Raw genomic sequence first — 70,339 nt, 5'->3', positions numbered from 1 at the left:
GTTTAGTAAAGGAATTTACCTCCTGACAGAAATGCTGTGTTTTTTCCTTTGCCTTCTTAAACGTACAAAGTCCACACAAAAACAAATTCACAAACAGAAAGGACAACTCAGCTGTGCAATTGTCTGTCTTCAAATTGTACTCAGTATTCATGTTGACCGGAAAAAAATGATTCTTTCAGCAGCTTTTTTGTGGTCATTGCACCAAGTGTGCCTAAGTGTGCTGCAGGTTATCTGACTTTGACAAACAAATCCAGGAAAAGCACATTCATGAGAAGTTTAATCTTTCAAATCTACTTGCAGAACATTTTGCAAAGCCTGAAACCAGACATAAACACAAAGAAGAACACAACAGGAGACCTAAACCATGTTTTAAACGTGCACACAGGCCTGCAAATACACAAAAACACATTATGTAACATCTGTTTTCAAGGGTTCAACATGTTAAGGCTAATTATGTTGCATACACTCTACGTCACGCTTAAGAAAATATTATTTTTCAAGGCTATACCAAGACCTTTATCACACTGGGTTTCCCCCTTCGCTATGTTTCAATGAATGGATTACTGGCAACAATGACAACAGCAAGTGTGTTTTCAGAAAGCACAGGGTCAGTGTAGAAAGATGACGTCAGGCGGTGAGGCTCAGGGTCTCAGTTCATCAGAGTTCAGCATGTTCTGTGAGAGCTGTCAAAGTCTAAAGAAGTGGAGAAAACAGAGAACTAAGTGTCTGCAAATTTTCTTAACTCACTCAGATCTGTTCAGGTTTGTATTTATGTTCCCAGCTAAATCCTCCTAATATGACACTTTAATGAGACCTTTCAAAAGTTTGTATATTCTCAGCAATGTTTTATTTTGAACAAACTTTCCCACAGTCTACTTCAATTGATGTTATGTTCATTGAGAACAAAAACTTGCAGACAGAATAGTTTTCTTGACTTCAGATTGCGACTTTCTCAAGCTAAACATTTTTCTTACCATTACATTTGCTTTTATAGAATATTTTCGTCTAAAAGATTACAAGAACAAAAAAAGAGTCATCTGACGCAGAGATGGTGGTACAAAATATCAGTAGTAAGATGCCTTGCCTTCATTGAGAGGACAGTGGTTAGTGTAGGAAAATCGGGAAGAGAGTTGGCAATGACATGCAGGACAGAAGCTACAGGCTGGACTTGAACTTGAGCCATCGGATTGGAGGAATATTGCCTGCACACATGGGGGTGCAACCTAATCGCAAGGTCATCAGCACTCCCCAAAGTTTCAAATTTCAATTCTAAAACATATTAGGGGCACCTGTACAGAGGCTTTGGTTGTCCAAATAGGTGGCCTGGGTTTAAATGTGACTTGTGGCTTCAGTCCTTTCCCACATGTCATGAACCCTCTTTCTGATTTCTGAGTCTATCCCCTGTCCTATCTACACATAAAGGCATAAAAAGACGTAAAAAAAAAAAAAGGGAATGAAAATATCCCATCGTACCCTGTAATATCCTTTTCATGAGCAAAGCATCCAGTCAAAGATGGTGCCTAATTTCTTCCCCTTTTTGACATTATGCTCAGTTTCAGCTTCATCACAACCATACTCATGTTGAACATTTGCTGTTTAAAACAGAAAATAAACTCTGCGGGAGAAACAAAAACAATGTTGTGCTCTCTCCAACTCTGTGTGATACAGAAGAAGTGGTTTTTTTACTCTCTTTTGAGTATCACATTGTAAATAATTGTATTTTTTGTTGTGAGGCTAAGTCACAAGACCTACTATAATGTCAGGGACACTTGTGTCACCACTGTCTATCACCAGGACATTCTGTTTACTCTGAGATAAATAGAGGCACAAAACAAATTACACTTTGGTCATCTAGTGGTGTTTTGAGCAAAACAAAATGTGGACTGAATTACAATGTTCTGATAAAGTGCTCTGCTAACAGGACCAGGTCTCTTCAGCCTCAATTTGATTTGCACAATGTACTTCATCGATAAGTAATACTTGTCATTATTACCAGAGAATTCCTCCACAGGATACCTGACAGGTTTTTGGCTGTTCCTGTGTGAATTGATTACCAATATTTTAGGTTTCTCTTCTTTTGTTGTTTTTCTTGCTGCATGCTATGGTAACAAATTAAAGAAAAATAAAATCATCAAGATGTTTCAAGGTCTTTTTTGATGTTGTTTTTTAAAGATAATATTCCACTACTAAATTTCCTGCAGGTGTATTTCATCGTGGACATTTCCTTCATCAGACTGAATAGCTGATGAGTGTTATGGAGTACAGACTTGGGGGAGGGACATAATCCTGCAGGGAGCTTGAAGGCAGAGCTTTATTTCAATGAAGTCACTGCTATCTGTTGACTGCTTTTACCTTGCTGTCCTGGTGAGAGAGTCATGCTACTGTCTTGCAAAGCTAGGATGTATTATTGGTACATTACTGAACTAGTGGTGACCACAGCAGCAGACATGATCCTCTGAGCAGATTTGGTCGTTTTCTTGAAGTTATTTTTTTAATAGGCGTTCGTTTAAGGATAAAGTGCAGTGATTTTATTTTGATTTTCACAATGTTGTCCAGGATCTTTGCAAGTGTAAATACTTTTACCTCTCTGGGCTGGAAATACTGGCGATAAAACAAGTGTTTTTTGTCCACACGTCTTGAAGTCACTTTCGACATGATGAATAATCATACGCTGACAGGGAGGACCATGGTCCCCACCATCCCTTCTATTATGTTTATTTTCGGTGTGGTTGGGAACGTCATTGCCATAGTGGTTCTTTGTAAATCTCGCAAAGAACAGAAAGAAACCACGTTTTACACTCTGGTTTGTGGGCTGGCTGTCACGGACCTGCTGGGCACACTGCTGGCCAGTCCGGTCACCATCGCCATCTATGTGAAAGGATCATGGCCCGGAGAGGACCCGCTCTGCCAGTATTTTGGATTCACTATGCTTTTCTTCTCTTTGGCGGGGCTCAGTATCATCTGTGCCATGTCGGTGGAGAGGTACATCGCCATAAACCATGCTTACTTCTACAATGACTACGTCGACCAGAAACTAGCCGGTTTGACTCTACTGGCAATCTACATCTCCAACGCGCTCTTTTGCGCCTTGCCGATTGTCGGCTTCGGACAGGTGAAGAAACAATACCCGCAAACGTGGTGCTTCTTAGAATGGAGGAGTAACAAGACTAGCGACGCAGCCTACTCCTACATGTATGCAGGTTTCAGCTCTCTCCTTACCCTTGTGACTGTCATCTGTAACGTGCTGGTGTGTGGTGCTTTGATCCGAATGCATCGGCGATTCGTGCGCAGAACGTCGCTGGGAACCGACCTCGGGCGCAACGACGACCCGCGGAGGAGAGGACGCAGCTTCGGACGCCTGGCCGGTGCAGAGATTCAGATGGTCATTTTGCTTATAGGCACGTCAGTAGTGGTGCTTGTCTGCTCCATCCCACTTGTTGTAAGTTTGGGATTTCTTTGCTCGGTTTTGGCAGTTTGTATTCATTACGCACGTTTTACGCACGGCTTTTTAAGCCACCAATTGAGGTTATTTGACCACATAAATTGTTGTAAGTATTAAACATTTGTTATACTTCTTTATACCACTATTCTTCTGGTAATTTGGCGGTTATTATAATTAATTAATTACGTTGTTTTCTATTTTACGCATGCTGTCATTTAGTTACAGCTAGTTGTATTCATTTACTCATGCAAAGTAGTCAAACTTTTAGACTTTGATGAGAGAAAACGATTCCAGAAATATTCTCTGGAGATAAATAAAAAAAAATCTCTCCGACTTTTCACTTTTGCTGCTTTGGTCTTTTATGTTTTGGTGACTATATCTTAGTAGTCTGTCGCTCAAAAAAACAAAAAAAAATTAAATGCAGAACTTAAACTTAAAACCAGAACAAGAAACGAAGATCTTTACACTCAGCCTGTATCATCTTCTCCTATGCAGGCTCAGGTGTTTTTGAACCAGCTGTACAAGACTCCAGTGGAGCTGCGGTTGGAAAAAAACCCGGACCTACGAGCGATACGCTTTGCCTCCTTTAACCCAATCCTTGACCCCTGGATCTACATCCTCCTCCGCAAGGCTGTTCTTCTTAAGCTTATTGAGAAAATCAAGTGCTTATTTTGCAAGATGGGCGCACGAGGACATCAGGGACAGGGAAACTTCCACTGTATAGACGCTCATCAACTTTCCTCGGTCATCTCAAACCGGGACTCACACTCTCTTGTTTCCCACGATCTACGAGACGTGTCCAGCACCTCACAGACCTTCCTCTACCTGCCAGAGGGAAGTGAGGTGTACGCTGGAGGCTGTCAGAAAGCAAACAAATTGTCAGGTTCAAGACCATCATCAGTAAGAAACTCTAAAGCGTCTTATTCATCAGAGCATATTAGAGTTGAGACTGAGAATAGAGAAAAAACAAATGAAATTAGGGACCTTTCAACCCTGCAATGCCCAAAAGATCCAGCACTTCAGGTTTCATTGACAAATGACACAGAGGAGGAGAAATGCATCTGACTGAACTCTGTTTTAGAGAAAGTTAGTTCAGTCTGAGCTTGATCATCTACTGACTGACTTCTAAGAAGTGAACATTTCAAACCTCAGCAAAATAGAGGGAGGCAGAAAAATAATCAAGTCTGAAGGAAAAAAAAAAAAAACTTGAAGCTTCGTCCTGGCGTCGTCCTAGCACCTAGCTACCTCAACTGATGACTAAGTTCTAATTATGTGATCAGATTTAAGCCCTCTCCTTCTTCATGATTTAAGGGTTGCAGACAGAAAAGTTATCCTTCCATATTTCAGCTCCTTTGTTTTGTAACTGTGGAAATAGTTTGTAATTTGATTCACAAGGGTATTTGCAATATGGTAAATGAATACAGTGTTGAAAGTGATCCATGTGAGTAATCACTGGAATTTATAACTGTCAAGGACTGAATCATTTATAAACTCCTTATGTTGAGCTAGAGCCATGACTAATGCAGAGTGCAGTATTATTGTGTGATGAACACAACACAATGAGTTTTTGTTTCCCTCTTTTGATTACACCCGAGTGTGTCATTTTAGAACAGTTTTCCATTTTAGAAGAAGCGTGCAAAGACCCCTGCTCCACCACAGTCATTCAATGAAAACTGTTTCAATCTGACTGGGACTGTTTTTTTTTATAGTTACAGAACACATGTTGTGCAGCAATAGACACATGGCTAAATGTTTTGATTTTGGTAATAAGGTATTTTAACACACCTGTAGGCTTCACAATAATTATATTTGAAACAATAAATGATATGTAAAATATTATTTGCAATACAACATTCCTTTCTCAGAGAAGATATAGAAATCACAAGGATTAAGGATTATCCATCGTCACTCAGTATTTCTGAACTTGGAATCTGGACTGAAATCAATGTGGCACATTTATTTTATTTTAAATGTTTTTTTAGTTAGGCCTGCAACTCATGATTATTTTACCAGCTTCTTAACATAACTTTAACTAAATCTACTTATTAATCATCCAAATTATAATTAAAAAAGGTAAAACAGATGCATTGAAACCGACAGAATTACAAATAAGTCAAAGTTGGTATCAGCTAGTTTAGGCTTTTTGCTCAAGATTAACGTTTGTTCAAATGCTATTATTTGTCAAAGAAGTCCTGATTGTTTATGTTTTCGTTCCTGACATCAGTTAATGCTTTCCTTTTCTGCAGTTTTCCAATTTCTCAATTTTCCTTTTCAGTGTCTGTCAGTTGCAGTCTTGACCCCTTTATGATCCACTGAACTTCTGAACTAGATTTTTTTCTTTTACTTTCCACCTAAACACATCATTATTTATTTATCCCAGCAGCTTTGAAGCACCATCTTCCTCTCTCTTTTATTACATCAACTCCAGATTGTTGCATAATGCTGTTAATTAAGTTCTTACCTTTTCTTGTTGTTCTTGTCGCTGTTCATTTAGCTGAGAATGACGCACTTCATTATTACTCAGTTTAATGAAATTTGCTTGAAGGTACTTTGTGCCCCAAAAATAGAGGCTACATCAATGAAGTCCTACAATATATCTCTCAATCAAAATGCACTTTGTTTTTTTTGTTGTTTTTTTTGTATTTGTTCATAGTGTAATGTAGAATTTAAGCTGGGGATTTTTTTTGTCAGCTTTTGTTGTTGTTGTTGTTAAGTCATATGTAAACACAGTGTGTGTGTAGAAAAATAATAACTGAGAAATGCGTGTCCAGGATTATAAAAGTGTTCAGTTTATAATGGAGCTGTAATTTAATGCTCCCACTATTATTTCAGAATAAGCAAGGCCTTTGAAAGGTCATCGTATGTTGTCATTATACAGTAAAGCGGAAGTTGATTATACCAGCATAAAGCTTCTCACGCTCTTTTTTTTCAGGTTAAGGTTGAAAAGATCAGTGACATCATCTCATGACCCCCATTAGCACAAACAAATGACCCTAAGGAGAGAAGGCTGACACTTTGGGTAAAGGTTAAGTGGAATGATTTAAAAAGGCTTTTGGATTTTGGTTGTATCTCAAAAGCAAATGTAACAGACACACACAGAAACAGAGAGAGGACACAAAAGAGGTAGAATTACAGTAGCCAATGGGAAAAAAACGGGGTCTCAGGAAGTAGACCTGGTTGAGAGAGCTTTTCTCCAGAAACAATAAACAAAATCTAAGGCTCCAATTCATTGCAATTAAGCTTAAACAAGCAATGCAGTGGCTTAAACAAACACGCTGCAGAGCCGCCTGAGTGTCAGAGTATCCTCCGGACTCTGGGAAAAACACACATTAATAGAAAAATGTGAGAAATGGGATAAATGGGACAAAACACTCCGCTTCTCAGAATATCCCCTCGCTCTTATAATTGCATAAATAGACAAACAATAAAGTGTGCTAACAGGTGTGCATTCATATCTTTTTTAAGAACTATCAGATTAATCTCACTGACCTTTTAGATGTTTACAGTCAGCAGTGAATGAGTGTTCTTTTGTTGGATATGTAAAGGTTAGAGGACTTAATGTGTTTGTAAGAGGACAGGTCCCTCTCGATTAACAACCAATCTCAAAGGTGGAGGAAACCGGTGATGCTGTTTTACATCAGCAGGGTGACGTTGTCTCTTCTGTACTCATTGATAAACAGCAGAAAAACACCTGCTGTCGTGTCATGTTTGCTGTCACACTCCGTTCAAAGAACACATTGAACAATCCCAGTCTGGAGTAGATGTAAGAGGAAAAGCAGAACGGATGCAGGAGCTGATAAATGTTTGAAAACCCCTCCAGTGATGTAGAAAATACTGCTGAAATGTAATTCAAAGGGAGACAACAGGAGCATTCACTGTCTGTTTGGAGTAGTTTCTCTCAGGTTGGTACAATACCATCGTAGTGCTTTTGTATTATTTTGGCGCGTAGTGATGGGTTGAATAATATAAATGTCCCTAAAACTGAATCTATCCACAGACTGGATAATATTAATGCAGCATATCACGGCCGTGGTTCTAATCTAACAGACAACACTGAGACTCTGTGCAGGCTGAAAGATAGATAATTTAATGTTCAGTGTGGAGCCATTATATACCATTCAACAGATTTCATAAATTCCTTCCCACTTTGGATATTTCTATACATGGTCTGAAGAATCACATCACCTTTACTCTTTCAATGTCAATCCTCTATTTGAAGAACAATTCCTCATTCCACTGTCAACTGAGGCCATACATTTACACTTTTAGAATACCTCTAATGACATTCTTCTCTTCAAATATGGTCATAGCTTCTCAGAATAGAACATAGTCTGCTAACAGTAAAGTCACCTCTACAAAGTGTAACCAAACTGAACGTATTCACAGAAATTCGTACTATCACGTAGCTTACACATCATTGCATGAAGCACAATGGTAATCTTAGAATTGATGATGTTTATCCAGTTTTGATTGGTTCTAAATAATGAAACTAAGATACTTAAGACTATCTCGTCTGAGAAAGATCTAACCCAAATGCATGTATCCATACCCAGGTGCTTCTACTCTTTTGTGTAAGAGCACAATGAGTCTGTTGTTTCCATGTATGTTAAAAGATTTTGTTTTTTATTTGAGGTTTTCGGAAAAATTAATTTATTCTTTTCTTTCTTATTTTGAGTCATGATTTGTTGAGCCAGATGAGTCACACATGCACTCCTGAGAATTACTCGTTCACACATGTCCTTCACATCAGGAGATTTTGAGGCTTGGGGATATGATGTAAAAAGGAAGCAGAGGAAGTCAGTGTAATAATAATAATAACATATTCATGACTGTGGTTGGTCCCACGGAGAGTTTTTGCCTTTAATGCTATGTGTAACCAGTCATACTCAGTGTCAACGGACAAGTGAAAAAAAAACATACTGGGAGCCAAACTTGTTGATTGCTGCAGCATGTAAACATGGTCACTTCCACCTACATTTGTGTGCTACATTTTCCTGTATGTACCTGCTGCACTCATTGCTCACATGACCTCTTGCAGATTTCACTTGGGGGCTGGCAGGAAAAAAGTCAGAATGGCGTAAGTTCAAGCAGGAAGAAAGTTTATATTCTTTCACACATTCATTCTTTTTAAAAATTCAACTTAGCCCCTCCCTCTTTACCACTTCCTCCATCTCCCTGCTCTGGTGATCAACTGATGATGGGCGTAAAGTAGTAAACCAACCAGATCTGCCACAGTCTCAAACAATCATCCTGCTGCTGTCATCACAGCAACCCTCCTCCTCCCTGTCACCTCCATTCAAGCTCAGCAGAGTTCACATACAGCCTCAAAAACCCACTCCTCATTACATCCTGCATATTTCTATCACCAGTAGCAACAGTGTGTAGACTCCATTCTATCCTGCTGTCAGCCTCACTACCCCGTCTGATAACACAAAGTCATTATGACAGTCTTATTGCCAAAAAAAAAAGCATGTTTATCTTTTCCAAAACTGTTAAAAAGACAATGGTTCAATTAAGTCTCTCCTAATTGAAATGAAATACAGCTGTTTGTGTTCACCAATGCAGCTCAACCCAAAACTTTAAGGACATTTTCATGAGTTTTGTGCAGGTCTGAAAAGGGCTTCAAAGAAAACTTTTCCCCACGGGAAACTTCGCAGACAAGCAGCAACAAAATGAAAATCAGAGAAACAGATAAACAGCATTCAAAGAGCATGAGCAAAAAGCTGAAAAAAAACATGGCCTTTGTTATTGCACATACCTTCTAATCCGCTAAGATCTTTCACATTTTAAATGTTGCAATCCAGCTCTTTGCAGCCTGACCATGTGATCAGTGTGGTAAACAATGTGAACAGCTCAAGACCCCCCCCCCTCCCACACACACACACACACACACACACACACACACACACACACACACACTTAAATCCCACACAAATATACAGAATGCAGAATCATTTATTTCAAAGTGTCATTTTGAAGCAGAAATATGTACACCAGCAAGTTCCCATGAAATCAGTTGCTAATTGCTAACTTTGATGTCCGCTGTTATATAATACCCGTGCAACTAGGAAAAACTTCACCAGATGAGATGACCCGCCAGACAACAAGACAAATGGAGACCTCTGATGGGGACAGATTTCTGGTTAGTTTTAATATGCTTATTTTTTCCTTTAATTAGGAAGAACAATTGACAATTTTTCTTAACATAAACAGTGGTATTGATGCTCCGAGTTCAGGTAATAAGATATTCAACTACTGATGAGAAGTGAGGGGAATTTAAAAGTCAAACCTTTATTTTTTAGATGGTCCACATGTACCGGCTGGTTGTCTCACAACTGAAAGGCTTCATCCTTCGGAGAGCACATTTAAAGGCTCATTACAGAGCAGTCGCTCTTCCAAATTAGGACCACAAATGTGTCGTTCTTTATATAAGTATCTATCAGGTGCATCCTTCATGGCCGAACATAATCTGGGATAGATTGCGAGCAAGTTCAAATGAGCGTCAGACTCAGGAGCGGCAAAGTAATTCACATCTTAACTTGAAGTAATTGATTTTAACTTAATGGAATAGCTAACACTATTGCAAAGAAGCCAAAGTGTCCTCCACTGATCCTTAATAGGTTAAGTCACATGACTTTGTTATGTTAGCTAGTTCAGGTGCAGTTTTTGAGGTTGCTAGGCTACAGGTGCGACTTTTAGAAAACATTTTATTTATTTGTTTTTGGCTTTTAGAAACATTGGTAAAGGAGACAGGTGGTGACACAAACAGTTCATCCTGAGGGGTCTACGCAAGCTATGAAGGCTGGATCCTTCGTAGGATGCTACTCCCGACGTGAGATTGAACTGACTTGTAAATTAGAAGACTGAATTTACTCTTCGTTTACGGAAAACCAACTTTAAAGTGCATTACTGCCACCAACAGGAAAGTTAGAGAAGAACGGGCAGGAAAGTGTAATTTGGGAACAATTATTTGAAAAAACGTGTCTGATAGATAGATAGATAGATAGATAGATAGATAGATAGATAGATAGATAGATAGATAGATAGATAGATAGATAGATAGATAGATAGATAGATAGATAGATAGATAGATAGATAGATAGATAGATAGATAGATAGATAGATAGATACTTTATTGATCCAGAGGGAAATTCAAGATGATGATGATGATGATGTTCAATTCTGTTTGAGTCGTTGGTAAAATATGAAGTGGATAATTTTTCTTGGCCTGCATTAGGTCAAATAATCGGAGGAGTTCATTAGCCATTAATTTTCCAATTCTAAGGCCATCAGTCGCAGACATCTAAAACCTTTTTCTTCTGTACAAACACAGAAACACACTTCTGAGAGACCTTGCTGCAGAGGGTCCAACACAAAACTCTGGAATCTGGAAGGGAATTTGCATTTTACACAGTCTTGTTTTTAATTCAGCCAGTGATCGCAGTTATCTTCTTATAAATGATAGAAATACATTCTTACTGACTGAGAAAACTGTTGACACAGAGAACCACTCTGTTTGCAATTATTCTTTGTCGTGCTTGAGATCAAAACGTGATTAAAACAAGCTTTTGTGGGGCGCTGGTGGCTGATCGGTTAATTTAGGCGCCCTATCATACAGAGGATATAATCTTTAAAGAGCAGAACTGTGGCTCTTTAACCGAATGCCCTTCCCTGCTCTCTCTCTCTCTCTGACTCTTTCCACTGTCCTATCTCCAAATAAACGCACCAAAATCTTATGAGCAAGAGAGAAAACATTTTTGATCAGATAAAGAAATAATCAACTTGTTATTATGTGAAAACGAGGTTGTGTTGTCTTTTCCTTCATGTTTATCTAAAATCAGGAAACCTGTTCCAGCTGGTATCTTGACAGCTTTGGCAACTTCTTAAAATATCACCTTACAGAGTTCTCATTATTGACTATTTCATTTGTATGTTTCTCCTTCAGATTTCTTGTCTGTAACTTTCTACATTTGTTATGAGGTGTGATCCATGTCCTTGACAAATATTGCTGAGTTCTCCATAACTGTCCTATGAGCTCTGAAAAACAAGAGAACTGCTTGCTGTGGATAAAAACAGACAGAAGCTGTGTGCAGCCTGACTGCGCACAATCTATCAATTGGTTTAGACCATCGTGATGATTGCTTTCAGGTCTGAATGGAGGAGTCACATCAATCTTACTTTCTCCCTATAATAGTGTTATTGATACAAAATCAACAGTATAGAGCTGAGAACTGTATGATGGATGGTTATGACATTAGTAAATGAGGGTAAAAAGCTGTTTAAACAGAAACTCTTCAAGATTCTCATAATGGATGACAAGTATTTTCTAACTAAAGCAATACGACCAGGCACTTCTCTTCCAACATTTTCCATTAAACATTAGAATATTATTGTAACAAAGACATTTGATTAAAAAAAAGGTTTAATGGCTACTACCTCGACTTCAGTACAATTTTCTTTCCTCACTTGGATCAATCTGCACACGCTGACTTTCAGAAAGAATACAGTGTAGCAGCGGGCTTGGACTGTCTTCATGTAAGCAAATACTGAATATCTGTGTTGTTTCTGCTTCCACCGTTGAACTAAAAGTTTAACCTGCCTCTGCAAGTATATTATTCCCAGGATGCTTTTTTTGCAGATTAACCATTTGCAATAAGCATTAAATAAATATATTTTTCTTATCCACTAAATCTGCACCCTCAGAAATGCTTGCCAGATGGTTTTGTTCCTGCTTGGCAAAACCGCATGAGCTATTCCTCTTAGTTTCTAAACCCTAACCCTAAACTAAGCTGACAGTCTCCTGAGAGAAGGTGTTCTGAAATGTTACAATATTCCTTGAACATGAATAAAGTACTGCTGAAGCACATGCGCAGAAAAAAAGCTCATTGATACATTCAGCCACTTCATCACTACATTAATGAATTTCTAACCATCTGTATCAGAAAGATAAAGCTTAAAAGTTGTTCATGTAAGATTTGAGTCCAAAGTATATGATGGTAAATAGTTTAACCACACAGTCTCAGGTCCACACAAAAGTGCTCCAACAGAAAGTCACATGCTCACGCACATACTGGAAGCCAGGAGCGTTTCCCAGACTGCACCTTCGTCTCTGCCAACATTGCTCCTCACTCAGTGATTCTTGGAACAGTCAGCATATGTTTTTTTTATGGCCACATAATATAAGTATTTTTCTCCTTCATACTTCAAATCATTACCCCTGCAGGTCGCCTTTGAAACGCTGAGTACTGTTTTTCTCTGCACCGTTTATAATGATAATAATTAACTTAGAAAACAGGTTAATTTGGCCGCAGAGCTTCTCCAGATCTTGTTTAGATTTAGCTGCTGCTCTGCCTGTAGATCAGATTACACAGACCCACACTCTGAGGTTTTCCAACAAATGCGGCTCTGAAACTATGTTGATGGCTTTAATGCTGCTCATATCCTGAGTTGTTTCAGGTTTTCAGCACCTCATTACACACGCAGTTTCTCTGTGTTCCAGCGTAAGCAGTAACTAAAGTACTAAACCAGGTCATTTATCACATGCTGTGTGTGTAGGAAAGCAGGTTATTAATCATAGGATGTTCAAAAGAGTGTGTGTGTGTGTGTGTGTGTGTGTGTGTGTGTGTGTGTGTGTGTGTGTGTGTTTAGCATGCTGTTATTTCAATTAATGGTTGCTTTATTATACTGATGTAAAATCTGGTTATTCTGATCCAAGTGAAAAGTTGTTTGCAAACTTTAACCTGAAAAACAATCCTGTTTGTACTTAATGTTGTCTTTATTGTTAGTGCTAAACTGCAAAGACATTAGATAATATGTTCATTGAGTAACAAACAGGGACAAGTTCAGAAATCTAACTTACATTTTGACATAAAACCCCAAAAGCTAACACCAACACAATTGGGTTTTTAGCAAAGTTATCCCATTACAACCACTGTATATTAACATTGTGTTGCCATATTCCAAGTTCATCCTGTGGTTTCAACAGCTTCGTTACTCAAAAACAGCTGTATCATGTCAGTGGTTCTTCTGATTGGATGGCATGAGAATCTCTTATGAAGGGTGCAGTAAATCAGAGAAATATGATCTAAAGCTGAAGGGTCTTTTAGGACACAGATATTGTCTAACAGCAGGGACAGACCTTAAATCAGCCACTGTTTGTCCTCCTGAAATGTTTTATGAAGTCATCATGGAGTTCAAAGGGCAGAAAATAAATGGGATACACAGTGTTTCTGGACATTTTATGAGCCAAGGACAAACGATTACCATGCTATTAATCTGCATGTTGGAAGAAACATTGCCTGTTCGCTATATTTCTCTTCGATATGATTCTTCAGTTAATTCGTCACTACAGGAGTCTTCATTTATGTCCACTGTTTAGACCAGCACTATTGTTGGTGGCACGGATCAACATGAATGCAAGTACTTCAGTAGTGCTTTACTGGGAAGAGGATATAATTGTGTTTCCTTTCACTGAGTATATCACATGTCGCTTATAAGTGCAATTTTCAGCAAGAAAAGAAAGTAGCAAAGACATCACATCAATTCAAAGAGTACAGAAGTAGAGTGAACTCCCCTTTGACATGTCTCTTTTGCTCCCACTAATGTTGCATTTATTTTCCAATAATTTCCCAATCAGGGGACGAGAGGCGACAGGGTTGACTCTCCTTATACTACGTCTAAAATCAATATATGATGTTAGAGTGCTCTAAATATACTGCACCTTTCTTGTAGCTTGTGCAGTAAAACCACCCTATATTGTACACTTCATGGTAGCTAATTGGCTTGCAAAGCTGAATGAGGCTTTGTATCTTAAAGACCGTCACTTTCATGTCCTGGGCTTTATCATTCTGAAAAGAGGCAGACAGGCAGCCATTGAATGACTGCTAACAAGCCCACGAATAATTCAGCCTGTATACTCTCTGCTGGATCAAAGTGCTTCTTGCTAGATCTTCGGCTGCATCAATGTAATGAAATAAAGTACAGCTTATTTCAATTTCTGAGTCAAGATGAAGTCATGGTAAAAAAATAAAAAGATCTGTGTCATCCACACATGCAGGACATCTTCAGGAGCGTTTGCATGTGTAAAAAGGCTCACCATAATTGTTTTAACATGCCCAGTAAAAAAAACAAACAAAAAAAAAACTGACATGACATGACCATGAACTAATGCAATCTGTTAAAGACATATTTTATATGGTTCTTTAAATCTAAAGAGGCTTTTGTGATTCTAAAATATTACCAAGCAAAGGAAAAGAATAAAAAGTGAGGTTATCTACTTCTGATGTCCTCTGACCCTACTTGAATAACACTTTGGGAGAGATTTCCCTCTGAAGTACCCATATCTTTCTCAGTAAAATAAGGAACTAAAACATCACAGGGAGTTCACATTAGACTTGGAACGATGGTGATGAAAGAGCTGTTTGAAATAGATACTGAAGTTTATAAAACTCTGCCAAGTTTCAAAGGCCATGATATGGTCCAAACCTTGGTTTAGCATAGACATTGACAATTTTAAGCGTCTCTATTTTCTTTTGGCTAGTCAAGCCCTTAACTTTGCATCACAACCGGGACTATTCTTAGACCAAGAAAAGCAAATTGCGATGGGTCATTTTCATTTTTTAGATTCAGGACGGTTTTAGCAACATTTCAGACTGGAAAGTCACAAGTCAGTTGAAGGAAACCAAAAATGGAAGAAACTTTGACAACATTGTGAGCCTATCAACATTCGTGTAAAAGGATTAGAGGCTAACCTTTACATATATTGTTTAACAGGAATTAAATATAAACTCTAGACTAAATAGAATTTTATTTCAGCAGTCATTGTTAAAAAAAGTAAAGGAGTCCCACTTAAAGTATAAAAGTTCTATCCATGTAAAAGAGTAATGCTGGCATGAGTACATTTTGTGACCAAGTGTGGAACCCAGTTGGCTCTGTGTTACTTTAAGACCACTCCAATAGAGTTGACTCTGGCTAAATTAGCACTTTTAGCTTCTCACTGTGAGTTAAATTCACTGATTCACCGGTTGGCCACAGTAACATCACCTCTTGCAGCGACCTCTCTGTGTGTTGCATTACCACCATTCACAGATAAATGTATGAAGGGATCCACCACCTTGTCCAAATAAATCCGTGTCTGGATTTCACTTGGAGCTTATCTCGTCAAAACACAACTTGACCACAATCATGGATTCTAAAGCGTTTTGGCAGAGCTACATGACAGTGACCATGTTCCTCACGTATCCTGCTGTGACAATCTATTTCCTTTTCATTTCCTTCTGTGCATCCGTCGTGAACTGTTGGGCCCTCCACCGTGTTTGTTTTAAGAGTCTAGCAGAGTGTCATCAGTATCACAGAGCTGCAGCTTTGTTATCACATAGTTCCTTCTGAACGGGATAGAAAATAAACATCTGTCGCTTTAGAAAACTAATTAAGCTTTTAATATGAAGCCCATGAAAGGATCTGAAGTTTCATCTGAGTTTACAATGCTACTTGATGTTTATATGTTGAGATAAATCAAAGTCAGTAAATCCAGTTTGTAAGTTTTGTAGATTTTCCTTTAAACCATCAACATTGTATGTGAAACATTTACTTCTGTTTGCTTCTTTCTACACTATTTTATATCAGAACAGGTCAAGTGGCTCAAAATCTTAACTGTTCCCAAGGTGTGAGTCTAGTGTAACGATAATGGCCTAAACTGTTTGACCAACTGCTCTAAGAGTTACACAAAAATAACAAATACACAAATGAAAAAACAGAAAGTAAAACTTTTTCACAGATGCATAGTATTTGTAAAGCATCAGAAAGGCTTTGAACATGTTATCACACTTCTCCATGTTTTAACTTAGAGTTGATTCTATTGAAACAAAATGAAAGGACAAATATAGTTCAAGTGATATCGATCTACAAAGATAAGCCTTTTGGAGATGACATGAGCGTTAAGATTTAAACCTTTAAATCTATGTTCAAAGACAATATAGATAAATGCTGCTTCTGAAGTACTTTATCTGTAGCCCCTATGGACTTGAACGCCCCAGACATCCTTTCTGCTCCTCTGTGCGCTAAGACTTCCTTTGCTCTCCATGAATATGAAAGAAGTTTAGAACTCTCCTGGTTTTTCGACAAACATCTTGAAAGACTTTATAGAACTCCTTTTCCTGCATACGTCATTGAAATGCATCTTATCCTCATCTACAGTCAAACACACCAAATAAGAAGTTTACAGAAAAGGTCAGCGCATAGCCATTTTAAAAGAAAAGCTGTGTATGGGGCTGATTCCTTTGCTTGCTTTCACAGTTTTTGTCATGTTGTATAACTGCTGTTTCTCCAAAGTAATTTGGAGATCCGTTATAATAAATTATTAGGAGTATAATTCTCTCTGTAAAAAAAGCTAAAAGGATCCTTTTCTTTGGTAAATTGCTTTACTAAACAGCCAGAACTAACAAGGGTTTTATGTAAATCAGTATTACACAGTATACTTTGGCACATGCAATGATCTAATACTGAAAGACTCTTAACCAAATCTGAGAAATACCCCACTGTTCAATCCAACATTGATTATAAGTTACAACATAACTATTTGCAGGTGCAAATATTTTAAATGTTCCAAAGTTAAAGAAGGGTTGTGATGATTTAGCTCCCATTTGTTGATGAATCATACTGTAGGTACTGAAGCCCTGCAGAGGGAGGCAAACAGAAATGAGGGGGTAACAGAGGGGTGAGGAAAACAGAATTATAGAGATGAGAACAAACAAGAGGAAGAACATCCAGAATGTGCAGCCACATTAAACACTGCTCAAAATGAAAACACTTACCTTGACAGAAAATGAGTACAGGATGAGGTGTTTTTCAGTAAAAACTACTAATCATTTACATATTTCACTCTGTTCTTTTCTGTTTAAGATTGTTGATATTTATTTTTTTTAAGTCAGAATGCACGTATCAATTGTTCCTCGGATTGGGATTTACATTTTGCGCGTGTGTTAAAAGATTTACACAATGCATTGGGCCCGCTCATATATTCTGTATTGTATTTCTTTTTTGTGTTTTGGGTTGAAAGTTGTGTGAACATTCCATTTGCAGGAGAAACTCTGTGATATAGGACAAGACTTTATCATTGTGAAGGATGCAGCTTGTGTGTGTCCTCTGTTGCACTAATGTAATGGTGCAAGTAATAATAAAACACCTTGAATCGTAATGCATATGAAGGTGTCTCCCTCTGCTGGCTGAAATGAAGGTCAAACAAAACTGCAGAGGTATTCTTACAGCACGTCAATGCATAATGAATTTAAACTCTAGTTTATATCACAAAAGGCACAGAAAACTATGTATCCCAAACTAAAAGTTCATAACTCTCTCCCTTGCTTTTATTTGATGCAAGTGGGCCTATCTTTTCTTACATGATAGATGCATTGGCAATGGTTTTCAATAGGTTATACAAACTGATATTAATGTCTCATGTTTAAGGTCTATTATTAAAAAACAAACAAAAAAACACATCACCTAGTTTAAAACCAAGAGAGTAATATCACTACATTTAAGCACTTCAAATTTTACAAACAGGCGATTGTGGGCCCGTGAATTCACCAGGGGCAACATTTCTTTGAGGCTATGTAAAGTTTTAGGCCTTCTTTTATGTAAAACATGATAAGGAAAAATTATAATTGCTCATTTACATGTCCACTAGGGGTCAGTAAAGTATAACAAACGTGTATCAAAGGCTTTCCTCCAACACTAGGGGTCCATTTAAAATAAATCTTAATCCCACACTACTAACCACTGTTTATTTATGTTCACTGTTCATACAGGTAGGCTCTATGTTTGACATTTTTCAGCAAATTTAGGGGGAGAGGATTAAATCATTTTAAACCACGTTTCACAGAAGGCTATCGGCTAGATAGTTTAATTTATATTTGTGATTCAATAGACTGTATGGATTTCATAATTATGCATAATTCAAGCCCAGAGAGACGAATAAATAATTTTTATTATATTTTACTTTATAATACTTAGGCTACGCTTGTTACCGAAATAGCAGCATTTTGTAAAGTTGCTCTGCCGAATATTGGTTTCCTTCAAGAGAACAACATGCACATTTCTGCTCATTAGGCATTAATTTAGTCACCCAAATCTCCTTTTAATTTTTGACTTTCATCCATAGCTCACTTCTCATGCAGTATAAAATGCTGAGCGAGGTTACAAGGTAGCTGGTGTTCACAATGAAACAGCAGGGAGCCAGCAAAGTTGAATGAAAGAAAGCTTGTGAAAAGAAAGAGCAACACATTACGACAGAAAATGTTGGAAATCAAAGGTGAGTGTGTTGGTTAGTTAGAAATATATTTCATAAGGAATCCAGCTTTGTGTCAGCTGACAGTCTTAATTATATCAGCTAGCTGTTAGCAGATTAGCAAAACAAAACAAAAAATAGCAAGGACATTGTTTTCTTGTTTGTTTCGCAGTGTTTCCCAGGAGCTAACTGAATTAATTTGTGTTTTAACTGTTACTGAAAGTAATATAATAATAAAGAAGTAGCAAAAGAATCAAGAAGAGAATAAGACATTTATAATTGGCTTTTATGACGTCATCTTTGTCCTCAGCTGTAGGCCTGAGTCAATTATGTTGGGTTTTTTGTTTTCACTTTTGTTTTTTCTTTGTTTCTTTCTTACTCATTTACCATACACATGAAGAACTATGATAATGTCCCAACTGTGAAAGCTGTTAGTTGTTGAACTGCTGAAAATAAAATAAAAGGTCCAATTTTGCAGACCTTGGGGCGTGGTTGGGGGCATCCTGTGTTCAGGTTACAGCATGCAGATTATCATTTTTAATGAGGCCAGAGCATCTGCTTCCGTTGTAGGTCTAGATAACTGACAGAGAGGGGCTTCCCCAGCCTCCTGCCAAACAGCAGTCTGTGAGCTCGCTGACTCGGACCTGTCCTGCCAAAAAGTCACTCCTGGACAATCACGGGTCAGTATAATCAAGTTTCACAGGAACCCGCAGGAATCGTTTACAGTTACAAGGTAGTAAATAAATTAAAGATGCCCACAAAAAAGAAAAACACAAGACAGGGTGCAGAGGAGGAAACCAAAGATGTAGATGACGAGGACTCAGAGGATCAGGAACCAAAACCCAAGAAGAAGAGTAAGCGGGTGAGTGAGTCAGAGGATGCCAGAAGATTGAAGAAGAAGTTTCAAGACAGCGATGAAGAAGGATACAAGTCTGACACATCAGGGCCTGATTTAAGGAGCGCCAAGAATAAAGACAGAGCTAAAGAAAAGGTTAAAAAGAAGAAGAACAAAGCCCAAGCGGATAACAGGGATGAGTTGAGCAAGAACTCTCAGAGCTCAGAAAATGAGGATAACAACAATGACTCCTGGAGTAAAAAGAGAGTGGAAAAACTCCCTGATGTGATTGGGACCACAAAGAAAGGATCAAAGAAGCCCTCTCTAAAAGACAAGATGGGGTCAAAAAATAAAAAGTCCAAAGATGAAGCCAAAAAATCCAAGAAGGAGTCGGAGAAAGAGGATGAACAGGCAGCTGGGGATGAAGAAGAAGAGAAGAAGAAAAAGAAAGAAAAGAAGAAGAAAGGTTCAGAGAAGGGAGACAGTGATGAGGACAACAAGAAGACAAAAGGGAAGAAGAAGAAGAAGGTTGAAAGTTACGTTGAAATCTATGAGAGTGAGCTTCGCAACTACGAGCCAGATAAGGTGGAGAACTATGAGGATGAGTACCACAAAAAGAAAGGTAATTGCAAACTCTTTAATATTTGAAATCTTCCAAAGTAAAGCTGTAGATGTGACAATAGTAAAATAATCTGGAGTGATACTGTATGCAATTCCTCTTTGACAAGAGACGTGACACCTCGAGACATGAGTCCTTGATTGTAGATGTGTGATTCTGAGTGACTCAAGCATTTGTTTTATTCAAGGTCACATTACACTGGCTGAAGTATCATCCGTATGTTATCTCAACCTACAGATATGTGACACCTGCCAATCACTTATGTTTGTACAGGAAAGCTTCCCATCTTAATAAGAGCCTTTGAGTCCTCTCAAGTTACTATTTTGGCTTTCATTGGTGGATGTAAAAAAATAAAGTGAACATATATTAAACATGAATCTGATTTCAAACAGTTGATAGTTGATACAAGACAAATCAATAAAAAAAAGACACATCGGTTGTGTAATTAAAACATACTTTCTCCTGACATTTTTCAATATATATTAGGGTTAGGGTTTTGTTTGAAGTCAGGGTTAGGTCTGGGTAAAAGCGCAGTGTCCTTTGGGGGACGCTACGGGGGGCACTGGCTCTCGGGGGGACCAATGGTTTTAAAAAATAACTAAGGGTAGGGTTAGGGTTATGGTTAGAGGGTTAGAGGGTTAGGGTTAGAGGGTTAGGGTTATATTTTTAGTGGAAATTAAATAGTTTTTGTGTTTGTCTTTTAAAAACACTTGGAGAAGTCTTTAGTTTGCACTTGATCCTTATTAGAAATTCTCTATAAATAACTTAAATTAGCGACCTCACCAAGCATCGGTCCTTCAAGAAAGAGCAGGTGGAAACTATGTGCTTTGCTTCTGCTGCATTGCTGTTATTGTTGCCATGACGGATTGAACAAAGTAAGGATCCATAATGACAGACAATGAAACTCAAAAGAATAAACTGCAAATCTGAATGACCTTTAGATGAGGACAGTCTTAATGTCAGATAAAGCACGTGTTTGTATCTCTGTTAACGTGAGACCTAGAGTCACCTTTAATTCTTTTTTTACCGGCAGTGTTTTACATTGAAGAACAAATAAGGAAATGTTACAGATTGCTGCTTTAAGAGTGCAAAGGGATTAAGAGATCAATCAGAGTCATACAGTAGTTTGCTAATAGTATCATGTACATTGTGCAATTAAAGCAGGAGTTAAGCATTAGAGGAGTTCATTTATCAGAAAGTGAAGGGTTTTAAAGGGAAATAAGTAAAATCCAAGGATGATCACATCATTTACCTAAATAATATTGTGTATTTTATTAAGATATATTAACTTTATTCCTTATGTCAAGCACTATGATATAACAGAGAATCTATGCAATACTTGTTCTGAAGGAATCAATAGGCGGAATTCAGGCAACCTCCTCCAAACAGCTTCTGTACGTCAGAGAGAGGAAGCCTTGTAGGCTCTTTGTGTCGGCTCATTTTTTTGTATTAGAATAAAATGACGTAAACAATGGAAGAGTAGAACTATGACTTTAACAAACCTAAATACAATCAATCAATGAACATGATTTTCATGTCTGTATCATTTTACAGATTACACAATGCACGCTGTCCAACCATAAAGACAACAGATCCCATATTGCTTTACAACATCATCCAATCATCTTTTGTTATTGTTTGTTGTTTGTTTGTCTTTTAATTGAGACATCTTTATTAAACACAGTTTCACACTGTGTCTTATACGGACTTCCTCAATGTTTTATTTAGTGATCACTGCATATTATTTATATGCACAAAATGAATAAAATATGAATTCTTACAGCCAAAAGTGTAGAAAAAATCTGTAAACAACCCCAAGCACTTTTCTGTCAGTTCTAACTTTGCGTGTTAAGACTTTGATTGCTAGTTGTGTAAAAGATACAAAGAATACATTCTCACAGGGATAGAAGTATTTAAACACATACAGAGAAACACACAGCTTGCAGCTATCCACCATCTATCACTGTACATGCCTACTGATGTAACTTACCGACATGTCTCTTACTTTGCTCATCCCACCCATCTGCTTTTTAAAACACACCTTTTTTGTGTTGCAATGTAACCCTGCAGTGTATGAAGTGGTGACCATCACTGGAGATGTGAGAGGTGCAGGAACTGATGCCAACGTGTTTGTAACACTGTTTGGAGAATATGGCATCACTCCCAAAGTTCACCTGGCCAGCAAGTAAGATCTTTTCAGAATCAAGATGTGCTCTTAGGTCATCTATACTCTTTTGGATTAAGGGTACACAAAGGAGCTTTGGCAGAGAAATTTTAAAGTTGGAGAAGTGTACAGATTCTGCAGTATATGTTCATAACTCTATACACAATCTGTCCTCAGAGGAAACTTGGTCCCAGGAAAACTGTTTGAAGATGAAATGCTATGCGAGAGGTTGCGTTGATGGGCTTGCAACAGTGAAACCATTCCTCTCCTGGTAGCTTTTTAGCTCCAAACAGTGTTCAAGCGATCCATTTTATTAATTTGAATACTGTTTAGAAAATTTACCATAAAATTGTTTAACCTCTCCAACTTTCAAATGTCACTACCAAATCAACATAGCACAACTCTAAGCTGAAAGAATTTCATATAATAAGAGCAAAGATGAAAACATAACCATGATTGAATAGATTATTGTGCTTGAACTAAAATGTTGTATTTTGTCTCCCCTTTACACCGTAACAGCACTGAAAAAAGGTATTTATTTCATAATTAACTGGTTGGGGTAATGAAATAAGCATAATTACTCAGAACATTGGTGTTAATTTTGCAGTACATGTTGGCATGATGTGATCAAAATGTAGGTTTTTTTTATCTGCAATCAGGTAACACTTCCCTTTCGACTGTTTGGAAGTTTGTTTGTAGTTGTAGACTTTGATGAGTAAAAACTTTGTGGAATTCAGGCTTTGAAATATTTGAGCATTTTTGGATTCCAGGAGTCGCACAGCATTCGAGAGCGCTAAGACGGATGTGTTCAGAATCAGAACTCACAATGTTGGACATTTGAAAAAGATAAGGTAAATAAATTAAATTAAATACTTTGTTTTGATGCATTTCTTTTTTTCTTTTTTTTCACATTTGTATGTTTTTATGTAATTCAATTTCGCACTGTGTTATTTTCTTCTGCTATCCTGCTTTGCTGGTTTAACAGTGTAAATTTCTCCATTTGCAAGATGAATAAAAGGATTATCTTATCTTATTTTATCAATCCATGTTCATCATGCTTTTTCGTGTGTTGCTTCAGAATTGAACATGACAACACTGGCATGAATGCCAGCTGGTTCCTGGACAGGGTGGTGGTGACAGATGTGATCAGGCCTCACCTGAGGTTCTACTTTGCTTGTAACAACTGGCTCAGCAAGGTGGAGGGAGATGGTCTTTATATCAGAGACCTGCTGGGTAGCATGGATCCCATGGACATGCCCAAATGTAAGTATGCACAGATAATAAAATATGTTATGGAAACATATTTTAACCATTTTTAAAAGTAGTTATATGTTGCAATGTCTTCAGTTATCAAATGAATCAACACACTCAGAGTGAATCAGAAAATGATTTTAATTCTCACAGTGTTACTACTTCAGCTACTTCAAAGTGTTTGTATGTAGTGGATTTTTAAATTGCTTTTTTGGATTTGGTTTTTTAGATAATAAGTATGCAGTGACTGTTTTCACCCCGGATTTAAAAGGCAGTGGAACAGATGCTGATGTCTTCATCAATATCTTCGGGGAGTTTGGAGACACAGGTAAATGATTGTAAAACAGATAACACATCTATCTCACATGACCACATAATGAATCCTCCCCGAAGAACAAAATGACTGGTTTTAGTTCTTTTTCACTTCATGATTTGTTTTGTTGTTGAAGGTGAAAGGCGTCTTGACAATGACAAGAATAACTTTGAAAAGGGCTCGGAGGACAAGTTCACCATTGAGGCACCAAACTTGGGCAAAGTGAGGAAGATTACCATTGGTCATAATAACAAAGGCTCTTCAGCAGGATGGTTTGCAGACAAGGTAAGAAACGGACCAAACAGACGTTATGTTTAAAGCCTCCTGAGTCATTTGAAGCCAAATCTGTGACATTATTTTTTGAAACAAAGGCTTGTTTATAGGTGGTAAAACAGATCACAGAAGAATAAGATGTGTTACTTTCATTTATTACATCTTGTGTACTGTAACTTACATGTCCTAGTACCTTACTTAAAACTCTTACTTACTACAAAACTCTGTCTTAAGTCTTACTGTTGCTCATTCTATTCAGCCCTGCCTCTGCAGAGGTACTTAAGACATGTGATCCTCTTGTTTCCTCTCAGTTGTCTCATCTGAGACTGGTGTCACTGCTCCTCCAATACACTTTGTGTGTGAGGCTGAGAGATGACTTCATTCAAACAGACGCATGCATGCACAAGCTCACACATACACACAGGGCCCACCTGTCGTCATTCTACCCTCTTTGTAAAGAGAAACCATGACCCATTAAGGGATTGTCTTACATCAAAGGAGAGAGACAAGACTGTAGAAATGCTCGTGCCTGCTGCATAGACTGATACCAAAGATCATCTGAGACAACAGTGGTAAATTGTGTTTTTGCATGTGTGCTGCTATCGGGATTTATATTGAGGTGGAAGATATTTACATTGCAACTAAAATGTGTTTGAACTGAATAACGTTCTGATATATTTGTGGAAAATGTTTCACAATGCTGCTTTTTTATTTCAGGCAAAATTCTCATATACCGGTACATTTAGTTTCAGAATCAACTGATTCACAAGTGCAGACAACGAAACAACATGAAAAATGTAGATAACACGCACGCCTGCTTTCCTCTTCAAAATATTTCAAGGATAAACCTCAAGTGTGTAGAGAGGAAACATTAATATAATTACATCAAAGTAAAACTGTCTTTATGCTTTTATCTTTATAAATAAATATTAACTTCAAAGTTCACACACTGAAGTTAAAGAAGTTGCAGAGCATGTATTTAGAAGAAGAAGACAACTTCTATAAATCCTGCGAGGGGAAATTCAGTTTTTACGCTCTATTATTGAACAAGCTACACACACACACAGGCTGAAACAAACACACGGATATGCACAAACAGGATCCTGTGGGCATGCACTAATGGAGAGATGTTAGAGTGGGGGGGCTGTCCACAGTGAGAACTTATGAGCTAGTAGGGGTTTGTTGCTTTGCTCAAGGGCACCTCAGTAGTGATTACTAAGTGAGACGAAACCTCTCCAGCTACCAGATTAATTTCCTGACTTGTTCCTCAGCAATACTTGAACTGGTTACCCTTTGGTTCCCAACCCAAGTCTCTACTGTTTTACAGTCTATTATAAAACCGTCAAAGGTGAATGAAGAGAACTTATCTACTTTAAATGAATACACCTGCAATTATATCTCAATATAAATTATAATCTCTGCTCTTCTGCAACTTTTCATATTATTGTTTTCAATTTACCTTCATCTGGTCTCGTCATCGTCTGGTATTTTAACATGATAATTATTTATATTGATATTATTTATTTTACAGGTAATTGTGGATGATATGGGAAACAAAATAGTTTACGAGTTCCCAATCAACCGTTGGTTTGCCCTGGATGAGGATGATGGAAAGATCCAGAGAGACATTTTGGTTGGGGGGAGCCAGCCTACAGGTAAGTCAGAGATGGATTTATGACTCTTGGAAAACTGCCTTTCATCATTACATTCTTGAAAAAGGAAGCAGTTGCATGTTTTTTAAAGTCCAAAAAGAAAAATGTATTTTTTGTCTCCAACTTGCCAGAGGCCTGCTGGGTGATCATTAACTCTTGGGTCAGACTAATAATGTTTTGATGGAACTGATTTGGTCGCTGCCCAGCTTGTTAGGGGGAGCATGTGTGCTTTGAACCATGCTGACCTGCTGGCAGAGCCCCTGCTCGTCTGACGTGTAACTGTACCCACCAGGTATTGTGTACAACGTCCAGATTGTGACAGGAAACATCCGCGGTGCTGGGACCAACTCCAAAATCCACATTGTGATGCAAGGAACAAAAGGCATTAAAAACAGTGGCAAGGTAAAGAGAATATATTTATATATTTTATAGAAAATATAATTACCTAGAATGATTATTTTAACTCTAATTAGTTTTTTATGTAATCCAATGGGAAAACATTGCAGAAAAGACACAAATCAATTCATGCTGCAAATGAAAACTTCCCTTTCAGACTAATTTAACTCAGTATGTATAAAACAGGGACATATGATATGTATGGGATGAAATATTTTCTATGTATTACACAACTTGAACTTTAAACTTTCTTTGATTTATTTAATCCAGGTGTTTTTGGAGGGTGGAAAGTTTGAGCGAGGCCTCACAGATATCTTCAATGTCGAGATCGCTGCGCTCCTCAGTCCCCTCAGCCGAGTCACCATTGGACACGACAATGATGGAGTTAGTTCTGGGTGGTTCTGCGAGAAGGTACGTTTGACATTGCACACCCACATATTTGATTTTGTAATGTGCAGGGATTTAAGCGTCAGTGTTGTTGCAGGTGGTGGTTTACTGTCCATTCACAGGGATAGAGCAGACCTTCCCGTGCAGTAAGTGGCTGGATGAGAAGGAGGGAGATGGGCTTATAGAGAGAGAGCTCTATGAGATGGTCTCACTCAGGCAGAAAAGACAGAAGAGTAAGTACGATTTGTATAATTACGTCTTTTCACGAGCAGTTATTGCTGTCATTTTCACTTTAATTGTCTAAAACAATTGAGCAAAATGTTCACAACTCCATTTAGAACTACATTGTTTGTTTCATGCATTTGCATAATGACTCAGCAGCCAGTCCACCGTCTTCTACTCTGGCATTTTAATGTCTTGTTTGTCCTGTTGCTCTGAAAATGACGTCCAATTCTTTTTTTAATCAGAGAAATGGTGCATAAAAATAACAGTATGTGCATTAGCTTGACTTTTTTAGTACATAAAGACAAATAGTGTGTAAAGTCCCTCACGCAATGTTACTTCTCAGACATACAGTACAGATTCACAGTTAGAAGCTTTCTTTTGCAGTCGTTGTTATGAAAAATGTTACAGTGTCTTCTTTTCAACAGGCGTTTAAATGAGCAAAAAATGCATATCAAGGTATGTCACTGAACAGTTAAGGTAGTAAATAACCATTCTGCTGACCCCAAGTGTGTGAAAAAAATGCGAATCAAAGTCTCTGTGTGCAGTACAGTTAAAAGGGAGGGCTACTTTAACCTCTTGGCCCTACTATCAAACAAGTGATCATTGTAATGGTACACTAATATCTAATCTAAGGTAAAACAGCCCATCACAGGTCTCTTAAAGTTCATCCTATAATTTTGTTCTCCTCAGAGCACCCCTGGTCTTTGTGGATCTGGACATCAGACCTGTCCGGTGCAGGAACAGATGCAGACATCTCCTTCCAGGTTTATGGAGAGAAGGGCAAGAGTGATGAGATTAGACTGGACAACAAGACAGACAATTTTGAACAGGGACAAGTGGACAGGTTTATGGTAAGAATAGGCTATATTCTTAATTCTGAATTTCCCTCGGGATCAATAAAGTATCTATCTATCTATCTATCTATCTATTCAAACAATGATGATCTGATCAGATAATGAGGCAATGAAACAAACCTCTTTTTTTTTTTTTTATCTTTTCTAATCTTTCAGGTTGAGCTGCCTGATTTAGGGATAATTACCAAATTTCGTATCTGGCATGAGAAGAGAAATCCTTTTGCAGGATGGCATCTCAGTAAGGTAAAATATCTGTTCCAGTGCAGTTTGTGTTAAAGTATCTCCTCACGGTCTACTCGCTGTCTTTTCAATGTTTTTACACAGTCCTTGATCTGTCCATCAGTGTCCCAGAGCTCCACAATAGCTGCCCATAGATAATCACTTTGCTTCCAGCTTGCCAGGATGCTGTTGTTCTGATGGTAGTTATAGTTGGATAACACTTTGCTGCCTGCAGATGGTGTGCTGGCTATGGGAGGCTCTCATTCTCTGTATGTGAGATTTGCTGCAGCAACTGTAGCAGAAATATGCTCACCCATACCCATCCTAACATTAGTTACACTGTTCTGTTGTGTCTGTGGTGGCTCTTGTATTATAACATGGCATTTATCTGTACAATGTTTGTGAAACATTTTATAAATAAGATTTCATCAACCATGCACAGTATCAATAACCGTTTTCAGGAATTGCAAAACCTTTGAACATGTTCAGACTGTAATTTGTCAACATGCATTCAGCCTTCCTAATTCAATGGAGGTTTAAGTGTTTGTAAATATGCAGTGTTCTAGTCATGCTATGTATGATGAAAAGGACACCTTTAAGTTTTTATTGTTTTTTTATTTTTGATTCCCTTTATTTAACAAGAACACATGCCGATAGATGCCATGCAAACAGGTTTCTTGCTTTGGCTAATTAGCAACCCCTGTCCCTGCCTCAACTTAAATGAATAAAAGCACAAGACAAAAATACAGAAATAGTGCTACAAATATAGATGTTACTAAGACATTTAAGTTTCCCCTTTTGACATGAATAATATGATTTTTTTTAAGTTTAAAGATGTTATGATTGTGTATCTCTAAGTGGTAAAAAACACAGACACACCTGTTGTTTTTAATAATTTCTACTAATCAGGCAACTCTGATGAAGACACTGACAAAAGAGAAGTACACATTTCCTTGTGAGCGCTGGCTGGACACAAATGAAGACGACAACGAGGTAGTGAGGGAGCTACCTGCCACAGGAGAGCTGGTCGCTGAACCGCTGCCATGTATGTAAATAAACACATGAACAATTACAATGTACTTTGGCAATTCTAGAGAAGAAAAACAACCTTGTATAAATTACGTTATTCTGACCTACAGTGATGAAATACAGAGTGACAGTTTGCACGGGAACTGTTGGCGGCAGCGGCACAGACGCATCTGTTTTTCTAAATCTCATTGGAGACCGGGGGGACACCGGAGATCGGCAGCTGGTCAACTGCAAAAACAACGTCAACAAGTTTGAAAAAGGAAATGTGGGTGCATTCAGCGCATATGATTATTAAACTCAGAGATAAGTTTCATGAAGACAAAGCTCTCCTTCTAGATATTATCGTTATATCCTGCCTCTTATACTTTATTTTTTAATCAGATGACACATATCCAATTAAAAAAACAATGAATCTGAGGCTGTGGTTTTGCTCAATTGGTAGAGTAGGCACCTTTTATACAGAAGCACAGTCCTAAAGCACTGGTCGCTGGTTTAACTCCCAGTCTGTGACCATTTGTTGCATGACAGTCTTTCCTCTGTCTTACACAGGTGACTTTATATATAACTGTGAAAAAGACGGAAGCTGCTTACTGTATGTGATACCAACAAGGGAAATGTTGTGGATTTGTCATTATGAAGTTTAGATCATGTGATCAGGACTTAACCCCTTTATGGAGTTGTGTTTTACATGCATTACATGAACAGACATGATGGTAATGTTGCAGTGAATTTGCCATAATGAATCCATAGAATAAACACTGTAAAAACATCCATTAAGTAATGAACGCAGAGTATCTGCTGAGTCACCACATATCCCTTTATTTGACACATATCATCAGAAGGCATAAAAACATACTGACTGTTTTCTTGTCTATCTAGTTGGATGAGTTCATAGTAGAGGCAGTAGCGATCGGTCAGGTCCACAGAGTGAGGATTGGACATGACGGCAAAGGTGGAGGCTGCGGCTGGTTTCTTGATAAAGTGGTCGTAAGAGAGGAGGGACAGCCTGAGGCCCAAGCTGTGGAGTTTCCCTGCAACAGGTGAATTATCTTTAGTGTCAAATCTGAAACAAACTGTTGTAACATCCCCATGAGTGTGCAAATACAAGCTAACTTTGTGTACTGCAGGTGGCTGGACCGCAACGAAGACGAAGGACAGATTGTCAGAGAGTTAGTGCCATTTGCAGATGGGCAGCGTCTTTACAGTAAGTATTGGATCTTTCTTGAAATTTTCTTGAAACTGAAATTGAATTCAGATTCCCCTTGATGCCTATGTGTGTGTGTCTCTGTGTGTCAGATGTCAGCTATCACATTGCAGTAAAGACAGGTGACATTCCTGGAGGCAGTTCAGACTCCAACGTGTTTGTCAAGCTCTACGGAGAGAAGGGCAACACCAGTAAGATGTTGCTGGTGGTCTCTGACAACAACCTTGGGAACTACTTTGAGACGGGTCGTATTGACATCTTCACAGTGGAAACCTTTGATATCGGACAGGTGACAGAGCGGAGGCAATTTAATTTCTTTATGTTTGAGATTGATAGCACTTTAAGACACTTTGAAAATCATTAATCAAAGGCACACAGGCAAAGATTTTGTCTAGAGCCCTTTGGGTGAACAACATTCAAGCCATTATATAGCATGAGTTAACTTTCATTAGGAATGTGTATAATTTCAACCTTGTAATCTGCATGTCTTGATGTGCAGCCTTCTTCCCAAAGTATGGCTCGCTGCTTATATGGGGTTATATTAATGGTCCACAAAGCTGTTTTCTTGACATGACATGAAATAAAATGCAGTAAACTAGAAATACCTTTTATTGTATTTTATTGCACTGTAGAAGCATGCAACCCCTAAGTAAATTTTTGGATGTTTATTAAAATATATCATCAGATGTTAATAGTATTTGTCTTTCAATTTTATTCCAGATCAACCGTCTGATGATCGGCCACACAAATGAAGGCATGCGTGCAGGTTGGTTCTTGGACAGCGTTCAAATTCTGGTTCCAGTCCATGGAAAGCAGTACATGTTCCCCAGTCACCGCTGGCTGGATGAGGGGGAGGCTGACGGCAAGACAGAGGTGGAGATTTACCCAAGCGAGATCCTGGAGATGGAACAATGTATGAAGTTCTTCAAGTGTTAAAGAAAGGCAAAAAACACATATACGCACACACAGCGAGTTTTTGTAGTTTATTTAAAAGAAACATTAAGACTGCATTTTGAACTTTGCATTATTTGATCTAAAATTAAAGATTATATTAACCTCTCTACTTCAGTAAATGCCTTCCCTCTAAAAACTTTATAGTGCCTTGCAAAAATGTTTCTCATCATAACACCCTGTCTGTTAGGTCTCCCCATGATTTTTTAAAAGCCAGTTTTTAAATGACAATGTATGGCCATGTAAGATTTTTATGCCTGTATGTAAAAATCCTCGAGTCAGTACGTCTATAGTTTTTAAAATCCTCTCTTTTTTCCTTTGTCAATCTATGTTTTCCAGTGATTAACTATGAGGTTACAGTGGTGACAGGAGATGTCACGTTTGCTGGCACCAACGCCAAAGTGTTCATTCAGATCTATGGGGACAAGGGGAAGACAGAGGTCCTCACGCTGGAAAGCAGATCCAACAACTATGAAAGGAACACCACAGAAATATACAAGGTATTGAATATTCTTTTATTTTTACTTTTTTTTTTTTTTCAAATGAATTGCCTAAATGTCACGTTTGCGGTGAAAACAGTGCAACTTTTCTCCAGACAGAGGCCAAAGATGTGGGGAAGGTCTTCAAGATCCGCATTGGTCACGATGGCTCAGGGATCGGCTCTGGCTGGTTCCTGGAGTCGGTGGACGTCAAACATCTCATCATGGCCCTGGTGCCCAAGGAGAAGAAAAAGGAGGACAAGAAGAAGAAGAAAAAAAAGAAGAAAGACGAGGAAGATGAAGAAGAGGAGGGAGGAGAGGAGATGCAGGAAGTGGTGCTGACTTACCATTTCCCCTGCTCACGCTGGCTGGCCGGGGGGGAGGAGGACGGCGAGCTGGTGGTGGAGCTGCTACCTGAGGATGCAGAGGAGCTGGAAGGTATAAAAATAAACACAACTCTTTGTACATTTGTAGAGAGAGGTGTTGATTTACTGAGTGCCAAACACACTTTTGGATTATGTTGGATGTCATGATTTAACTTTGCTTGGAAGCTGAGCTGCAACAGAACTGGCACAGTACCACAAAACAGTGCATCGTGTTTTCCACAAATACTGCAGAATGGAAATGGCCCAGACACCACTGAGGTTATTTTTGAATTATGAAGTATTAACAGGCTCATTCTCAAACCTAAAATGTATATCATCCCACCCACAGTGCAGTGATTTCAGAAGAGATGTCTCAGATTTGATATATCTTAAAAATGAAATGAAACTTATATGAACTGTGATTTAGGGCACACTCTAAGCACGCTTCACCACTGCGTCCAGGTTTGACAAGTGTCAGTGCTCCTGTATGTGCTCCAGAATGACTCACTTCCTTGGCCCTGGCTGGCACGCTTGGAAGAGGTGTGCTTCAGCAACGATACAGTTGCATGAACAAGCAGTAATGAAGTATGGGTGCACAAGGTGGACAGCCTTCATTGTGGAAAAATCAGACTCTGACTATCTGACTAACATGACTGAGAATAAGCCTCAAAGTCAGTAACAGTACGGGACAATTTTGCCTCATGTTAGTGCGCCCTAAGGCGATGTCACACAAGAAGAAAGAAAAGCAATAATAAAGGAAAGCAATTTGAATTTAAGTTGATTTAAATTGAGCTTTTTAAATGGAACCCTTGATAGGTTGATTCAAACAATGCAGAGCAGGAATAAATGTTTCCTGTAGTTCTTCAGTGAGCAGAAGTAATGTCTTTGGTTGTTTTAATGATACACCTTTGGCCTTGAAGAAGTTTTGCTGCCAGTCCCAGGAGTTTGAAACTGTGTATTGTTAATGACTTCATATTTATCCACAAGGAGAAAAGAATTGCTTATTTTCTCCATATGACTTTTTTTTCAATATTTTTCTCTCTTTAGAATAGAGGTTGTTGACGTTAGTGGTAGGATTTGACACAGTTTCCTGACCGACATTCGCGACGGGTTAAAGAGGTGTTAGTAATTCATCCCTTTTGTTGTCTAACAGTCAACATCTACGAAGTGTGCGTCTTCACTGGGGACATGCTGGGTGCTGGGACCGACTCCAAAGTGTTCATTAATATTTATGGAGAAAACGGAGACACAGGAGAGCGCTATCTGAGGGACTCTGACAACATCAACAAATATGAGCGAGGGCAGGTATGAAGGCTTGAACAAACATGTCGCCACTAATTTTTAAAATTAGTTAATGATTAGAGGAAGGAATCTGAGAAGTTATTTTTTAAAAATGTATAATTGTATCCAGTAAAGTGAAAATAATCTAAAAAAAAAAAGGCTTCATATATGTATATATGTATAATGATTATTAAATAATATTAAACATTTGCATAGAGAGCAATGAAAACAGCTAGCCATAGAGTGGACAAAATGTATAAATGTTTTTTTGAGTCTGTGTTAACATTTCATTAGAGTTGGATACTTTGATCTGTTTTCTTGGCGGGCATCCTGCTGAAAATTTACCAGCAGTTAGTCAAAGAGCTGAAACACTTCTACACAACATGATCCTCACATCAAGGTGTGGGTGGGCGTGCTTCCTGGTAGGATTACAAGCTTGTCTGCAGGCAAATCACCTGTGACTGAGAGGAGCTATGGGGAGTCTTCTGTGTTAATGGGCCTGCCCTACTTTTACTCACCACTTCATCCAAACATTTGAATTATTGATCTCCACATTACACCTTGCATGCAATATTCCTGCCCACGGCCAATTAGGTGTATATATTTTCACTGATCAAGAGACAGAATCACCTTTTGTCAGATAGGGAGGCGATTTCTGTCTGTGAAATGTTACTGCAGAAATTGTGACGATAAACAAACTGATTGTAAAACAATGTTATCACAGTTCTGATTGATGTAATCTGAACACTATGTCTCATAGAGCCTAGAGTTTGTATATGTGTGTGTGTGTGTGTGTGTGTGTGTGTAAACATATATATATATATATATAGTTGCTAGTTGTCATCCCACTTTTCTGTGTTAGATTTTTTGTTTGTCTTTCAATTTAAAGCATTCTAAAATTCCCAAAATCTCTTTAAAAGTATTTAGACATTTGTAACCAATAACTATAATGAAGAGGATGTTATGCTGGTGTGATTTGATTTAGGAGGATGTTTTCACTGTAACAGCGGTCGATCTGGGCCCTTTGAAGAAACTACGAATCCGACATGACAACACTCAGACTAATTCAGCTTGGTATCTGGATCGGGTCGAGATAGTTGACACAAAGGATGATACAACGTAGGTAAAACCAAAACTAAGTTTGCATGGATTTTATTCACTGCTTTCAGTTATCTGAATAAAAGATTGTGTTGTATACTTTGAAATATTTATACTTTTATGTAAATTCCCAACAAATACTGATAAAATCATTCGCTGTTTTTGAATAAAAGCAAATCAGGGGTGTTTTTGGCTCCATAGCTACTTTTTCCCATGTAACCGCTGGCTGGCAGTGGATGAGGACGATGGACAAGTAGCCAGAGAGCTTGTACCTGTGGACGAGGCCTTCATGAAAAGGGAGGATGATGAGGAGGGGACAGGCGCCACCCTGGGCCTGGAGCAGAAATGTAAGAGTTTTAAAGCTGGCTCATGTATTTTATTAGAGACGGAGACAGGATCAAAGAGAGCCTTGTTGAAGTATTTGTGTAACTTGAACTTAACATTCAGGTACAGACGGAGAAAAGACTAGGGATGTATTTGTGTGATATGCAAAAGATTCATACTGACGTGCAAAATTGATCTCTCAGCCATGTCTACTACTTACACTCTCAAAATAAAAACGGGAGAAAAGAAGTACGCTGGGACTGATGCCAACGTCTTTGCCATCTTATTTGGTGAAAATGATGACACAGGTACGAACAGTATCCTAAAACACTGTGTTCTTGTTTGTGCTCAATGTTTCTGGCTACAAAGAGTGGGTATTATACAGTTCTATATGTTCAGGCTTACATAAAGTATATTGTTTTAAAGTTGGATATTTATACTAAATGTGGGCAAAGTTTCACATCAGTAGGTAGACGAACATCCAAGTAATTCCTCAGTCTTCAGAGCTCAGTCTGTAGGCTGCTTGTTCAGGTGGGGGTTTCTGTTTCTGTGTTAAATTAACAAGCAGAACATTGTCAAACAGACTTGTGGATCATCTTAGATTTATTTAGCCATGGTCAAAGAAAAGAACATAATATACATTAAAGACAATTACTCAAACATGCATTACAACATGCTCGACCAGAACCTTACAGTCACTGGCAAAGTAATCTTCCAAACAGTGTTCCTTAAAGTCTGCTAGAAGGACAGCACACACATTTTTGACTATGTGTATACTTCTCTTAAGGCTATGATGAAGAAGACAGTTCGCTCCGAACCAACTTAAGGAGACAAACAGATAACAACCACTTTTGAGATACCTGTCATAACTTTAGTTTGAACACAAAGTACTGTTTTTTTTTATATCAGTGCTTGTCTACCACTCTCTGTCTTTCAGACACTTGCTGCTAAAACAAAAAAGGAAGGGGTGGGGGAGCAGTGGGAGGGGAAGCTGAGGGAACATGGAGGTGTATCAAGAGTGGCGTAGTCAGCCTTTATGTTTTACAAGCACACGAGTGAGATAAACTCGTAGGTTTTTAAATTGTAAATCATGCAAAACTATTACAGGTTTCAAAGACTAAACAGATTGAAACTAAAACATACTGTGCTGGATCTAATAGTCATATGTTACTTACAGGGACCATCAACCTTAAGGCTTGTAAGAACTACAAGAATAAGTTTGAAAAGGGGATGATCAATGAGTTCACTGTAGAGGCGGTGGATTTGGGCGACCTGGTGAAGCTGCGAATTGGACACGACAACTCGGGTAAGAAAAGGATCTGCTGACTAAAAATTCATAATTAGCATTATGCTGTTTGAAATATAACTTTGAAACCTTTTTTATACAAATCTCAGGGGGTTCATCAGGTTGGTTCTTAGACTGGGTTGAGGTAGACGCCCCCTCACAGGGTCAGAGACTACGTTTCCCATGTGGCCGCTGGCTCGATAAAGGAGAAGACGATGGGGCGATTGTGAGGGACCTCTATCCTGCTGAGTTACAGACTGAACTCTACATGCCATGTGAGTGAACAGCCCTTGGTAGTACTCAGAGCCATTAGGGAAAAAAAGAAATGCGCTGATTGAGAACTCTTTCTATGATTATACAAAGTTTTGCACTGGTAAGAGTGTGGACGCATTAGCAGTGAAGTATGTTTAAGCGCTACGTGAAGAAGGGTGCTTTGTCAGAGCGTGCACTCTTTGATTCAACCTGTAACAAGAGTTGTAATGTCACTGTGCTGGCCTGCTTTACACTTCACTACAGAAACAGATATCCACGTCTTGTCTTACAAAAGAACTAGTCCAAATCAGAAGGATGCAGTGTTAGATACTATTCTGCATCCAAGTTGGCTGGATTTATTTTCAGTTTGGGGAAAAAAAGATGCATTATATATAGCTATGAGTTATTTAACTAGATGAATTTGCATATTAGTCTTAATACTCATGGTTCCAAGTACTCAGAAAGTCCTCAGTGTAATACCTAAGCACACAGAGCCCTGGACGACTGAACAATGTGGCACACCTTTTGTTGTCTTGAACTATAAGATAAGGTTAAAAAGCTTTAGGATAAGGTGGCATATAATCTTGTGTACTCAAGTTATTATTTTAAGCCGACAATTTATTTTTGTCGTTGTTGTTTTGCACAAAAATTAAGAAATGTATGTGAGGGGAATTCAAGTCCAAGTATGTTTTAATCCTGGCTCCCCAGTCTGTGTGGCCTCACACTTCAATTTAGAGTTTTGTTGCAGGAATGTAAACTGTACACAAACATAAGAAATTCAGGAAATGTAATTGGGGGGTGGGGACTGTGGACTTTGGGATTCATTCTGTCTGTCAAGAGTGTGTACTTAACTACAGTTAGTGAATGTCACCTTGCTATGTCAAAGCATGTGAAGTTTAATGCTAAATCCTTCTTGTGTCAACCAAACCAAGCAATAATGTTCTCTGATTTTTTTTAGTTGTACCGTACGAAATCAAGATATTCACCAGTGATGTGTTTGGCGCGGGAACAGATGCTGATGTGTTCATAGTTTTATATGGACGTAACGCACTGTGCACACAGCAGAAATACCTGTGTGTCAACAAGAGAGAGAGACGTCTGTACTTTGAGAGGGGAGCTGAGGACATGTTTATTGTGGAGGTTAGTGTGTGTGTGTGTGTGTGTGTGTGTGTGTGTGTTTGCTTGGACTACACTGCCTTTAAGACAGCAGCTGCAACACTGTTGTCTTTTTCCAGCTGGAGGATATCGGTGACGTGATCGAGAAAATCAGGATAGGACATGACAACAGGGGCACTAACCCAGGGTGGCACCTGGACAGAGTGGAGATCAGACGGCAGCTCAGGAAAGGAAAGGTAGTCAAAATCAGTCTACAGTTTAACCTGTGAGGGGAAAGTGCATCCCACAGAGTTTCTGTGTCTGCTATCCAATGAATAATAGATGAATACAAATGTAACACCTTTTGACACAAAAATCGATCAGAGTCTAATACTTTCACAGAGTCAGACAGACGCACCATGGCCCAGTTTTAGATTTCCTTTTTGTTCAATGCCAGGGTTCAGAGACGACTATTTTCCCATGTGAGTGCTGGCTCGCTAAGTCTGAGGATGACGGGGAGACGGTGAGGGAGCTGGTCCCCTCGGAGATCATCACAGAGAAACTCCTCAGGGATGGGAAGCTGAAAACCACAGAAGTAGAGGTGGAGGATGCTTTGGAAAGTAGGTTTGCTCTTATATAAGTGGTGGAATTTGCATCTTCGGCACTAAAAAATTGATGAAAAATATGAATAGACGACTTAATCTGAATTTTAATCATAACATAATGTTAGCGTGATGAAAGGGGTCACGTTAAACTTCAGAAAAAAAGTCAGCTCAATCTGTAGCTCTTTGTAAAGCTGTAGCACTAGTTATAGCTCATTGCTTAGCAGACTGGCATGTTTTCAATCACAGCTTTTTCTCACAGAACGTTTACAGATACAGTTACTGGCAGCAAGAGAGCCAGGTATATCCTCTAGGACTCTGTGAAGACCAAAGTTTGTATTCCTCTACAGCTCACACATACAAGGTGTCAGTGAGGACAGGTGATATGTACGGAGCAGGAACCGATGCCAATGTATTTCTCACCATTTACGGAGACCTTGGAGACACAGGGGAGCGCAAACTGGCCAAATCTGAGAACAACAAAAACAAATTTGAGAGAGGAGAGGTAGGTGAGGAGAGGTGTGAGACTTTATGTCTGATGCTGGATTTCAAAGGCATCCAGCTGTGTTGTTTATCTATATGTTTCTTTTATTGCCTTCCAGGTGGACAAATTCACCATTGAGGCGGTGGATTTGGGCCAGGTGTATAAGATTTGTATTCGCCATGACAACTCCATGGTAGGGGCTGATTGGTACCTGGACCAGGTGGAGGTGCTGGATTTGGAAACAGAGGAGGTGTACATGTTCCTGTGTGAGCGCTGGCTGTCAACCAAGAGAGAGGACAAACGCATCCAGAGGACCTTCTTTGTCAAGGTTTGTTGTGTTAAGAAAAGGTCTAATCTACATCTAAGAGTTTTGGCTGCTGAAGTTTAAGTTTAAAAACAGATGAGTGGATCAAGTTTCTGTTCCAGGGATATGAAGGTGAAAGAAGTACTGATCCATACTCCAAGAAGATGGCACAGGCCAAACTTGGGCTGGACAGAAACGCCAACAAGAAGAAAAAGAAGAAAAAGGTGGCAGTGGTGGACGAGGGTCCAAGTAAGGCCTCAAAGCTGATCATAGTGATGTTTGTTAATATGCAAATGAGTTGTGCTAAGAGCTCTAAGGCAGGAGTTATATCTGCTTTTGCATGTGCAAACTGGGGATTCCCAGCATTCCCGGCATCTGTATGGCAGAGGAATGTGACAGGGTCAACATAGCAGCAAAGACAACATAAGCAGAAAGTTGTGAAGCCGAGCTGACCAAGTCGACAATTATCCCCACCCGTATAACGTGTCATTGCAACTGCACAGCGCCAAAAGTGCCTGTCAAAGAAGCTGGTGACTTTGATAAAGTTTCAGCGTAGAAGTTGGTGTGCAAACCTAAACAACTAAATGGAAAAAGTCCGAAAGCATTATGTTTGTACACAGAGGAAAATCTTGGTGAAATGGAGTGGTTGGCATCACTGTTGCTTTTTCTGCTGTAATCTCAGAGTCAACATTAAAAGTAACCTCTTTTGGTATTCGCCATGTCTGTTGTTTGCATCCCAGACGTCTGGTAGTTGCATATAGCCTGAGCTGTCTGGTGTGTCCTGTGTTAACACATAGTAAAAGAAAACGAGTTAAATCAACAACTTTAAAAATAAAAATATTTAATAAATAATAAGACATGAGCACACAAGTTGGGAAAATATTGTGTAAAATCTATAACAGATACGACTGCATGCAAACCTTTAAATTACCGACATGTTCAATTGTTTTCTTTCTGAGAGTTATACGTATGTGAGCGTCAATACAATTTTTGTGCATTTGTGCTGCAGGGTAGTTCAATTTAATTGTAACACTGTAAATGGGGATCAGCTGCTAAAGGATAAACAAAACACCTAATAGACCTGAAGCTCCATTACTTACACATTCTGTCATTTGTGAAATCCACAGAGAGACGTTTTTTTGCAGTGAATTATGTCTGTTATATAACAAGCCTTATTCCTTGGCTGCTTGTAGCAATGTTTTTGAGTCTTATGATCTCACGTTGATGACAAGACTTCTGCATGAGGAAAAATTAAACACAAGATGTGATATGTTAATCAGTGAGATTTAGAAATGTTCTTTTGATCCATTTAGACACATTTATCACTGTTTCTAATCTTTATGTTAATCTAAAAAAAGATGGCCTCTACCTTTTAATGACAGTTCAGACAACAAACTGAATACAATTATTTTCCAAGGCATCTCACTATTTCTTTAACCCAAAGAAAAATCTTGTCCTTCACCCAGTCATCCCCTATCATTTCACCATATCCACGGGGACGGACCGCGATGCCAGCACCACAGCCAGGGTCTTTGTCATCATCATCGGCCCCAACGATGTGGAGACAGACCGGCTGTGGCTGGATCTGCCAGAGGGAAAGAAAGCCTTCACAGCAGGCACCATGGAGCACTTTGTGTGCTATGGAATTGACGTAGGAGAGATCAAGCGGGTGGAAGTGAGAATCTGGGACTGTCTCTGTTTCTATATCTGTGAAACTGTCTGCTCTGTGAAACTGCCTCCTCAGATACACTATGGTTAAAAATTTAAATAAAACCATTCTAGCTCAGCAATAATTAATTCCAGTAGCTAGATCAAACAAAATCAAATGATATATAAATGTTCACTTCTGCCTTCCTCCTCTCACTGTCTTTTCCTCTCTGCGGCTCCTCATCAGCTTGGCCATAACGGTGTCACACCAGAGAGCTGCTGGTTGGCTGACGAGCTGTCGGTTGCCGTGCCAACCAAAGGTATCAAGTACATCTTTCCATGTAAGTGCTGGCTGGCTAAAGACAGGGGAGATGGTCTGACTGCCAGGCTGTTCAATGTGCTGGACTCCAGCACCATCAACATTATCCGCAAAGTGAGTCACAGCAACTGAAATCTAAGACCATGCCTGACACGTAATGTTAAATAAAAACTGAATTTGTTTCATCCTCATGTGTCATCTGCTGTGTATTGCAGGTTATTTATTCAGCAACAGTTGTCACAGGTGATACTCAGTATGCAGGCACTGATACCAACATTTTCCTCACCGTGTTCGGAGCCAACGGGAGCACAGAGGAAATGCTGCTGCCAAAAAACGAGGACAGGTCAGTCCTCCAATTACCTCTGAGTGTATAGAAGCTTTTATTTTCAATGACGCTGTGGAACACTTGTAATTGATGTATTCATTATAACAAGGTGTAAGATGTGATGATGAACCTATACCCTCTAAATTCCCTCATCCTCCACAGAGCTGTATCATAAACTTCAGCTCATTATGTTTCCATTTAAAGCCTTCAGCTTTTCTGTTTTGTGTCATTGCTATGGCTCTCTTTGTGTCACTCTTTTTGGCTGCAGTAAGCATCTGTTTTTTTATTAAGGAAGCAACAAATACAATTGCACACCACATCATCAAAACGGAACAGCAGACAGAGACAGCAAGCATAGAGCATGCTAGGATAATAAAACCTTCAGCAGCTTCAAAAACAGACAAAACATTTCTTTCCAAAGTGGGAAAGAGACTCAAGCCAGAGCTGAAAAAAGGTTCCGAAAAAAACTTGTCTCATTGCCTTCTTTATATATTTGTTTACGATGCCTGTCCCGAGCTGAGCCTTTAAAGTACATTAAATCAACAAATACACAAGAGATGGTACAGAACATATAGAAATGTAACAGTATAGCTTGAGAGAGAACATACAGACATGAGAGTGGTATCATTTAGATTGAAAGACAGACTGACTGTAACACCATTGATTCTGTGTAATGTTTCTCTGTAGGTTTGAAAGGGATCAAGAAGACACGTTCAGTCTGGAGATCGACGACATCGCACCTCTGAAAAAGATCAGAGTCCGGATTGACGGCACCGGGAGCCGACCTGACTGGTTTCTTGACAGGGTAAAAAAAAAAGTACTTTCTGGAGTTGGTAACAGTTTTGCCAGAAGAGAGTGTAATATTAAAAATGCCTAATCATTATCAGTGGAAGTTTTATTTATTTATCGTTTTAAGATTTTAGTTTAAATTATGTCTAAAATTATTCTTTTGAGGATGTTTTAGAACATTTTACAGGCAAAAACTGTGCAGCTCCAGAGAGCGTGAAGAGTCGGATAAAGGGTCTATGTCTGCAGAACATGTTGTTGTTGCTATTCAGCCAAGATCTATATTCATTCAGTAAAGAGTAGACGTGTGCACATCGGCATGTTGTGAGACAGAACAATATGGTTTCAACATTTCAAAGCAGAGCATTAATGAGCAGAAATAAAGAAATAAAAGGTCATTAAAGTGAAATATGTGCATTATTCTATAATCAAATCTATAAACAGAGAAACAAAACAAAAATGCTTGCAGTTCAATTTATAAAAAAATCCATCTATGTTTAATATTTGACAGGAATTTCTCAATATTTCCCTGAAATCATTCAGCCCTTATGACTACTAATGCTCCTCTGTTTCTCTTGTGTATGTTTTGATTCAACTTAACTGTAACATTTCTCAAGAATGCATGTTTGAGCATTTATAAATCAGCCTGAATCCCTTTGATAGCGGTCTTCTTCAATGCCTTCAGATCCTGATGCGGAACCTGACCACAGAGGAGGTGTATCTGTTTACATACGAGAACTGGCTGTCAAAAACTAAAGGACCTAAAAGGACTAAAGAGTGCGAGCTGGCTGCTGTGGTGGATGAGGAGGAGATGGTGGAGAAAACAACCTACATCATCCAGGTCCAGACCAGTGATGTTGGAGGTGGGTCACGGTGTGATTACTTTCCACAATATACACACTGTAGCATCCATAGATAGATAGATAGATACTTTATTGATCCCGAGGGAAATTCAAGACCATGAACCTGAACTCATGAATCCATTAACCTTTATAAGACAAATCCAATGCTCTGCGTTCGTCAGTAAATGTCTCTGGTGTTTTCTTAGGTGCTGGCACTGATGCCAATGTGTTCATAATAGTGTTTGGGGAGTTCGGCGACACAGGGACTCTGCCTTTGAAGGAAAGCACCAACAGGAACAAGTTTGAGCGTAAAATGAAAGACGTGTTCAGGTTCTCTGACATACTCAGTCTGGGTGAGCTGTCCAAGGTCCGAGTGTGGCATGACAACAAAGGTGAGTCTACACTACACACAGCGACTAATAAAATGGATCTTTATTCTCACAAACAGCAGAATCCGCCTGATTTTGTTGATTTGTTAAACACTTGTTTACATCTGATGCCTGAGCCAGCAGCCATTGGCTTAACTGATCATAGTTAGTCAAGCTCCCAAAGGCTAAAGATATTATTGTACAAAATCCCTTTAACACTGCAGAGAGTTTGTTTTTACATCTTGGTTTCTGTTCAAATGAAACAATTATTGTTTAACCTGTAAATCTGTTAGATTAAGAAGGACTCATAGCAGGATTCTGTAAAATCCAGGCAGCTGTTTTCACTGTTGAAAGGTGTTTAAGCTAAGCCACAGTTAAAGGATAAGTGGCAGTATTTGAAAAATATATTATGTACCAAAGAAGCACCTTCTTCAGATTTAGATTGTAAAAAGAAAAGAAAAATAAACCTCTGGCTAGAAAGATTTTTTTATTTTTTTTTAACACGGATATTTTTGCTCCTTCTGTAAACAGGCCCAGCTCCCGGTTGGCACCTGGAGTACATTGACGTGAAAGATGAGGCAATGGACCAGACCTTCAGATTCCCTTGCGACCGCTGGTTAGCTAAAAGTGAAGAGGACGGGCAGATCATGAGAGAGCTGGCCTGTGCCAACAACGACTCTTTAGACCTCAGTGAAAAAACCAGTGAGTACAACTGGAAGTCTGCATGCATAATACAACGTGTTAACTGTCAAAGATGAAGGCATTGAAGATAATTTCAACCATTTGAAAGGTAAAAAATGATAATAGTGTATAACTATAACGTCTATCTCTCTCTGCATTGCCACAGAATATGAAATTGCCACAATAACTGCGAACACGGACGATGCCTTCACCACAGAAAATGCCTGGATTGTTCTGGAAGGACGGAAAGCTCGTTCCAAAGAGTTTGTCCTGGAGAATAAGAAAAAGAAGTTCTTAAGGTAAGCGAGTCCAGGTGTTCATATGATGTGGCCTTACATAATCTCCCATGCTTTGTTTTTCTTCTTTAATCTCATAGCTTCACGCTCTGTTCACTGAGTCTCTTCTCTCAGGAGAGCTAATCCCACGAGATGCACAAAACTAAAACTCTGGCAGACCAGTCAGTTTAAATGTTCAGAGCTTAGAACCACAAATTCTGCCTGTGGTTGTAACTCTATTTTTTTCACAGCGGTGCCACTGACACGTTTGAGTTCTCATCAAAGCACGTGGGAGAGATTGCCAGCATCTGCCTTGGCCACATGACCAAAGACGGAAAGAAGGTGAAGAATGAAGCTTTCTGGCACGTCATGGAAGTGGTGGTGACAGAAATGGAGCTGGGAAACAAGTGAGCGGAACCTCATACATCCTTATTATGTAAAATGTCCCATTGATTGAGTTGATGTAAATCCAAACCATCCTTCATGTTTAGGTATTTCTTCCACTGCGACGCACAAATCCCCCTGGCTGCCAAAAAAGACCAGTTCCTTACATTTGAGTGCTACAAGTCCGTCGAGAGCTTCGCGAGCAAAGTGCGCAACCTCGTCCCTGTCAAGTACGAAATCATCGTCATCACCGGGGATGTGAAAAGGGGCGGCACAGACGCCAACGTTTTCATCACCGTTTATGGCGTCAACGGTGACTCAGGCAAGCGCCACCTGCGTCAGAAGTTCCGTAACCTTTTCGAACGAGGCCAAACCGACCGCTTCGTCCTGGAAATGCTGGACCTCGGGGAGCTGCTGAGGGTCAAAGTGGAGCACGACAATAAAGGCTCAAATGGCGGGTGGTATTTAGAGTGTGTGGAGGTGACCAACACCGCCAACTCAGTGACAACTATCTTCCAGTGTGGAAAGTGGCTGGACTCCCATAAGGCTGATGGCCAGATTCAGCGAGTGCTCTACCCCAGATATTAGTAGGGAGGACATGAGAAACGAAGAGTGGGTGAGCATTCACTTTAAGACATTTGGTAACTTTTTGAATTTTTAATGCATTCGAAAGGAGACTTGTGTCACTTAAAGTCTTATTGTACCACGCATCTTTCACCAGTTTTCATTTGTAAGTTTGTGCCAACTGATGAGGTTGACCTTCTTCTAACGAAACAAAAAGCCATTTTTCTACCATCTTTAAATAAACTCAAATGCAGAACCCAAAGCAAAGAATCCAACATAATAAAATATCCAGTCTTTATTGATTCATTCTTTGTTCATCGATTAGTTTTTGATGGTCCAGGTTTAGCATTTTCAGACCAGTGCTCCTATCATTAAACACTCTGCTCAGTCCTAAACACTTCGCCCCTGCAGAAGGAAGAAAACGATCATCCTATTTAAAATGCAAGTGTGATATGCAAGAAAAAGTATGGCATTGTTCACATGGGAAATATGACTGAATTAAGTGTTCAGAACAGCCGGTATTCAAACTGAAAAGAAAGTCTGTCCCTGTAGTTTTGATAGACACTTTTCTCCCACAATGCAATGCACATGGGAAATGTAAAAGTCACTCAGAGCTGCAGAGGATTCAAACTAATTGTCCCAGAGAAAAAAATAGCATCACAGTTTTGGAAGCACATTTTGTGTCTTTGTAAGGTTTAATTGACAGTGACATTTCAGTGCTGCAGTTTGATTGACATCTGACACGTCGAGTTTAGTATCCTGGCCTGCTAATGAAAGTCAGTGTTGAATTTTATAAGTATAAATTGGCCCATAAAACAGTTTGACAAGAAAACTAACATATAGCAGAAACTCTTCAGTGTTATGTGGAGTGGAGTCAGGAAACCGCTTGCAGTAAGGTGTCTTATTTGTTTTTACAGGGAACAATTTCGTGTACTATGTATGTTATTGATGTATTGATGTTTAAAATCCACATACCGGTAAATATCTGTGGATTTTTAACTGCAATGAACAAAACCGCTGGTCAAGAAGATTTAATGATATTGCTGAAGACTCTGATACACAAACCACAATTCACACATAATCTCGACACTGAATTATGATGCAGAAAAATCTGATTTTATAGAATTTATGTTGGAGGTGTTAACGGCAGGAAGCCTATTCAGGAGTTATTTATAAAAATAAAATGTAGATGGAAGATGTTGGCAAAAGAATCATGAGTTTAATCATTTGTTAGACTTTTTAAAACATTTTTTGATGAGGATTTCTTTGTTGGATTCTAAAGACGGTGCTCAAGATACTTAGAGCGATGATGTTTCTACGTCTTTTCATCTTTAAGGATGACTTTGGTGTCGGGACTATCACCTGCTCTACCAAATAAACTTAATCAGCGCTCCAATGTTTCTACTTCTTAAATGATTTTTGGCTTTCTGTTGGGTTTAATCACCAACACTAAAACATACATCTGCCAATAAGCTTAAGTTAGACTTTAAATGCTGTTCAAACTTTGACAGTTCTACCAAAAATCGTTCGATGAGTGATGGTGAGAACAGAACGCAGAAAAACACAGAAAATTCGTTGTCAGCATTTTAGGCAGTTTATTTGAAAAACACATACAAAAAGATCATATACAAGACAATAAATAAAAAAGAGACAGAACAGTTTGGGTTAAGCTATGCAACTTTTTGCATCATTAGTAATAAATACAGTACAAAATCCACCCAGAGTGAATCTAAAGATTTCCACAATATTCACTGATCATGTTATTCTTCATTATGATTTAGCTATTGCTTTCATATTATTGATACATACTTCTACTTTTCTATAAAATACTCAAGATCATAAAACATTGCGCGGTTACAGCAAAACAGCAGTGTGTTGTACAAAGATGGCCACATCCCTTTTTCACTGGCAGGTTAATAATCAACATTTTTTCAGCAGCAAAGAAACATCTGAAATATTCAAGAAGGTACAGCATCATATTAAACACGTCTACAGAGCTACTCCCACATACACATAGGAAAACCTGAGAAGGACATGCATTAAAAAGCTTGTGCTTTAAGTTCTACTGTTCATTCCGGTTCATCAGCTTGAGTTAATACTATGGCTACTGTCCAGTTCGCTCTGGAGTAAATGGGGTACACTGTGGAGGATGTGGGGTAAGGCCAGTGAGAGCGCGAAATGAAACTCGAATAATAGTAAGACCAGCCAGCGTCATTCCAATCCAATACATGTTATATTCATTCGCAGGATTAGTAGAGTATTAAGAAGAAACGCACACCGAAAACATAGTTAGCTTATTATACCCAGGTGTAAAACACGCTATCTATATTGTATAACCACAGTACACCAGATATTTGCTCAATAAGACCAATGGCTCAAGTTAGCATGTTAGATACTTCCCAAATTCCCACGCCAAGCTATTGCAAGCGTTACAAAAGGTCAAATAATACCGCTTGTTATGTGGCTCCTAAATTAAAGGAAGAAGCACTGAATTGAGATCCAGATATAATGGACTATAATGAAATGGTCATAATAACATAAAGAACAAATCAAATATGACGGGTTATGGGACACAAAGCAGTATTTCAAAATAAAAGCACGCTAATTAGGGAGCCATACTAAGACAACGTGGGGGTTTTACTCCCCTAAATCTGCTTTCAATCAAAGCAGGCATGTTATGAGAAACACAAACGCAAATAAAGAGGTGACAGGAATGGAATGTAATCCAGATCAACAGCACCATGCTGGCTAGAAAGTGTGTCAGGAAACACCCCGCCCCCCCCCCCCACCCGACCCCCCAAAAAAGAAGTCAAACTCTCGACAAGTTTCTTTTTTTTCTCCTTTGAAAAGAAAACACAGACGGCATGCAGAAGCATCCCCACCGACCAATGCATAATGAGGTATTCTTTTTTTAATATTTTGTGTTATTTTAAATAAATATATTGATTAAATTGCAAAGTTATGAGATAGAGACATTAAATATTCCACCACGATAGCTAGCTAGCTACAGTTAGTTATAAATAATGATTGTTAAATACTTAAGGCATCTTTAATCACAGCATTCTATGTGAACTAGCAAACCTCCTTTTTCATCCAGCTTTCGTTTTTTGGATGGAGGTTTCACACACAAAAATAAAAGAAAAAGGGGGAAAAAAAAGCAACACAAACAGTCAAGTTACCCTCCGATAATACATAAGGAAGCATGAAAATACGTGTAACTGAATAGAAACACAAAAATCTAGGACAAGAAGAACCCACACCACCAAACCAAAAAATCAGGCAACTCCATATCATAGTGCATTTACAAAACACAAGCTACATTAGGACAACAATAAATATGTTTTTGCAGCATTGCAGCTTTTTCTTCACGATGGTTAAAATGGACAGGGACTCGGCATATTAGTACCATGTCCAAATTGGCATGTGAGCAAAAAAAAAGAAAAGAAAAGACAAGACAAGTAATAAGGAAAAGAAAACAATGGCAGAAAAGAAGACAATTGAAATAAAATTACTGTTAAGAACAATTGTTTGGTATTTTTCAAATGGATGGCTTTATCTCCCTTTCACCCTCCTTCAAGTGAACTACGCCGACATGGTTCATGCATGATCAAGAGAAAACGGCTTCTATCACTGAAAGTATCACAGTTGTTCTAGCAATACCATACACTACTACCATGAGGGAAGGGGGGGTGGGGAGGGACAATCATACACATTCTAGCAAATATCACAGGCAAACTAGTTTGTATTTTCCCTGTAACACCAGACACAGTTTTTTTGTTTTTTATCAAACAGCAGGAGCAACAACCTAGGTCGAAATGAAAAGGAGCCGATACACAACCGAGGCGACTCACTGTGTATAGAAATCACATGTGCTTGTTCGATAGGCAATAAGGTTCTGGTAAAAGGTCATACAAATGTCAGATTTTAGTCACTCTGATGGCAAGACTCAGGCACTGCATCCTCAAGCCCATGCCGGCCTCTCATGTCATGATCTCGCCATGACATGAGCGAGGCAATGAAAAGGAGTTGCGGTTAGACACGGATCTGCTGGCAGCTCTTTGAATCCTTGACACCTCAAGTGTCAGGAGAGAAATGCTGAAACGATGTGAGATCGGTGTCTAAGGGCAACTTTGGTCTACTCTGGATGAGTAGGGAAGGGGTGCGGGAAGGGGTGTGTGTGTGTGTGTGTGAGGGGGGGTGTTAGGTGCATTCTTGTCCTCCTCTATGAATGAGTGGGATCATCAGTCATAGTATACGGTTCACATGCACAGACACAGTTCCGGTTTTCTACTGCTCCACAATATTAACGACACAGCCCAAGCCTGCCATACAGCATGCACATCTGAGGCCTCTGCTCTAGATTATAGAGGCCCGACTACGACACTACACAGATCACTGGAAGCCATGCCTGCAGTTAGCGGGTTTAGCATCAACTCTGATGGCATCTACTAACTGTTAATCCAAAAACCATGTTAGACAAGAAAGAGGGATTTTTGGCTTTTTTTTAACACAGCAAGCTGTTTCCTCATTGATTGAACACACTGAAGATTCTCGCTGTTAGAGCCGTGCTCAAACTCTCTGTAGGATTATTTTTCACAAACATATTTCTCAAAAGGCTTTTGCTTGCTACACAACACTGTTACTCTGTAAATACTTTGTCTGTACTATACTCCATTACACAACAAGCGTTCAGCTACAAGAGTTCACACCAAACAACCTCATGCTAATCATTTTAAATTGTTCTGTACAGATGTGCTGAGGGCTTGGGCAGAGTGCAGCTTAAAGGATTTTTCACAGGCCTGCGGGGGGAGAGGGTTTAGATATAGTGGCAGAGAAATGGCCTTAATTCAGCACACACAGGTTGGTAGTCAGTCAGAGTGTCCTCTCTCAGTGGCTGTATGGAGAAATGTACACAGGAAACACAGTCTGACAGAATCATGTGAAGCCTCGGCACATCTGTCCATACATGTCTGCTCCTCCTACATTTTACATCCATGAGACCATTCAACCAACCTTCAGTCCAGCCCACCTTTCAATGCATCAACCCCCCGCCCCTCGTTGTGTTGCGGGTGAGTGTGCTTTGTTGATCCCTCCGTCACAGCTGTCTCAGAAGGCAGGCTTGCAGAGTGATGCAGAGAGGAGAAGAGGGGCGGTTTGGCAGAGCTTCCCCCCCTCCCTGAGGGAGGCGACGGGAGATGAACAAGATCCAGATCCAAAGCTGCACGAATGGACAGGAGCTATCAACTGTCCGGAGTCAGCTGGGTCTCAATGTCCACTCTACAGATGGGGCACTTCCTGCTGGTGGCCAGCCACTGGTCCACGCATGCCTGGTGGAAGAGGTGCATGCAGGGTAATCTCCTGCAGGCACAGAAGAGACACAGTCAGGATTTTAAATTAATTAAGCACAACACTTCAAGAACATGTCAAAAGTTTTAAACAGTTTAAGACTTGTTAGTTTATAAGTTGAGGAGCTTTTCCTCCACAAACGACATGAAATAAAATTTTTACACCTCAAAATCTTAAACACTAAAGACTGTGGGGAAAAAAGGTGCATTTAAAACCTGCATTTATAGTTCTTTTCCTTTAATGAAGAGTCCACTCTATGGAAGAGTCTCTCTGTAAATATCAGAAGTGCTCCAACCATTGACTACTGTAAATCACTGCTTCAAACCCTCCTCTGTCCTCTGGCTTTCAATACAAGCTGAGCTTGACATTTTGATCTTGACATTTTTATTCGCCCTCCTATTGATTGTATTTTTATTATGTTTCACTTTTATTGTTTTTATAGTGTGCTTGTTTTTGCTTGTACAGCGCTCTGGTCAACCAAGATTGTTTTAAATGTGCTAAAAAATCATTTAGTTCCATCAAAGGTAACATGCTTGCACAAAACACAAAGCTCTTTCAATCTTCAGCCAACCGAAACTCCCGTGTTGAAAGTTACTTTTGAGTTATTTATTTGGATCTCAGTTACTGGACACTCGTCTGTCCTGATGAGATTGATGACTGGCTATACAGACTTTAAATAATAGTGGATATAGTGATGTCACCTATTGGTTCCTGAAGGGCTGTTTTGAAACCTACACACGGTGGTAGCCATATTGGTAATGTTGACTCTCAAATTTCTGGTCAGCAGGCAAAGAGCTGAGACGGGTCTTAAGCCTCCTGACAAAATGCTGTGGTCGCCTGCAGTCAGATCTGTCACGCCCCTCATTAGGAACAACTCGTATCTTTCATCAAATCAAGTTATAAAACCATGAACCCCCCGTACAGTGTGGGCCGATAAAGTCATTTAATAAAAGGACAAGAATCATTGGAACAGGCTTTAACATGAATATTTCTCCTGTCCAAACCAACATTTTAATATCGGGGTGTGTGAGGGACTTCCAGGTTTTTTGGAGCCAGCCTCAAGAGGACACAAAAGGAACTGCATTTTTTTTTTTTGCAATCCCACATTGGCTTCACCTTGGAAAACAAAAATAGAGACAACACCAGAGGCTAGAATATGTGCGTACACATTCCTTTCTGTTAGAATTATGGAGATGCGTGAGCTGATTCCGTTTTATGAATTGTAATTACCGTAGATGTGGAGGTATGTTCAGGGGCCTCGCTTTGACTCCCACAGAACAGTCAGAACAAGCAGCTCTAATTCTGTTAAAGCCCTTCAGTGAGGAGAGTGGCAAAGAAGTCGTGCAGTTTGGGAGATTGCGTCACATCAGTAAGGTTCTTAAACAGAACCAGAGCAGCAGTCGTTACACAAGGCTCTGGTTATTTATAGCACACATACCAATAAGTCAGCGCCTGGACACTTTAAACCATTAAAGCAGCGTTATTTAACATCACAAGGATGATAAATGATTGATTTGTCCATCTCTTATTAAAAACAGGCCTCACAGCGTTACTCACAATGAAAACGATCACTAACTGGCTCAAATGTAAGATGAAACTAAAACATTGCTCCTCAATAATTTAGATGTAGGCTGCACAGCAAAGAGTGGTGGCTGGGTACAGAACAATCCAAACCCCATCTATTATTCAGAAAAACCTTTAAACTTTGTGACTCCATGTGACAAAGCACAAGAAGAAGAGGTTCATTGAATTCTACAGCAGACTGTCTTGAACTGGGGAAGATCCATTCAGAGGTAGCTTCATCACAAGCGCTGTGATTACAGCCGTTAAATGCATCGAAAGGCTGATTTTATTCTCGTACAAAACCAAATCAAGACAAAAGTCGATGAGTATGTGAAGCCCATTTCTAAATGTTGGACATGTCCTTTTATAAAGCTTGAAATGATGGCTCCATTAGTGACAACAGATGCCAGTTTAATTGACTGGAAAGAGTGAAAATCTATTTGAAATGACTGACTAAATCAAGTTCATCTTGCATTTTTATACACTGTGCTGAGGATTCTGTCTTTTATGATGGAAACCTGAGATGTTCTTAGTATGGTGTCTCAAATGTCTTCATGCAGTTTACTGTTGAAGGCTTCAATGTAGGCTCATTTAAAAAAAAGAAGAAAGGACGATGTGACATCTGTAAAGGACGGTGTGACACACAGTTAATCAGCTTCTTGTACAGTATATCTGGGAGTAGAAGGGTTATTCACTATTTTACAGTGTTTATGAGACGATTCCTTATGAATTATTGATGTCGTAAAATAAAGATGGTGGCTGCAGGGCCACTTTCAGGACATTCAGCTCTGACTGAGAGTTTTAAAGACTTGGCAAAGGAATGGCCCTTCACATACAGTTGTTGTATTTTTATGCATGGGAAGACCGTATGCCAAAAATAACAACAGCTGGCCTGATCCTAATTTAGTTCATGGAAACCAGCATAAAGAGGGAAATGTGAGGTTTTCATTAATGGACAGTCTTTTCCCTTCTCATCTCTAGGCCTTATTGTTTCATCCTGAAGGAAAAGTCTTGTCTTTGTATTTTAAAAAATTAACCTGAGAAAGTGTTCGAACAGCTCGGTTACACTTCGTTTAAGTTCTTTAAATCCTCCATGTGCATGTGATTTATGCATCCTGTCATGTCCTGAATACAGATTGCGTTTAGAACAGTCCGACTGTGAGTCACGCTCGACATCAGAATGTGTCTCAAGTTACTTGTTGTCATTCAAGTTTTCTTTAAATCTCACAATTGATTTTCACTTTGGGGGAAACTGAGATTGCTGCTAAGACGGCAAACGTTATAAAAACCTTCAGTGTGTTCAAGAGGATCAAGGAGCAGAAACAAAGTTCTCTTATTTAACTTTCATCTTGTGACTTTCTATCAAACCTGACATGTCAACAATGAGCAATTTCCAACCAAAATCATTGAATCTCTTCAATGAAATGTTTCTTTTTCTCGCGCTCTCTTTTCTATTTCCACTGAGTACAATAACTTGCTCTGTCACTTGGCCAGTTCAACAGATCACAACACTGGAAACACAGCATGAAGTTTATTGGAATGCTGGATTCTTTTTTTGTTATATAGCTGGAGCTTTGAATATACACGGCAGCAACAACAACAAAACCAGCTCTGACTGAGTATCCCCTCAGTAGAATGGTAAAGGGAATAAATACATATAAATGAAGACACTTGAGGATATCTGTCTGGGAATACCAAAGACCTCAGCTGGCTCTTAACAAACAACCTGAAGACAACAGGATGGTCACAACACTGTCTTAAATCCAATGAACTGCAGAGGTCAGATGGAATTGGATGTAGGAGCTCTGTAGAAATCTTAATAGTTCAGTTGTATAACAACTGAATGTTTTACGATAACTCTTATATGACTTTAAGCAGTGTGAGCATCTACAGTAGAGTGCTCTACAGTAGAATGTTTACCATTCAGAATCATGACAACTGGCTCTTAACATAAAGTGCAGAGGAGGCTTTAGGTTTGGTTTTACTTTTGATTTCCTTTAAATATCCAATGAAGGAGCTACATGTACGTCAGGAGATGAGCAGGGTTCTCAAATGTGTCTTAAGATTCTTTAAAATATTGAAAGGAAGTCCATTAGACAGTCACTCAAAACTACAAATGTCAACTTTCTAACAGAGCTCGAGGAAATTAGATTTGACGCCTCCTGTTTAGAAGGCAGTTTAGTATTTCTGCTCTCTATTTCAAAGCAGTACATTCAATAATGTCAGATAATTCAGTCTGGAGTAAAAGCTACACTCCTCCAACAACAAACTGCCCGCAGACAGACTCACACACCTGCATAAACAGCATTTTTCCATTTGAAAAACACAAAATCAGAGCGTATTGTCGTACCTGACGTCCTCTCCATCCTCCAGCATTGACAGACAAATGGTGCACTTCTCATCTGTGTCCAGCTCCTCATCATCCAGACACATCTTTAGGTCCTGGGGTATTCTCTGCACAGAGAAAAGGCAAACAGGCATTTATTATTAAAGCATTCTTAAATTATGCTGGTGCAGCGACATGTTGGGAACTGTTATGTTTATGCTACCGGTGTCTCTGAGCAAGCCAAGACTAGAAGGAAAGAGTCACCTCCACATGCTTCCCAGAAAGAAAAAAAAAAAAAAAACAGACTACAGATGGAAAAGACTCAATTACCTCTTCTCACTCAGAATGTAGAAAATGATCTGACACTGTTTGCAGAGTATTTGGGTCACATTCAGTGGAGACGGATTTTTAAAATTCATTCCTCGTACATATCTGCAGACAGCTGCATGAGTCATCCCCAGCCTCGATGTGTGCACACTGCAGACCTGTCTCACTAATCTGCGAATGGAAATTAGTTTGACCTTTGAACTTCTGCAAGAGTCTTGACCGTCGTCCACTTTCGACTTCACTCTATGATCCTTTCTACCTGATGCTCCCCCTCTTCCAATTCTCCCTCTCACTATTCATTTCTCGCCCAATGTCTCTGCACCATACCCAACAACAACAACAACAAAAAAATCAGCTCACAAGAAGAGCATAGCAATTAAAGGGCAATTTCATCACTATTGCACTGTGAGCAATCAATTAAAACACCTAAAAAAATTATTATTTTTTTTAAATCAGACTTTATCACAATAAATATGGAAACATTTATATATAATCTGATGCAGTCAGATGAAGCTAGATATCAGCTAGTTTAACATTGATTGGCACAAATTCAGAGAGAGAAACTGAGTTATAGCTAATAATCATTTTTTGTATTTTGGTTATCTCACCACATATTGTTGATACACACTGAACAATGTTAGCTGCACACATGTTTTTCATCTACCAGCAAGTTTAAAAAAAAAAAAAAAAAAAAAAAAAAGGGACTTTTACCTTTTTGTACTTGTGGGGGAAAGTGAATCTCTCTATGGTTGTTTGAACAGCTCCACGGTTTACACTGCCAAGTCTATCCTCCAGCTGCAGAAGCTCCTAGCATGTTAACAACATACATGTATGTCTTAATTCTATCAGGTTGAAGTCTTAAAGAAAGCAATTCTGTTTGTTCCTGCTGAGAAAAACAAAACATTAAAATCTTTCCATAAAATATTCAGATTGACATAAGAATGGAGGTCTTTGATCAAATAAAATAATTGGTGCTTCAAAGAACAGGAAAGAGCCTCTCAAAAATCTATTGGATCTTGTTCAGATGAAAACAAATAAGATTAAAGGCAGTCTGACCATTTGAGGCATCTGGAATCCGCAGTAATTGGAAATAAGAAAATCAGTTACACACTCATGCTTGTCCAGAGCATTGGTTACAGAGACAACAAAGATAAATTAGTTTAGACTGTAGTGTGAGTGCTTGAGAGAGAGAGAGAGAGAGAGAGAGAGAGAGCGAGAGAGCAAGAGACGAACCTCGTAGCTCTCTCGAACAGCAGACGCGTGACGCGATGGGTTGAGACTCTGCAGAGCAAGCAAGTGCAGCTGGGGATATGGGTAGTTTCTGATCTCATGGACAACCTGGGAGATGAGAGAGGGGAAAAAAACAAGCCCGAGTCAGCTCTGCAGCGGTAATCAGAAAAAAAGTTACTGGTCATCCAACAGTTTCTGGGGGACTGCAGAGAGTTCATCCAGACGGACATGATTGATTGTACTGAGGCAAGAGGACGCTCACCACTTGTGTTGAGGCATTGTTTCTAGGGAAGTGATGCATCCTAGGAGAGGTCAAGTAGTGCTGATAGTGCTGCGGCAGCGGATGGATGTGATACTGGTGGGGAGGCAGCCCAGCATCTACACTCAGATCCCTGATCACAAACAAACGGCATCAGTCAGTGGCACAGAAGACATCATTTCATTGTGTTCATGGCAAATTGATTTTTGACAACCCGTGTACTGAGTCAGTTATAAAACCACGAGTTAAGAGGGGCAGAGTAAGAAAGGAGACCAAGCAGCTAACTGGTACAGGTGGATATTTAAGAAAGATCTATAAGTTAAATAGGGGATAACATGTATGCATGGTTTCTATAAAGGTCTCTTCATCAGCTATCGTCTAGGCTTGAAACAGATGGTTAAAAACCAAAGGAATAAATGGTTGAAACAGTTGGCTACATGGCATCACTATTGGAGTAGTAAGACTATATTTACAGATAAATGCTGGTGATACATAGCTTAAATCAATCAAACGTAATTTAGATTTCTCTGAGAGAATGTTCTGTTGGTGGTATTTTTTTTATATTGCATTAAGCAGTCCTTCTTTTTTATTGAGTGTTAAGTGTTGACTACACTGGTTAATTTTCTCTTCACCTCATCTTCCTTTGTTTCTTCCCAGCACAACAAAAAGCGCAATGATCTTGAAACATCTTGAACTGGTGTGAGTGGAAATCAAACTCTTACTTCTCCCCGTCTGAAAATGTGAAGGTGTTTCTGGAACATTCACTTCACTGAACGTTTTTGACTTATTCACTTCACTGTCGACAAAAGAGTTTTGTTGAGCCTCGGGCTGTCTTTAAACCCCTTTTATCTATTCCTCACTCCGATTTTGATTTTTGATTCAGAGGGATGCATGCAGAGATTTCAAATGTATGTATCTAATAAGAGCTGATTTGCTTTGGGTGTTTCTTCAACTTGGTCCTTAACCGAGTTAATTTAAAGAAACCCTCTCTATTCTAAATTAAATAGTCATTTGAATTAAGCAGTGGATTATTTCTTATCAATTAAGAAGACCTGTTGGCATGAACTCTGAAACTACATCACTCTGACGACAGAGTTTTAAAGTAAAGTATTGAGACGAGATCATCAGTGGCACTGGCCACTAGATTACTCTTTATATAAACTGCTCACCAGTCTGTACCCTCAGCCAGGTATCGGGGCTGCTGCACCACAGGCTGAGGAGGGACATGAAGAGGGGGGGCAAACTCATACCCGGGTCGCAGTCTGTGGGGCTGGTGAGGAACTCTCTCTGGGGTGCGTCTGATAAAAAAAAAACCTCACATTTGAAAACCTTAATGGAAAAAATACTAACATGTATCAAAAAAGTGATGACACATTGAAAAGGCCAATAGGCCACAAAGTTCTACTTCTACAATGAGGTCAACTGGGTGTCTCTGTGGATACCTGGAGGGTGGCAGGATGTGTCGGTGCTGGGCCTCGAGGATCTGCTGCTGGAGGAGGTATTGCTGGTGTAATGCCTGAGGTAGGAAGGGGGGGGCAGGGATGTCCTGGAACTGGGGGGCAGGCAGGGTGTTGAGGGGAGGGTGGAGTGGAGGGCCATGCTGGTGGCCTGGAGGGGCAAGGTGGGGGTTAATGCCTGACTGTGGCTGCCCTGGGTGGGGCATGGGGAAGTCCATGGGCAGAGGAGCCTGAGGACCTAACTGGAAGTGCCGGCAAGAGGTAGCATGGCTGCTGTGCTGCTGCTGCTGCTGCTGCTGTTGCTGTTGCCGGTTGAAATGGGATCCTGTGGAGGATAAGGAGGAGAAGTCAGGCACCTGAGGGGAAAGATTAGCTGGAATTAATTGTGGGTGAAATGTGGTGTCACTGTGTGTTTGATAAAGCATGTTAATGAAGCCCTACCTCTTACCTAGGGTGAAAAATACTTCAGTGGGGGGTGGGAAAATGATGGTTACCACAAGTACCATGAACATGGCGACCATTTTTTGGACCTGCGCACAGAACGTGAGCTTTGAATTCTGTAACTGCGTTTCCGACCTCTGGATCGACTCCTGGTCTTCTGATTCACAAGCGAACTGGATCAGAACCGATGAAATCTACCAATACATGGTCTTCAAGGCTGCTCACTTCTTGTAAATTCTGCAGCTGACAGAGGGTCAGTGCACTCGCAGTAAAACCTTTAGTACTGTCTGTTGGATACAAGATCATCGGTTTAGGTGCCAAGTCTCTTATGTTACTGCTAAGAACAATTCCTTCTTAAAAATGAAACCAGTCAATAAATTCAGACTTCTACGCTTCGCTACTGATACTTTATCTTTGTGCCTTACACATACTCTGCAGTTTTACTTGTTTTCTTCCCCCTCCTGTGTTAAGAGGAAATAGCTTGAATGTTTTTTTCTCTTTCTCCAACCACAGCTATTTGGCGACTGAAGCGGACAGACTGCTGTGAAGACTCAATGGAGAGAAAAAGACAGGCAAACTTGTGCTATGGCACAATATGGTTTTAATGTTGTGCTTAAGCTTAAAAAGACTCTTGTTAAACTACCAGCTGGACATTTTTAGTAAAAAAATGTTACTTTGCGTAGAAACTGCATAAGAAAACTTAGCAAGTGGAAACCATAGCAGGCCTGCAGTGGAGCAGGATTCAATGTACTGTGACCGAAGCAGTGAATATTACAGAAAGCTAGCAGTTTACAGGTTAAAATTGTGCATTTTTTAAAGATGAAAACTCCAGTAAGAGGTTCAAGTTTAATTTGTTTCTATATTTTAAAACACGAGGACTTTTGTATAAACAGTCAATTATCTTTTCATTATAAGGAAATAGGCAAAGTCTACATTGCATTTACTCGGAGTAAGCTTGCAAAACGCAGTGTGGCATTAAAACAAACCCAGGCAAGATTAAATGTATGATTCTCAGGCAATATTTTCAGCTTGACAAGTCATAGGTGAAGCTGGGCAGACAAGAAATGACCTTGTTGGCATTGGTCAAAGGCTCAAGCCAAAGTCTAGACTGTCGGTAAGGAGCACACTGCGTTTGCAAGCATCTCAGTGAAAAACGATCACCATGAATGACAGCAGATAGACTCATTCAGACCCTGTGATGGAGGAAGCGTGGAAACTGTCTATCTTTGTCATAGCGGGAGAGGAGGTGGGTGAGGGGGTGGAGGGAGGGGAGGGGGAGGGGGGCAGGTAGGGACAAGGGAGAGGGAGGACAATAAATGGAAATCAGCAAGAAGCACACTGAAGGTTAGGAAAAACACTATATTCTTTATTGAAAAATATTAGTAAATGTGGAATTTGTGGTAATTTTTTTTTCTTTCTTGTTTGTTTGTAATAATAGTATAAATCCATGCAACAAAAATAAACAACATAGACTGAAGGCAAGGCCCACCATGCTCCATATAGGGTTAAAAAGAACAAAAGCGGCATCCAATGAGCAGACGTGTTTGCTACAGCACATGATTCAAGTACAGCAGGGTACATCTTTACTACAGAAAGATTACATTGGATTTTCACTAGTCAATGTAGAAAAACAAAAACCAAAAATTATGAATCATAAATGTGACCATGCATTTGAAAGTACTATTACCAGAACAAAAGGTAAAGAGAGACCACAACCAAACATAAAGACGTTATTACTAATAGAGGATCTCTTTAGCAGTGCAGGAAAATAGGCATCCCTGTGAAATGGATAGCATTTTGGCCTCATGTTAGTGGGGAAATTGGGAAGTGATGAACCACCAGTGAGCATGTTTTGCTTGATTAAAATGTTTAGAGGTTCATTTGCTCTGTGAGAGTCAAACAGCCCTCACAATTCAGTGTGATTCGAAGCTTGAAATTTGCATAGGGGAACAAAAGGATTACACAAAAATGGAGACAGTTATGGCAGGTTGTTGTGTACAGGTGCAGTGTACCTTTAGTCACCTCAAGTGATCACATGACAGTATTTGCCGAAAGGCTGACTTTAACTTTAAAAGAATGGGATGCATACAATTCCAATTTGCATGCTTTTATTTATATTTTTGTCCAATTGGTCACTTTAATAATGTACATTGCACCTTGTGTGAAGAGAAGGAAGATGAGCCGAATTCTGGTGTTCAACAATGCAGTGCAGTATTTAAGATCATGCAAAATGTATCCACTTTACAGGAATTTACAGCATGTTGTCTATCAAGACTGGATGGGAGGTACACAATGACATTCAACTGATAATCTACAAAAAAAGAGCTAAAATGTTCACTCAGTGCTACAGCAGTTTGACAGAAAAAAAGACAAAAAAAAGGTGCTCTGTACTAGGTGTTAGCTATTGTTTTAGTCTGCTTCACATGGAAAGTCTACGGCTGAAAACATCTTGGGAGAGAGGGAGGGGGTGGTGTGCATTTTAATACCAATGTCGTCTTCTGATGGAAAGAGGAAATGAAGAAGGGATTCACAATACAGCTAAATGCAGAGAACAGGCAGAGGCCACGCCACACCACACAGCAGCAGATGATCATTAGCTACACAATGGGGGGGACGACAAAGATCTGATAAATGCAGAATGTAGAGCCAGCCTCCATACTATGAAACAGGGAAATAAGAACAGAAATAAAAGCACAATGAAATCACTGACGCCACTGTTATGAAATTAATTTTACACTGTAGCTTTATTATTCTTAAACTATGACCGCATACTCTGGTCTTTTTTATTTTTTTTGCAATTCGGCAGCTTCAAACAAAACAGCTGCTGAATTGCCCATTAGCAAATAATAATAGAAAAAAGGCGAGTGATACATTGATGGCTTGGAAGTAGACGCTCTCCGGTCAATTGCTTATGCATCGATTAAGTTCAATTTACACGGATAATGATCAGCGAAATCACGGTGAGAGCGAGCAGAAGAAGGTGATCTTCAAATGACATCATCCAGGCACAGATAAGCTGACTGGCTGGAAAGGCTACGTCTATTTTGCGGTATTTTTTTTACAGTGCAAACACACGAAAGCGCACTGAGGAGAAACCATAATGCGTTCTATACATATGTATATATATATATATATATATTGCGAAATTCAAAATCGCATGGATAGCATTTACGACAGACTAAATTATCGTGATTAATGCTCACGATAATGTTAATGATGAATTTGTAAAAAAAAAAAAAAAAAAAATGGACGTGAGATATTTTTTTACACAGCACGCCCTGTGCATGTCATGAGGAATCCTTTGTGGAAAATGTTTCCCTGCCAGGATTTAGCCTTAGCCGAGAAGCCAGTTAGCTTATCTGAAGCGGCGGTGTTTTGTCATCGAATCGCCGTAATTATTACACCCGTCACATCATATATATCTAGTCGTGTTTAAGAAAAAAGTGTCCGCAGTTAACACAAATACAAGTATCATCATTTTGCCGGTATTTATTTATATATATTTTTTATCGTAATTTGACCGTTAATTTGAAGCTAGCTAACGTGAGCTAACCCAACGGGCAGAGCTCGAGCTAGCTAGCCAAACAGCTGCAGTGAATATTAAGATAAACAGGGCAACACGAATATTTAATACCGTACCTCTGTTTCTTACTGAGCCGAATACAGGAAGAACCAGATATCCGACATGCACTAAGACCATCCTGGGATCCTTTATCTTATGATTCCGCTGGGTTATTCGGAGAGATAGAGCGGATCTACATTCAGGCGGCTGGTTAGCACCACGGAGGCGAACCAAACCAAACGACCGTCTGCCTCCTCGCTCGTTGACAAAAGCAGACGTGTCATGTGTTGTTCGGAGCTGTAGGGGGCGCTGTTTCGCCGCTTCACTATCTTTTTCCAGGTTAAACAATATAGTTTTGATAGTTGAACTTCATATAAATGAGATTGTAGTGACAGGGGTCTTACAACCTTTTTCCAATTTTACCAATGTTAATCTGTATTATTATTTTAACTTTTTTTTAAATAATTTTTTATTATTTTTTTGGCGACTATAATTATTTTTAATAATACTAATCGGTATTGTTATTCTTAACTAAAAGCCCTACTAGGGAAAAGTGTCATAAACTAGCCTCGGCTAAAAACACTATGGCCTTGTTCATACTGCATTTCCAAATCTGATTTTTAGCACATCCAGATTGGGTGTGGTTTTATTTTTTTTGCCAGTCTGAACACAAAAAGACTTGAGATCAGATTTTTTTCCAAATCTGATTCAAACCATATACAGAGGTGGTTTTTAAATCTGATTCCTACAGATCAGACTCAATCTGATTGTCTCGGTCACTTCAATGTGTCTTCTGTGTCCCTCTCAACGTGACACCATCGAAAAATAATAATGGTACAGATCTGACAGGCCGGAAGTTATCTTTGGTCAGTGAAAGAAAAAAGCAAGAATTAAAACAAATGTAGTAAAACAAGCCTCAGACAGACTGGTGAACAAGATTGTTTGCATCAGAAATAATCACACTTCTCTGTCATTCAATTGCTCAATAATCAATGTGGATCAGACCACGTCATCACAGGCAAACCGGATCTGGTCACTTGCAATGTGGACAGTCAGTCAGTTAGATCGGATTCTGATTGAATTTGGGGGAAAAATCAGATTTCGGCGGCAGTCTGAACAAAGCCATGCATAAATCAGATGACTGTTCAAGTTTATCCATATTTTTTTAATCTGTCTCTTATTAGAGACCCCTGTTGTAATGAATAGCTGATGTCCAAATTGTGGTAAGTCACGTGCATAGGTGTTTGGAAAGTACTTGACACTTAAAAAATAAAGAAATGTCCACTATTAAATAACTTTGTGAAATTCCAGTTTGTTGTAACAGAAACAGAGACAAACCGTGAAAATGATTTGGTGAGTTGTCATTGCCGAGATTATACTGTTGTTTTTTGTTGTTGTTGGTGTTGTTCTTTTGTTAAGTTATCTTAAATACATTGAGTATTTCCTGTTCACCTTTGACATAAACACTCAACCATACCACCCGACCAATTAACCTAAAAGATCAATTATCACCACCTAGTGTCCAAATTAGATACATAAGCATAAATCAAATCCATTTAAATGCAATACCTAAATAGACCTACATCAAATAAAAAATAAAAAAGTGTTTGCATTGATTTAAAAAACTATATCTACCATTAGGCTGCTCAATCTGCAAGCTAAACATTTTTCTGAATTTTTTTTGCAAAACTTCATATTCAATTGTTATCAATAAGATAGATAGATAGATAGATAGATAGATAGATAGATAGATAGATAGATAGATAGATAGATAGATAGAGGTGATGACATTTTGGCAAAATCTATATTTAATATAACACTGTTTTTAAAATATTACAAATAACTCATTAACTTTTGCTCAAAGGAACATTTTTTGTCATATTCAATATCACTTAGCTTTATTTGGTAAAACCACTATTGTCCTTGCAAAGAGATAATCACTCTCTGACACCATAAAAAATAAGCTTTTCATTTTTATTTAAAGAAATACAAACCCTGAACCATCATATTGTATGGTGAAAAGGCTGCTTTTTGTACATTTTCTCGGTCCGTTATACTAATAGACCATCATTTTTTTCCACATCCTTACATCCGTATCCTTACACAAAAAAAGAATTCAACAGTACACTGTTGTTCTCTATACTCCTCCACTCCAGCTCCTATACAGAAAATAAACCAGCAAATAGGCTACATCAACGAATAGTAATCAAATAGCCTATGTAATTGACAAACACAGTGGTCCCCAAACTACGGCCGGAGGCCAGATACTGCCCGACACAGACCCTGGCCCCTCATCAGAGAAAGACCAAGATATGTGGTCCTTAAGGAAAAAAAAGTTTGGGGACCCCTGACGAAAACCTGAACTTTTAATCTGTGAAATTCTTACTCATACACAAAATCTGCAAATTTTGTATTTAAAAAAAAAAAACAAGCTCAAAGCATCAGAAACAAAAACAGCGGAAAAAGTTAGTCCTGTAATTTAAAAAAAAAAAAAAACTTTCACGTACTTTTTGTTCCTGTCAGACAACATCTCCACGCCGACAGGGGGCAGCGTGGGGCAGTAAGGAAACGAGATGTGCCAACCAGTCGAGATAAATAGAAGAAGAGTTCATTCAGCCATTACTTTCTGTCTGAGCGCAGGACGACAGTGGTGGAGGACAGGTCATTAGCAACCCAAGAAAAATGTTATCCGTAAGAGTTGCAGCAGCCTTGGCCAGAACCCTGCCCAGGAGGGCTGGATTCGTAAGTATTTAAATAAAACAGACTGAATAAGAAAAGGATGTTGTAGCTTGTATTTTTTGAAGCTTTGAGAACGTTGTGGGCGTGAAGGGTAATGTTAACTCTGCAGGCCGCTAGCTAAGTCGTCATCGATTTATAAATGCATCGACAAACGTTAAATAATCATCCTTTGTGCGTCCGTGTGTTTATGGTATATTATTGTAAAGGTTATATGTATGTGTTGAGGTTGCCCTTGTGACGTTTCTCGGCCCCTGAGCTAGCAGCGCTGAAGTTAGCACTCGAGCTAATGCTAGCGGCTCATTCAGCCACGCTTTGAAGGTCAGGAAGTCTGACAGCGCTGCAACAGCGTCACACTGGTTTAATCTAGACATTTGAGCGTTTTAAATGGTCGCTGCAAGATTCAGTGAGTGAACTCGTTTTTGCATTTAACGTCAAATCTAACTTGTCTATCTTTAAAATACAGGTGTCCAGGGCTGTACCGGCCGCCTGCGTTGGGGTCAACCACCTCCACACACACAGACCATGGCTGCAGAAGACAGGTGAGAACAACACGACAGATACTTTAAACTGTCTGGACAAGCGCCAAGGCTGGTTGACGAAGGTCATTGATGAATTTGTGTTCATTCAAATTAATAGCGGAGCGATTTTAAACTTTAGTCAGATCTGTGCAGGTAAAGTTTACCAGCATTGATTACATACACTGGGAGGACTTCTAATATATTGCCTGTCGGCTAAATGTATGTAAACGGCGAATAGAAGCCACTCTCTCATCTGAAACTCTTTTTCATCGTGGAGAATAGCAGTGACAAGATCAAAGTTGATCATTTTGTTTAGATATTGTAATTTGACCTTTAAAAAAAAAATGTAATTACCCTAAGATGATGGTGAATGTTTTGCTCATACTATTTATTTTATTGAAATTGGCTTACCTTTTGTAGTTGGTGTATGCATCTGAAATTATAATTAATTAAAGATCACCTTAAAGATGGCCTGCAACGTCAATCCAGTTTTATATTTTCATTGACTTTTGTTAATTTCCTCGCCCTAATTTTGACCATGGAAAATAAACCTGCTAAATGTCATTCTGAGCTTCTGCTACAACTTCAAAGTAACCTGCATGACCTCTCTCACAGGCACAGCTGAGGTGTCCTCTATTCTGGAGGAGAAGATCATGGGAGCTGACACCGCTGCAGACCTTGAGGAGACCGGACGCGTGCTGTCCATTGGTGACGGTATTGCCAGAGTGTACGGGTTGAGGAATGTCCAGGCAGAAGAGATGGTGGAGTTCTCCTCTGGACTCAAAGTATGTTTCAAATGAACTCTTAGACACACTGATATTAAAACAAATGTGTTGTAAGAAATCTAAGAACTGTGCATACAAAATTTAGTCGTGATATTTGATTAAACATAAAAACAATTGTGTACCTTTTAAGCTGAAGAGGGTAATGCTCTGAAATCATTGCGGTTGACATTTATTAAAACTTCTTTTATTGCACATTATTTCAATATAATAATTCCCCTCCCTCCCCTCCAGGGCATGTCTCTGAACTTGGAGCCTGACAACGTTGGTGTTGTGGTGTTCGGTAATGACAAGCTGATCAAGGAGGGTGACATTGTGAAGAGGACTGGTGCTATCGTGGATGTCCCTGTTGGCGAGGAGCTGCTCGGCCGTGTGGTGGACGCTCTGGGAAATGCCATTGATGGAAAGGTCAATTTAGCTACTATCCCTTGTTTTGGTAGAAAACTCACTTTTCTTGTTTCAAGTACACCAACGATGTAGTTCATCTAGTGAGTTCATTATCCAAATGAATGGCAGGATTTAACTAAAGGCTGAAAGCTTTGACTTAAAAGTTGTATAACTGGCATCTTGTTTCCAAATAAGTCCTCTGATTTGACTGGAAATCCTGTACCATATTGCCAATAAAAGCCTAATATGTTAATCAACATTAAAGTAAAATGTCCGAGTTTCACAGTATGACTAAGATGCTGTATTCATATCATCTATGGTTCTTTACCTTAAACTAATTGAAATGGGGTTTTTTTTTCTTTCAGGGTCCCCTTGGAGCCAGCACCCGTAGACGTGTAGGTCTTAAGGCCCCTGGTATCATCCCCCGTATCTCTGTGAGGGAGCCTATGCAGACTGGGATCAAGGCTGTGGACAGCCTGGTGCCCATTGGCAGAGGCCAGCGTGAGCTGATCATCGGTGACAGGCAGACCGGGTAGATATCTTAATATCAAAATTTTCATCAAAGGAGTAAGGGATCAGACTCTTTAAAGAGTCGGTTTAAAAGTAAGTATGCTTTATTGACTAAGCTTTCTTCCCTGTCCAGAAAAACCGCCATTGCTATCGACACAATCATCAACCAGAAGCGCTTCAATGAGGGAACTGAGGAGAAGAAGAAGCTGTACTGTATCTACGTCGCCATTGGACAGAAGAGGTCCACTGTGGCTCAGCTGGTGAAGAGGCTGACTGATGCTGATGCCATGAAGTACACCATTGTGGTCTCTGCTACCGCCTCCGATGCTGCTCCTCTGCAGTACCTGGCCCCATACTCTGGCTGCTCCATGGGAGAGTACTTCAGAGACAACGGCAAGCACGCCCTGATCATCTATGACGATCTGTCCAAGCAGGTAACGGAGCCTGATTGCAGCTATAAAGGAACAATGGAAAATGTTATCAAACATTGATTATTAGATAACTGAGTGAGTTTTTCTTTGTGCCATTTTTTTTTCTTGCATATTCGTTAAATAAAGTCTTCTCCTCTCCTTCTCTCAGGCTGTTGCCTACCGCCAGATGTCCCTTCTGCTGCGTCGTCCCCCCGGCCGTGAGGCTTACCCCGGTGATGTGTTCTACCTGCACTCCCGTCTGCTGGAGAGAGCTGCCAAGATGAATGACAACTTCGGAGGCGGCTCCCTCACTGCCCTGCCCGTCATCGAGACCCAGGCTGGTGATGTGTCTGCTTACATCCCAACCAATGTCATCTCCATCACAGACGGACAGGTTTGTCTTCAGTGTTCATATTTTTGATGGTGAGGAATGCTAATAATAATTAAAAAAAAATTACATTGAGTGCCTTCATCTGTTTGATGTAGATCTTCTTGGAGACTGAGCTGTTCTACAAGGGTATCCGCCCAGCCATCAACGTGGGTCTGTCTGTGTCCAGAGTAGGCTCTGCTGCCCAGACCAAGGCCATGAAGCAGGTAATGACGGGGGAAACCGTTATTCTTGTTTTTAAATGAAAATAAATCCTGCGCTCATTCAACAGAGGCTTCAATCACCAGCAGTGTAATTACTGTAATAACTACCCTCTTAGGTGGCTGGTACCATGAAGCTGGAGCTGGCCCAGTACCGTGAGGTCGCTGCCTTCGCCCAGTTCGGCTCTGACCTTGACGCTGCCACCCAGCAGCTCCTTAACAGGGGCGTCAGGCTCACGGAACTGCTCAAGCAGGGGCAGTACTGTAAGTGTTCAGTTCTTCCACTTACATAAACTACTAAATGCTAAACTAGTATATTCTTGAAATTTAAAAACTTATCCTTGGTCCCGTGTATCCTCCAGGTCCCATGGCCATTGAAGAGCAAGTAACAGTCATCTATGCCGGTGTCAGGGGTCACTTGGACAAGATGGAGCCCAGCAAGATCACAAAGTTCGAGAAGGCTTTCCTGCAGCACGTCCTCAGCCAGCACCAGGACCTGCTTGCCGCAATCAGGTGAGACAGACTTGTTAGTCGCAGCATTATCAGACTTGTTAGTCGCAGCATTATCAGACTTGTTAGTCGCAGCATTATCAGACTGTTGTTGATAACTTTGAGTGTTGTTCACTGTTGGGTCGGATGTGTTGAATTGACTTGTCCTGTTTGTCTGTTACAGGGCTGACGGCATGATCTCAGAGACATCAGATGCCAAGCTGAAGCAGATTGTACTGACCTTCCTGTCCAGCTTTGAGTAATGGATAGCACTTGTCTTGATCTTCAGTGAACTACTCGTCTGTGTCCCCATTCTGCTTATATTTGTGAACACTGAAGGCCGAAACCTCCATGTACAGATTTCTCCAAATAAAATTTTACAAAACTACTGTGCTGTAAAATTCTTCTGATTCAATTTTCAGTACAGTAAGCTTATTTTGGCACTTCCTGAGCCTTGTTCCAAAATGTAGAGGAAATGCACCCACACGTCATGAATTCTGTTTGCTGTTCATAAGAGCATTATATTTAGAGGGCATAAAGTTTGTTCAGGTTAGCTTGACAAGTCTGTGCCCCGAACTGTTACAGATGTGAGGCGTGAACTGTAAGCCCAGTTTCTCATCTGTGGATGGAGTGTTGGGGTGAAATGTTCGATGCGGAAATAAACTCAGTGACGCTCGTCACACAAGTCCATCTCTTATTGTCCTTGTCCTTTACTATTTGATGTGATTTATTGAGAACAGTTATCAAATGTCTTATTGAAATTTATAAAATGACGGGCAGTAGCTTAGTCCGTAGGGACTTGGGTTTGGAACTGGTGTCCAAAACCCGGTGCAGACCAAATCCTAAAGTTTGTCTGGTAGCTCTCCGTTAGTGCATGTTCAGTGTAAACGACAAATTACACCCTGGGGGATCAATACAGTAGGAAAAGAAATCCCGAAGCTTATAACGCACATACAAACGTTATTTTTAAAATTGAAAATGTGAATTAAATTGTAGGGTTGTGGCAAAAGAATATTTTTCTGAACCAATCACAGGTGGTTTATCATTTTATCTTTAGTGTATTAAGGATTATTGAGATTACCCTTAATTGTGTATGATGGAAAGGATTTATTTCTGAGATATCATTAAAAATGGCAAATTCTCACTTTTGAAAAGTTGAAACTACGTAAGATGTTTTTTGTGTGCCTGTAAGAGAGAGCTGAGAAGATCCATTACTTGACCTTTAAGTTTTGTAGGTTGTATCCTTGGGAAGCTTTTGTATCCTTCATGTCCAGTAGGTGGCCTCAAATACCTCAAAATAGGTTCATGAGGCCAAACACCCTGTGTATTTTAACATAGTATAATTAATGTGTCATTCACTGAAGGTCATTTATACATGAGTCACTGTTAGGGGTCTGTATTTAACATTCTGTCTAAATCCATTGTAGCTCAATCCATTTAGCCACCATGTTGTTTTCTATTATATAAACTGTGAATTCGGCTCTGTTATTTTATTGTTCTATTGTTAGTATTCTGTATAATAATTTTTCGTTAATTGTCTCTCTAATTCCCATGTTCTTTCTTTTAATTATACATTTTCCTTGTCTATTTCTAATTCTATTTGAATGCTTGTTTATCCCACTTAAAACACGAACTATTGTCTGCTAATCCTTTCCTAAAATTTGATTTTATTTAACTATAGCTACTATTGAAAGGATAATTTTGACAGTATGTTTTCACAGTTTGGATCAGTAGGGATAATGATTCAATATCAATTCTTTAAAAGTTGCCACTGGACAATGAATTCTGAGTGACTTGTTTCTGCAGTGCCATCACTGTCTGGCATGATAAAGTGAGGCATGTGACAGAGAGTGAATGGAGCTGCTTTCAATAAGGACAATTGCAGAGGTCAGCGTGACAAGCGAGAGCTCTGTGCAGCCACTTACAAAATGATCGCTGACTTTTTAAATGTGGGGGAAGGTCAGTGTCATGTCAGAGCGAGATAAGCAGATTTTTTGAAAATGACATAACATGCCTTGAGTCAGTGCATTTGCAAATCCTCCAGGAAGGTTCACCAAACATCTGAAACGACCAATTTTTACATACCGGTACATCGATCTCTGATCAGCTGTTCTGGGCAAGAGAGCCACGAAAGCCACACAAATCTACAGCTAGTTAGCTAGTTTTGAACTTCAAGTCTGTAACTTTGATTTGATTTTAAAATCTTCATCAATAGAATCATGTTGACTGTGTAATACTATTTTAAAAATGTTAACTGGTAAGTTACATTGTTTAAAAAGTTAAATTCCTGTAATAGAAACATTGAAAGGACACATTTAAAAGAAATCATGTTCACTCTTTAAATAATAGTAGGTCAGTGATTATATTTTTTAGAAACAAGTACAGTCTGGAAAACTACATCAAATAAAAGAGGAGAATAAATGGTTGTTGATGCTTCACCTGGGAACTCTGACCTCACGGCAGGGGGTGACGTCACACCCGAGTAAGTTTTTCCAGTTGCAAGTTGGCAACACGTCAGAAAAGCAACACGAACACCTCCACCTTTGTT

The 70,339-nt window shown here is 39.3% G+C and overlaps 4 protein-coding genes across 5 annotated transcripts; 3 read left to right on the top strand and 1 right to left on the bottom strand.

The window, feature by feature from the left end:
• The first annotated feature begins 2,360 nt into the window (after nucleotides 1-2,360).
• ptger4a (prostaglandin E receptor 4 (subtype EP4) a) lies at nucleotides 2,361-5,387 on the top strand. The gene is made up of 2 exons (XM_079341809.1): nucleotides 2,361-3,439; nucleotides 3,938-5,387. Exons 1-2 carry the CDS (start codon nucleotides 2,654-2,656, stop codon nucleotides 4,505-4,507), a joined length of 1,356 nt encoding a protein of 451 aa, XP_079197935.1. The 5' UTR covers nucleotides 2,361-2,653; the 3' UTR covers nucleotides 4,508-5,387.
• A 13,274-nt stretch (nucleotides 5,388-18,661) lies between these two features.
• On the top strand, nucleotides 18,662-45,786 carry loxhd1b (lipoxygenase homology PLAT domains 1b). The gene is made up of 44 exons (XM_079365123.1): nucleotides 18,662-18,749; nucleotides 19,296-20,182; nucleotides 22,250-22,364; nucleotides 22,863-22,874; nucleotides 23,114-23,194; nucleotides 23,422-23,606; nucleotides 23,824-23,922; nucleotides 24,044-24,192; nucleotides 25,712-25,835; nucleotides 26,125-26,234; nucleotides 26,499-26,639; nucleotides 26,713-26,848; nucleotides 27,531-27,691; nucleotides 27,851-27,937; nucleotides 28,823-28,958; nucleotides 29,053-29,207; nucleotides 29,822-29,982; nucleotides 30,070-30,146; nucleotides 30,239-30,435; nucleotides 30,867-31,059; nucleotides 31,437-31,597; nucleotides 31,693-32,014; nucleotides 33,095-33,246; nucleotides 34,208-34,341; nucleotides 34,522-34,667; nucleotides 34,848-34,952; nucleotides 35,822-35,950; nucleotides 36,040-36,204; nucleotides 37,140-37,321; nucleotides 37,417-37,533; nucleotides 37,734-37,896; nucleotides 38,229-38,383; nucleotides 38,481-38,690; nucleotides 38,789-38,915; nucleotides 40,133-40,341; nucleotides 40,561-40,746; nucleotides 40,848-40,975; nucleotides 41,645-41,762; nucleotides 42,429-42,606; nucleotides 42,792-42,977; nucleotides 43,485-43,655; nucleotides 43,801-43,933; nucleotides 44,161-44,316; nucleotides 44,401-45,786. The coding sequence occupies exons 2-44, from the start codon at nucleotides 19,477-19,479 to the stop codon at nucleotides 44,879-44,881; spliced, it is 7,239 nt and encodes a 2,412-aa protein (XP_079221249.1). The 5' UTR covers nucleotides 18,662-18,749; nucleotides 19,296-19,476; the 3' UTR covers nucleotides 44,882-45,786.
• Nucleotides 45,787-46,428: 642 nt separating this feature from the next.
• ark2cb (arkadia (RNF111) C-terminal like ring finger ubiquitin ligase 2Cb) lies at nucleotides 46,429-61,715 on the bottom strand. Of its 2 annotated transcripts, none has more exons than XM_079370868.1 (8): nucleotides 61,446-61,715; nucleotides 57,351-57,690; nucleotides 57,078-57,206; nucleotides 55,912-56,041; nucleotides 55,653-55,757; nucleotides 55,131-55,226; nucleotides 54,117-54,220; nucleotides 46,429-50,215 (listed from the first exon to the last, which is right to left on the bottom strand). In XM_079370868.1, the coding sequence occupies exons 1-8, from the start codon at nucleotides 61,504-61,506 to the stop codon at nucleotides 50,098-50,100; spliced, it is 1,083 nt and encodes a 360-aa protein (XP_079226994.1). In that variant the 5' UTR covers nucleotides 61,507-61,715; the 3' UTR covers nucleotides 46,429-50,097. The 2 variants fall into 2 exon arrangements, with proteins under 2 accessions (XP_079226994.1, XP_079226995.1); XM_079370869.1 differs by lacking the exon at nucleotides 61,446-61,715 and adding an exon at nucleotides 57,814-61,334.
• A 2,240-nt stretch (nucleotides 61,716-63,955) lies between these two features.
• On the top strand, nucleotides 63,956-68,179 carry LOC306841153 (ATP synthase subunit alpha, mitochondrial-like). The gene is made up of 11 exons (XM_079370855.1): nucleotides 63,956-64,110; nucleotides 64,571-64,646; nucleotides 65,241-65,410; nucleotides 65,642-65,815; nucleotides 66,160-66,326; nucleotides 66,438-66,738; nucleotides 66,884-67,108; nucleotides 67,201-67,308; nucleotides 67,422-67,566; nucleotides 67,665-67,815; nucleotides 67,976-68,179. Exons 1-11 carry the CDS (start codon nucleotides 64,051-64,053, stop codon nucleotides 68,052-68,054), a joined length of 1,656 nt encoding a protein of 551 aa, XP_079226981.1. The 5' UTR covers nucleotides 63,956-64,050; the 3' UTR covers nucleotides 68,055-68,179.
• Nucleotides 68,180-70,339: the final 2,160 nt, after the last annotated feature.

This window comes from Symphodus melops, assembly GCF_947650265.1.
Source record: "Symphodus melops genome assembly, chromosome: 1".
NCBI lineage: Eukaryota > Metazoa > Chordata > Actinopteri > Labriformes > Labridae > Symphodus > Symphodus melops.
This window is presented reverse-complemented; position numbering and strand designations above follow the sequence as displayed.

Excerpts from the sequence above, each read along its gene's own strand:
- loxhd1b (XM_079365123.1), top strand. The coding sequence starts at position 19,477 with ATGCCCACAAAAAAGAAAAACACAAGACAGGGTGCAGAGGAGGAAACC. Across the intron at positions 31,060-31,436 it reads GATCCTGGAGATGGAACAAT|TGATTAACTATGAGGTTACA; the intron begins GTATGAAGTTCT and ends TATGTTTTCCAG. Across the intron at positions 37,534-37,733 it reads GGCAGCTCAGGAAAGGAAAG|GGTTCAGAGACGACTATTTT; the intron begins GTAGTCAAAATC and ends GTTCAATGCCAG.
- ark2cb (XM_079370869.1), bottom strand. The coding sequence starts at position 57,886 with ATGGTCGCCATGTTCATGGTACTTGTGGTAACCATCATTTTCCCACCC. Across the intron at positions 54,221-55,130 it reads TCCCCCACAAGTACAAAAAG|AGAATACCCCAGGACCTAAA; the intron begins GTAAAAGTCCCT and ends TTCTCTGTGCAG. Across the intron at positions 50,216-54,116 it reads GAGGATGGAGAGGACGTCAG|GAGATTACCCTGCATGCACC; the intron begins GTACGACAATAC and ends CTGTGCCTGCAG.
- ptger4a (XM_079341809.1), top strand. The coding sequence starts at position 2,654 with ATGATGAATAATCATACGCTGACAGGGAGGACCATGGTCCCCACCATC. Across the intron at positions 3,440-3,937 it reads TCTGCTCCATCCCACTTGTT|GCTCAGGTGTTTTTGAACCA; the intron begins GTAAGTTTGGGA and ends TCTCCTATGCAG.
- LOC306841153 (XM_079370855.1), top strand. The coding sequence starts at position 64,051 with ATGTTATCCGTAAGAGTTGCAGCAGCCTTGGCCAGAACCCTGCCCAGG. Across the intron at positions 64,111-64,570 it reads TGCCCAGGAGGGCTGGATTC|GTGTCCAGGGCTGTACCGGC; the intron begins GTAAGTATTTAA and ends TTTAAAATACAG. Across the intron at positions 67,109-67,200 it reads TCTCCATCACAGACGGACAG|ATCTTCTTGGAGACTGAGCT; the intron begins GTTTGTCTTCAG and ends TGTTTGATGTAG.